The sequence below is a fragment of the Gambusia affinis genome, linkage group LG13, assembly GCF_019740435.1.
Source record: "Gambusia affinis linkage group LG13, SWU_Gaff_1.0, whole genome shotgun sequence".
In the NCBI taxonomy this organism is placed as follows: Eukaryota; Metazoa; Chordata; class Actinopteri; order Cyprinodontiformes; family Poeciliidae; genus Gambusia; species Gambusia affinis.
The window spans coordinates 27,970,894-28,039,441 of record NC_057880.1 but is presented as its reverse complement, the minus strand read 5'-3'; the positions used below and the strand labels follow the sequence as shown (position 1 = coordinate 28,039,441).

Below are 68,548 nucleotides of genomic sequence, written 5' to 3'. Positions count from 1 at the left end.
CGGTTAGGTTCGGATCGAAGATCGATCAGGTGATTCAGGGACACGTGACCTGATTGACCCGCAGTTCCTTCAGCTTAAAAGATCAGAACCGCGGTGGACTAGGTACCGACCAGAACCTGTCCACTAGCGCGAGTCATGGGTTCCGAACCAGTCAGAAGACCTGAGCGGATCCAGATTTAATTAAATTGGTAATAAATTTGAGAAAGGTCTGGACGTGAGTCCAGGTCCAATTCTACCATCCTGCACCCCTCAGTGAAGGGACCGGTACTGGGCCGGTACCGGGTCGCCACGTGCGGCGGGTTCTGGAGGACTGGACCTGGTCAGCCCAGTTCTGGTGGTTCTGATGCACAGAAAGTCAGTGACGTGTCGGACCCGAAACTGGACCTCTTGGTTCTGGACTGCTGGGACCAGAGACAACTGGACCCAAAAAATAGAATAAAAGTTAAATAAACTGGAATATGAATGAAGTTTCAGCGATTTAAAGCTTTTAATTCTGTGAATGTTGATGAGTTTCCTTACAGCTGATGAAAACACATTCTAGATTATAAACCAATAAATGAACATTCTAGATTATAAACCAATAAATAAACATTACTAATACCTTATGATGGTTCATATTTTCAACAGGTGTTTTTAATTTAAGTCTCACCTGAGCCAATATTGAAATGTCTTTCCTGTCGTAGTTCTTCCAGGTGAGTCAGGCGTCACAGGAGGCGGGGCTAACAGAGAACCAATCATTCATCAAATAAATTAAAGACACAAAGAAACATCAGAATGAACTGAAGCCATCTGGACCAGAAGCAGAACCAGGTTCTGATCCGGCTGAACGCCCTCACCTGGTTCTGGTCCTGCCTGAGACTGACTAGACCTTTATGAAACTGTCACAAGTAAAACCATGAAATCTGCTTGAGTGTGAAGTTAGAGCCTCACCTGTGTTGCAGTGTTTGTGCGGTTCAACCGCGGCCCCGGCGTTGCCGTGGAGCTGAGTGCGGCGGCCCGCGTGGCCGAGCTGAAGGAGATCGTGGCCAGCCAGCAGGGAGTTCCTGCGCAAGCGCTCCGGGTTCTGTTCGCCGGCAGGGAGCTGCAGAGCTCCGCCTCCCTGCAGGTGAGCTCCCACTCCGATGTGCAGGTAGCGCTCACCTGGTGTCCTCCTCACCTGGTGTCCTCCTGTCAGGGCTGTGACCTCCCAGAGCAGAGCACGGTCCACGTGGTGCTCCCTCCTCCAGGCTCCCTCCACCTGCCGCCTCCACAAGAACACCTGGCTGCCAGAGGAACAAGTCTGACCCGGCTGGACCTGAGCTCCTCCAGGCTGGCCGCCGCTGTGCAGACCGCCGTTCTGGATGGAGGAAGAGGAAGAGGAGACGAAGGAGGAGATGAAGATCAAAGGACAGAGCAACAGACTGCAGCTCCTAAAGGTCAGTAGCTCCTAAAGGTCAACACACTTGTCCAGGTGTGTGTTATGTCTCCAGGTATGTGTTCTCTGTCTCCAGGTGTGTGTAGTACCTTCTTCGTGTACTGTAAGCGCTGCTCATCTATCCAGTCAGGGAAACTCCGTGTTCGCTGTCGGCGCTGCAGACAGATGACACTGACGCTCTGCAGGGTGAGAACGGAGCTGCAGTACTTCCTGTTTGTGTTGTACTTCCTGTGTCTGCAGTACTTCCTGTTTGTGTTGTACTTCCTGTGTCTGCAGTACTTCCTGTTTGTGCTGTACTTCCTGTGTCTGCAGTACTTCCTGTTTGTGCTGTACTTCCTGTGTCTGCAGTACTTCCTGTTTGTGTTGTACTTCCTGTGTCTGCAGTACTTCCTGTTTGTGCTGTACTTCCTGTGTAGTAGTTCCAGTCCTGCTGCAGTTCCGCCAGCGGCCAGCAGGGGGTGCTGTTACCCTTCTTTGTGTCTGTCTCTCAGGATCCTTCCTGCTGGGATGATGTTCTCCTGCCTGGACGGATTCATGGCGTCTGTCAGTTTGAAGGTTGCCATGGCAATGAGGCGGTAAGAGGCGGGGCCTGAGAGTTTCAGACAGGAAGTGTTTGATCTCTTAATTTTGATTGGTCCTTGATGGCAGGAGTTCTACATGAAATGTGCGTCTCACCCCACATCAGAAGATGACGTCTCCGTGGCGCTGGACCTCGTCCTGTCCAACACCAGAAGGGTCCCCTGCATTGGCTGCACCGACATCAAGTAATGTCTTCACCTGTCTCTCCCTCCCTCCCTCTCTGCCCCCCTCCTCACCTCGTCTCCGTCTCCAGGAACGTGGTTCTGGTCTTCCAGTGTTCGGACCGTCATGTGATCTGCCTGGACTGCTTCCAGCGCTACTGCCAGACGCGGCTCAATGAGCGGCAGTTTGTTCACGATGCTGTGATTGGGTACTGGAGACGATCAGGTGACTCCACCACAGAAAGAGTCAGGGTCACCCCAGGAAGTGCTTCCTGTGTTCTAGGGTCACCCCAGGAAGTGCTTCCTGTGTTCTAGGGTCACCCCAGGAAGTGCTTCCTGTGTTCTAGGGTCACCCCAGGAAGTGCTTCCTGTGTTCTAGGGTCACCCCAGACTTGGTGACTCATTGAGATTCAGCTGAATAAATATGGAGGTTAAATAAAGTAACAGAGGAAGCAGAACTTGGATCAGAGGCGAAGACACTGGAAGCAGTGGGAGGTTGATGAGGGCCAGGTGTGGCCAGTCAGAGGGAGGCGGGGCAGCTGGAGTAGAGGAAGATGAGGAAGATGAGGGAATGAATACTGAGGGATCTTAGTTACCATGGAAAAGGACGAACCCTAACAACAGAACAGGAAGTGATGCAGAGACTTTGTCTGCTGAACCGTCCAGAAATTGAACCAGTTCAAATCAGTGTTTTAAAAATGAGATAATCAAACCTTCAGGTGTCTGTAGTTCACCTGAAACACCTTCAGACAGGTGAGGACAGGAACTGATGACCAGCAGAGATCAAGTCTCTGTTCAGCTGCATCACTTCCTGTCCAGGTGTTTCCAGGTGTACCATCTTCAGCTGGGGGTTCAGTTGTAGCAGGTTGCTGGTGCTAACCCCTGTGGTTCTCACTCAGTATGGCCGTTACCAGCAGTACGGCGCCGAAGAGTGTCTGCTGACCGCCGGCGGCGTGCTGTGCCCCTCGCCTGGCTGTGGGGCGGGGCTTCTCCCACCTGAGGGCAGCAGGAGGCTGGAGTGTGACCGGCGGCTGGGCTGCGGCTTCGTCTTCTGCAGGGACTGCAGGGAGGGCTTCCATGAGGGGCCCTGTGAGGGCCCTGCGGCCCTGCCCCCAGCAGATGCCTGCCAGGTGAGTCACGTGTTGATGATGATGATAATGATGATAGAGGTGATGAAGGCAGTCCCTCTCCTCAGGGCTTCGTGGTGGAGGACGAGGCGTCTCAGAGAGGAAGGTGGGACCAGGCGTCTCTGCAGCTCATCCAGGAGTCGACCCGGCGCTGCCCACGCTGCCTAGTACCCGTGGAGAGGAACGGTAAGCTCCACCCCATTGCCCGCCCATTTGTCCACCAGGTGAGCACTGAAGGCTGCCCGTGTCTCCCCCTGCAGGCGGCTGCATGCACATGCAGTGCACCCAATGCCGAGCAGAGTGGTGCTGGCTCTGCGGCGCCCCCTGGAACAGGGAGTGCATGGGGAACCACTGGTTTGGATAGATGCTACGGCCAGGCTCCGCCCACCGCCGGCGGGGGGGGCGTGGCTCCGTCCATCATCGGTTCAGACTGTGGAATTGTCCCTGAGTGTAAATAACAGAATAAAATGTGAGAACCGACTCCGTGTCTGAGACGAGTCAGGTGGACGTCCAACAGCGTTCCTCTCGGTTCGGGATATTTATGAAAAAATACCCAGAGAGGAAAATACAAGAGAAACAAAGTTGTTTCTCTTGTATTTTTCTTTACATGGAAGAAAATCTGATCATATGTGATCACATGAACAAAATACTTTATCACATGTGGAAAATGGGAACACCATGTGAATTACACTGGATTCTTTTGTAAGGGAAATTAATATTCATAAATTTTTATCTTAATGTCAGTTGACATATTTACCTATCAAGCTGCAGCATAGTGCAGCATTTATGATGTTAAATGTTACATGTTAAAATGAGGTGATCAATATTTAAAATAAAGAGCTGTTATTCAGAAAACCTAAAGATAAAACCCAGACAGGATCAGAGTTTATTCAACAGAGACAGAAAAATAGTGCAGAAAGTGATTTGTATTGTAGTTGGAAATTTATTTACAATATATAAATAATAAACTTCCATCAAATAACTGGTTCAATCTTACATTAAAGGATCCAGCATTAGTTAAACATGTTGCCTAAATATGTTGTAATTTTCCTATTAACTAAAATATTGTTGTTTGTATTACGGCAAAACTCATAATTAATTAAAAAATGTTCATCTTTTGTTATATTTTTCAACTATGGAGGTCGCCATTTTTGAGCCATTTATACCAGCACAACCAGAAGGCTCTAACAGCTGATCGTTACCTTAACTAGCTAAAATTAACGCAGTGCTGTAGCTGCGACAGGCAGAGCTGGACGCTCTTTGAGATGCTAACAGGAGCTATACTGCCTGGCTACAGACATCCCCAATCCGACCAGACCATGAAGGTCCGGTGTCAGTAGTAATAAAGTTCGGTGTGGCTGTTAGCACCATCCGGACACAGCGCTACAGACGCTGGGAAAAACGTGAAAAACAAGCAGCGCCAATGGAGCTAATGGAAATGCTAACGGAGCTATTAGTACTGGAAATGCTAATGGAGCTATTGCTAATGGAAATTGTAACGGAGCTATTACTAATGGAAATGCTAAAGGAGCTATTACTACTGGAAATGCTAACGGAGCTATTACTACTGGAAATGCTAACGGAGCTAGAACACCAGTACTGTGAAACCACTACCAACACCAAACAGAGTGTTGGTTCGGCAACAACCGGACTACATAAGTACTTACTGGATCACGCAGTCGCAGTCCGACCAGAGGTGAGTATCATTCATTGCTTCATTTATGAAGCTGAAGGCGGCAGCAGCTCCGGCCAACTGTGTCCTCTTCCTCTCTTTGCTCCTCATCTTCATCACCTCTTGTTATGTCAATGAGCTCCGGTTCAAATAAAAAAATATGGAATTAAATTTGCTTCACAATTATTCAATCAAAAAAATAAATATAAAATAAAAAATTATGTCAAACAAAAAAGTAGAATTGTTTATAAAACCTTTGGATTTGCACAAAAAAAAATCAAACAAAAAAAAGTATCTGATCCAAAAAAATTAAACTGGTCAAAACATTTTGAATTGTATTGAATTTTAAGAAGCTTTTTGTTTATTAAAATCACTGATTTGTGTTTGAAGAAGTGAAAAAGTTATTTACAGAACATATATTTTTATTTGCGCATGTCAGAGGTTTTTGGTTGAGATTAATTTTGTTATGCTCTTGCTTTGGTTGAATGGGCGACTGTCTTTCAACCGGAAGGTTGTAGGTTCGATTCCAGCTTCCTTCTGCCACATTTCGACGTGCCTCTGGGCAAAGTACTTAACCCCAAATTGCATATCAGTGTATAAATGTGCGAATGGGTTTGAATATGAATGACTCTAGTGTAAAGCGCTTTGAGTGGTCAAAACTATTGGAAAACTGCTATACAAGTTCAGTCCATTTACCATTTGAGCGCAACGAGTTTTGCTTGCCGTTCTTTGGCGTTAAATTTATTATTATTTTATTATTATTGGTTAGCGCTGACTAAGGCAAATAACGAATTATGTAAGACGTGTTCCTAGTGGTTAGCGCTGACTACAGCGGATGACTCCGGCTCCCTGCTATTTCAGAACTCTGTCCCGAACTGCAGGGCTTCGGTGACGGGACACAGAATGTGAATGGTAAGTTATCTTCACAAAATTACACCGTTTAGCAGCTACTAAAGTGTCCACCCTTTTTTCAAATAAGAAATCTTACACAATTTATGACGACAGTCATATTTTGTCTGCCGCAGTCCCCGGTAGCATATCGTGCTAGCTAATGTTAGCGCTAGCTAATGTTAGCACTAGCTAATGTTAGCACTAGGTAAAGTGCATAAAGTAGGCTTGGGTCATACTCCCTGTCTTTATGTTAAATTCGGTAACCAGCGCACCTTTTGTCGAGTTCCGTTAAGCGTTAAAAAGCAGGCAAGTGACCGACAGATTATTTATTTCCCAAGCACATATTCAGTGCTGTGGATGAGGGAGGCAATGTAACTCTTAAATATATATTTTCTTCCAGATGCAAAATGAAAAACCAAGCTCGTAGATCACAGGCCGAAGGAGGATATTCACATAGTTTCTATCTTTTTTTTTTTTTTTTTTTTTTTTACTGTTAATTGGTGTTTATGTGTCTTGCATTTAGTTTTATTTCGACTTATATGTAATATGCCTTTTGCTGTGTTATGTTATGAAATTAAATTCTCTATGGACCTTACCAAGCTCCGCCCACAACCGACACACGTGACCGCAAGTCTCACAAGCAAAGCCTCGTAGCGCATTGTTTCTATGTAAACATGACTCCATTAGTGCATCATTTCTACCGGATTTTAACAATATATCAGCTACTACAATGGACAGAGGAAATAACAAGTTCATGTCATCATCTGGGAGGAGGTTACTGGTTTTTCAGTCACAAGCTGGTTGCAAACCTGAGGCCAGCAGGTGTCAGTCGGTCAGTTATGGTAGATCTGAAATTTGGTTTGATGACCTCAATATGAGAAGCTACAGACTGATAAGAGGAACCAAAGAGCTCTGTTACGGTAAAGAAGCCATTTGTTTGTTAAAATTTTATGAAATCTATTTGTTTTATTTGATGTTTGTTATGAATGACGTATACTCACAAACAAACGAGGTAATTAGTCCAACGTTTAGAAACTACAGCGGCTGTAATGAGCCACAGCAAATGTAAACAAAGTTAAAATAACCCGAACAGGTGATCAACTCAAAACCACTCGTACCTTTTTACTCTCTCTCTCTCTCTTTCTCTTTGTGGTTTAAGCACACTTGTTACCGTATCAACCGCCTGCGCCCCGCAAGACGAGCAAAGATTACGTTAAAAACAAAACATTCAGTCCGTTACGATATCAAGTTTCCAGGCTTGATATTTATTTCTGGATTATTAATCGTTGCTTCCCTGAACACAGCGATGGTTGATTGACCAGCTGTACTTGGTGCTAGAGTGGCTAACACGAGTGACAGTTTAGTCCAAAGCCTTTTCTGCTAGGGTGACCAAACGTCCGTATTTCCCGGGACATGTCCGTATTTCACGTCCTGTCCCGGGCGTCCCGGGATATTTTTAGAAAGTGAGGAAATGTCCTGTTTTTTGCAGGATCCGGTCCAACGTGTCGCGGTTTCTAGTCACAGTACACGTTGCATATTGATCTGTTTAGCTAACGTAAGACTGTGTAGCAGACAGGCTTCAAGGTGTAGACGTTGTATCAGTGCTGCTTTATGCTGTACTTAGCTAACGGGAAGCTCGTGTTTGTGAGACTGCCACCCACGTGACCACGTAGAATGAGCATCAGCCAATGAAAAGCGGCCCCTCTGGTAAGGTCCATTCTGGTATAACCAGCAGAACAGAACGACTCTGGAAGCTGCTACAGGATCAGAACATGAGGATGGAGAGAGCAGCAGGTGTCCAGTCAGAGACGGCCAGGTAGGGAGAGAGGTGTTGCTTTTAAGGTCCAGGTGGATTAGGGTTAGGGTTAAGTATATTTCTGCAACTGCTAGTAGTTTAAATTGATTTCAGCTACATACTTTCAAAAGAATATTGAGATATTGTCAATTTATTTTCAATTAAAACTCTCAAAATGATTTTAGGGCTTATTGAGTTTTGATTATGTTGTGTGGCTAAATATGATCACTTGTTTTTTTCTTTTTATGTTTTTCGGGTTTGCGTCATAAAGCGTTTCTGAGCCACGATTGCGCTTTGATGTTCAACCAGGACAGAGAGGAACTATCTTTATCTCCTTCAAGCCCCTGAGGCCTTCCTGTTGTTAAATGACCTTTTCCTTGGATCCCAGCACCTGGATCTGCTGACCGGTACAGTGTCCATCAGTTCACAGTGAGCTGGATCATCACAGCGTTGACTAACTTTTTATTTACAGTAAATTAGGATCTGGAAACCGGAGGACCAGACATGCAGACTTTAATGGGTGCTCTGACGCTGCAGTCATCCTACGCCACTCTTCTCCTCCACAGTGACCAGTTTTCATCACCAGCAAAGGCAAACAAGTCTGACTGCTAAGAAGTATATTATATATTTACTGTTCATTTTGTTATCCTGTTTGTACTCACAATAAAATTTTATCTCTTGCAATATTCTGCCCAAGAGGAACATGTCTTACATCGTTCGTCATCCACTCGCACATTTATACACTGAAATGCAATTTGGGGTTAAGTGCTTTGCCCAGAGGCACATCGACATGTGGCAGAAGGAAGCTGGAATCGAACCTACAACCTTCCGACTGCAAGACAGTCGCCCAATCAACTGAAACGGGAGCATCAAAACAAACTGTCTCAACCAAAAACTTCTGACATGCACAAATAAAAGTTTATGTTCTGTAAATAACTTTTTCACTTCTTCAAACAAAAATCTGTGATTTTAATAAACAAAAAGCTTCTTATTTTTTTCCTTTAATATTACAATTCAAAAAGTTTTGACCAGTTTCATTTTTTTTCCAAATACAAACGTTTTGATTACAATTCTATTTTTTGGATTCAATAATTGTGAAACAAATTTAACTCTATAAAAAAGGTTTAATAATCTAATAAGTTAAGGAGCCAGGCAGTTGGACCATTACACGTCATTTACCCAGAATGCATTGCAGTGTGAAAAACATGGCGACATTCCTGTGAAAATATAAAAATTTATAAAAACTAAATAACCTACAGCATTATTACTGATAAATATTTCCCAAATAAAGAAGCTGCAGCAGGAGACAGCAGCATGGGTGATCATGACATCACAGTCCGCGCCCCGGCGTCCGTCCTCCACCCTCTGATAAGACCAAACCTTTGAGCCGTTGATAAGCAGCAGCCGACCCGTCGGACCTCGGCCCAGACGAGCGGAGGAACGACCAAGAGGACAGGAGGAAACTTGACTGCTTCACCAGGCGGAATGGACACAACTGGCAGAACTGGGGCCGCCCAGGTCCATCAGCAGGTTAGTCCACCTAGACTGGTTCTGGTCTGGTGCTGGTTCTCATCCCTGAGTGTGTGCAGGTCCGGCCGGGTCCAGAGGCATCCAGGTCCGAGTCTCTGTGGATGTTGTATTCTCGGCGGCGCCGGAAGCAGCAAAGCAGCGTGTTGACAGGTGGGCTCAGGTGAGTTGGGTTTGTCATGTCTGAGGATCAGCTGGTGGACGTGTCTGTCCTCATGTCCAGGTGTTCACCTGGAGGCCAGGTACACGGGTCTGGCAGAGGAAGACGAGACAGACACGACTACCAAACTCCAGAAACACCTGGACAAAAAACTGCTGGACCACTTCAGACATCTGGCAGCCAGCAACCAGGACACCGACCAGGTGAGACCGACCGGGTGAGACTGACCAGGTGAGACCGACCGGGTGAGACCGACCGGGTGAGACTGACCGGGTGAGAGCGACCAGGTGAGACGGACCGGGTGAGACTGACCGGGTGAGAGCGACCGGGTGAGACGGACCGGGTGAGACTGACCGGGTGAGACTGACCGGGTGAGAGCGACCGGGTGAGAGCGACCGGGTGAGAGCGACCGGGTGAGAGCGACCGGGTGAGAGCGACCGGGTGAGACCGACCGGGTGAGACCGACCGGGTGAGACCGACCGGGTGAGACCGACCGGGTGAGAGCGATCGGGTGAGAGCGACCGGGTGAGACCGACCGGGTGAGAGCGACCGGGTGAGACCGACCGGGTGAGACTGACCAGGTGAGACCGACCGGGTGAGAGCGACCGGGTGAGACCGACCGGGTGAGACCGACCGGGTGAGAGCGACCGGGTGAGACCGACCGGGTGAGAGCGACCGGGTGAGAGCGACCGGGTGAGACCGACCGGGTGAGACCGACCGGGTGAGAGCGACCGGGTGAGACCGACCGGGTGAGAGCGACCGGGTGAGACAGACCGGGTGAGAGCGAGCGGGTGAGACCGACCGGGTGAGACCGACCGGGTGAGACCGACCGGGTGATACTGACCGGGTGAGAGCGATCGGGTCAGAGCGACCGGGTGAGACCGACCGGGTGAGACCGACCGGGTGAGACCGACCGGGTGAGAGCGACCGGGTGAGACCGACCGGGTGAGACCGACCGGGTGAGAGCGACCGGGTGAGAGCGACCGGGTGAGACTGACCGGGTGAGACTGACCGGGTGAGAGCGACCGGGTGAGACTGACCGGGTGAGACCGACCGGGTGAGACTGACCGGGTGAGAGCGATCGGGTGAGACCGACCGGGTGAGACTGACCGGGTGAGAGCGATCGGGTGAGAGCGATCGGGTCAGAGCGACCGGGTGAGACCGACCGGGTGAGACCGACCGGGTGAGAGCGATCGGGTCAGAGCGACCGGGTAAGACCGACCGGGTGAGACACACCGGGTGAGACTGACCGGGTGAGACCGACCGGGTGAGACCGACCGGGTGAGAGCGATCGGGTCAGACCGACCGGGTCAGAGCGACCGGGTAAGACCGACCGGGTGAGACCGACCGGGTGAGAGCGATCGGGTGAGACCGACCGGTTGAGACTGACCGGGTGAGAGCGATCGGGTCAGAGCGACCGGGTGAGACTTACCGGGTGAGACTGACCGGGTGAGAGCGACCGGGTGAGAGCGACCGGGTGAGAGCGACCGGGTGAGACCGACCGGGTGAGACCGACCGGGTGAGACTGACCGGGTGAGACCGACCGGGTGAGACTGACCGGGTGAGACCGACCGGGTGAGACTGACCGGGTGAGAGCGACTGGGTGAGACTGACCGGGTCAGAGCGATCGGGTCAGAGCGACCGGGTGAGACCGACCGGGTGAGACTGACCGGGTGAGAGCGACCGGGTGAGACCGACCGGGTGAGACTGACCGGGTGAGACTGACCGGGTGAGACTGACCGGGTGAGACTGACCGGGTCAGAGCGACCGGGTGAGACCGACCGGGTGAGACCGACCGGGTGAGACCGACCGGGTGAGAGCGACCGGGTGAGACCGACCGGGTGAGACCGACCGGGTGAGACCGACCGGGTGAGAGCGACCGGGTGAGAGCGACCGGGTGAGACTGACCGGGTGAGAGCGATCGGGTCAGAGCGACCGGGTAAGACCGACCGGGTGAGACTGACCGGGTGAGACTGACCGGGTGAGACCGACCGGGTGAGACTGACCGGGTGAGACTGACCGGGTGAGACTGACCGGGTGAGAGCGATCGGGTCAGAGCGACCAGGTGAGACCGACCGGGTGAGAGCGACCGGGTGAGAGCGACCGGGTGAGACTGACCGGGTGAGACTGACCGGGTGAGAGCGACCGGGTGAGACCGACCGGGTGAGAGCGACCGGGTGAGAGCGACCGGGTGAGACCGACCGGGTGAGACCGACCGGGTGAGACCGACCGGGTGAGACCGACCGGGTGAGAGCGACCGGGTGAGACCGACCGGGTGAGACCGACCGGGTGAGACCGACCGGGTGAGACCGACCGGGTGAGACCGACCGGGTGAGAGCGATCGGGTCAGAGCGACCGGGTGAGACCGACCGGGTGAGACCGACCGGGTGAGACCGACCGGGTGAGAGCGACCGGGTGAGACCGACCGGGTGAGACCGACCGGGTGAGAGCGACCGGGTGAGAGCGACCGGGTGAGACTGACCGGGTGAGACTGACCGGGTGAGAGCGACCGGGTGAGACCGACCGGGTGAGACCGACCGGGTGAGACCGACCGGGTGAGACGGTGCGGTTGAGAGCGTCCGGGTGAGAGCGACCGGGTGAGACCGACCGGGTGAGACCGACCGGGTGAGAGCGACCGGGTCAGAGCGACCGGGTGAGACCGACCGGGTGAGACCGACCGGGTGAGACCGACCAGGTGAGACACACCGGGTGAGACCGACCGGGTGAGACCGACCGGGTGAGACCGACCGGGTGAGAGCGATCGGGTCAGAGCGACCGGGTCAGAGCGACCGGGTAAGACCGACCGGGTGAGACCGACCGGGTGAGAGCGATCGGGTGAGACCGACCGGGTGAGACTGACCGGGTGAGAGCGATCGGGTCAGAGCGACCGGGTGAGACTGACCGGGTGAGACTGACCGGGTGAGAGCGACCGGGTGAGAGCGACCAGGTGAGAGCGACCGGGTGAGACCGACCGGGTGAGAGCGATCGGGTGTTCAGGTTGTGTCTGTGTTCTCAGGTGGACCTCCAGTTTCTGGACGAGGTGATCTCAGACGGTGCCGACCCAAACTGCTCAGACAGATATGGACAGACCGTCCTTCATGAGGTCACACCTGGTGGATTGGTTTACCTGTCTGCGGTACTGAGTTGTGCAGCTAAACCCAGGTGTGTGTCCTCAGGTGTCCAGAGCGTGGAGCGTAGATGTGATGCGGTTCTTCTTGGACCGCGGATCGGACCCGCAGGGCTCGGATCAGTTCGGAGTCACGGCGCTGCATGTGGCCTCAGCCCTGGACTACGAGGACATGGTCCAGTTCCTGCTGGACCGGGAAGGTCGGTGTGTCCAGATAGAGGGGGGGTTCTGGTGCCGAAGGTCCGGTACCAGCTCTGTCTTTTCTTCTGTCAGCCGACCCGAGCGCCAGGACTCTTCTGGACCAGCAGACCCCTCTTCACTATGCCGCCAAGAACGACGCAGTCCGATCCATCAGGCTGCTGCTGCGGGCCGGCGCCGCCATCGGCTGCACCGACTACAAGCAGCGGACGCCGCTGCAGCTCGCAGCCAGCATGGGTGATCATTACATCACAGTATGACATCATAAATAGCTAACGACATCATGAGTGACATCATCAGTTCCTCTCCTTCCAGAGCGCAGTGAAGCAGCTCAGGTGCTGCTGGAGCTTGGAGCAAGCGCTGGGGTCAAGGACTCTGACGGTCAGCTGTGCATCTCTGCTCTGATTGGTCGGATGAGTCATGTGGTAACTAAGCCCTGCCCCCTGACAGAGCACTGATTGGTCTGGGGTTGCTGAGGTAACTTGTGTTGTGTTCAGGCTCAGGAGGCGCTCCGTCAGTTCCACGTGACGGACAGAGTGACCAGACAGGAGTATTTCTACCTGAACCTGCTGGAACCAGAGGCTGGCACACCTGGGGACCCATCAGGTAGCAGAGCCTCCTCTCCGTTGGGTGGGACTCAGACCACCGGACTAAAGACTGTCTCTGTTGCAGGTGCAGGAATCAGTGAACCAACCACCCCAGTAAGTAGACCGGACTCTGAGATTAGAGATTACAGATAACCTGGGATTCCATCCAAAGGGACAATGGTGGCAACTTTGGTAGGAGTTCGTCCCTTAGTTTGCAGGTTCGATTCCCTCTTTATCATTGTGTCCTTGGGCAAGACACTTCACCCTCCTGGCCAGCTGGTGGTGATAGAGGGCCCAGCAGGGTGCGTGGCGGCCAGCACCATCAGAGGCTGAATGATTGGATGTAGAGAGAAGCTTTGGAGTCTTCTGGACTTGATAAAGCGCTGCACAGGTGCAATCACAAGGAAGCGGAGAAGGCCACTAGGGAGAGGAAGGTTCTGGATGGTTCTGGGTTTAGATCTGGTTCTAGGTCTCTATAACATCTGATGTCGTCATCAGCTGCAAGTTGTGGTTCTGGAGGGGAAACTGGACCTCATCATGAATCCCGTCTTTCTCAAGCTCATTGAGATCAAATGGAAACTGTATGGCAGGTGAGCTCTGTCCAATAGACTGACTGGTTTGCCTGGATCGCTGCGCTCTCATTGGCTGGTGGGTGTGACATCACGACTCTGCTTGTGGCAGGTTGGGGGCGTGGATTCTCCTTGTCCTCAACTTTCTGCTCAATGTCTGTTGGACGACTGTGGCCATTTCTATGTCTGCCTGCCAAGACTCACCTTATCGCTACACCTTTCCGCAGGTGAGCTGTCTGTGCCTCCCACCTGTCTGAGTCTCACCTGTGTGGCGTTAAACGATCTCACCTGTCTGTCCAGGACTGGTGGCGTGTTCTGCTGGTGGTGCTGGCGCTCCTGCTGACCCTGGAGGAGGTGTTCAGGGAGATCCAGGACATTGTGTTGTCGAGGAGGAAGCTCCACCTGCGACGGAGGTGGGTGGAGCAGCGTTTCCAGGACGACCTGCGCTGCTCACATCCCATGTGGCCTCAGGTAGGAGACGAGATGTCACTCTGACTCCGCAGGTTGATCACAGGAAGAAACTGTTCTAAGTGGAGCGGCCCTGGCTCCGTGGCGTCTGTGTTTCAGGAGAGACAGTATCTTCTGAATCAGACCAGCAGGATCTGCAGGATGAAGGGCAACTACAGCCGGGACTGCTGGTACCAACACACACACGCACACACAGACACACACACAGCTGGTTTCTCTCAGTAGGATTGAGTCAGGTGTTCCTACCTGCTCCCAGGAATGTCTTTGATTGGCTGGTCTACTCTCTGCTGACGGCTTCCTTCTGCGCTCACTTGGCCGACGTGTTGCAGCCGTCCGTCTTCCTGTACACGCTCAGTCTGCGCCTCTTCTCCATGTCCATCATCTTCCTCTGGCTGCGACTCATGAAGCATGTCCGAGCCTTCAGGTACAAAGCTCTATCTGGAAGCCCGGCTTCAGATTCATTCTGTCTTTATGTTGAAGTCTTCTAACAAGCCACCAGCTTCTGCAGCTCCTGTTGGAGCTATGGTGGATGGAGGCACAAGCTAGGGCAGTTAGCCACCACCCTCTGAACAAGTTAGCCACTGGTGTCCTGAACATCCAGATGAGTGGACCCTTCCACGGTTTCTGAGGAGCTTGCTGAGGATGTTTTAGAGCCATGTGAATCAGGTAGACCGGTGTCTACCACATGGAGGACACCAAGCTGTCCCAGAACAGCGTCCAAATTGGTTCTGCTTGGTCCAGACTGTCAGATGAAGCATGTTTAAATTGTAGCACAACTGATCTACAGGTTGATGGGGCCCTTCATCGTCATGCTGGGGAACATTGTCGGGGATGTGATGTGCTTCCTGTTCCTGTATGCTGAGATCTTCATCCCCTACGCCTGCAGCTTCTGGATCATATTCGGAGGTCAGAGCATCAGCGGGTCTGTCTTTGTGAAGGTTCTGAGTTCAGCTCTGCTCTGACAGAAACTGTGTTGTGTTCTCAGGAACGTCCTCCGTTCCCAGCATGCAGTCTGTTTCAGGTCTACTCTACAGCCTTTACCGGATCACTCTGGTGGACGAGTACGAGTATGCTGCCATGGTAACTGTGGACAACATCATGGCTCCTCTACTGTGTGGAACATTCCTGGCAGCGTCCTCCATCTTGTGTATCAACCTCCTGATTGCACTACTAACTGACACCTTCCAGAGGTCAGAGGTCATACCTGGACTGGTCTCAATCTACGGCCTGTAACCTAAATGACCTGAAAAGACATTTAAACCAACACCATAAAAGCTATTAATTAATCGATTGATTCATTCATTGCCTGATCGGTGGTTTCAGGGTGCATGATAATTCCCAGGCTAACGCCGTGATGCAGCAGGCCGCTGTCATCCTGCAGGTGGAAGACTCCATGCCCCGCCTCCATCATTTCTATGACAACCAGTACATCTCCAAGCACTGCTCTCCACTGGGCGAGGCCTGCGATAACATCTCAGTGAGCTCCTGTTACCACCATGAGTTTGCACATGTCACAGGACAGGTTATGGTGGGTATCTGTACATTTCCTACTTCATGTCCCTCCTTCCCGGGGCATGATGGGATGGCTTGTCCTGCAGGAGACTCTGGACCAGTTCCTGGTCCTTCAGAGGGACGTGGAGGCAGCCAGCAGTTCAAGGTGAGAACACCAGGACACACAGAACAGGTCCGTGCTAAACTAAGCAGCTAGTCTGACCTCCAGTCTCTGGCAGATTCCCAACAGAACAACACCAGCAAAACCAACAGCTTCATGAGCTTCAAGACCTCCCCATCCAAGAGTCTCAAATGCCTCAGAAACAGAAGCTTCAGGGACCAAAAAAGCATCGCAACCAGGGCCAGGAGAGCCTAGAAAGACAGAACCAGCAGGTTCAAGATCCCAAGAACCTGCAACAGGAGCTCCAGGCCGTTCAGGCAGAGCTGAAGGAGCTTCGATCTTTGGTCCAGCAGCTGGTCCAGATCAGGAATGACTAATTTGATACCAGCTTGAACCTGGTATCTAGTCTATGACCTGATGAGCCACGAAGGTCCATGTGGACTTATTGACTCAAATGTTCTTGATTTCAAATGACCAATATAGACTGAATGAAGACAATGCCACATGATGAATTTTGAAGTTTGACTTATGAGGTAATACTTAAGTTAAAGAATTACCTTATTCAGTCCCCTATTAGCGACTGAATAGGGGAATCATTTATTGACGCGCCAGCTGATCAAAACTTAAATCCAAGCTGCAGTTAAGATGATTTTATTTTCCTCAATATCATCAAAAATCCAAGGCAGAACATCAGTGGATAGCAGACATTCATGTCCAAAAGCAGCATTAAATAAAATACAACTGACTTCCTGTTGGAAGTGGGCGGGGATAAGATGATGTCATCAATTGAACATGACATTGCGATCAGGACTGCTCTGTAGGAAGACACAGGAAGTCTGATGCAGCTGTGATGTAGCATTTGGAATTTATTGATCCTTGATGTTTCGTGGCAAATAGTCAAAGTTTGACACATAGCCACGCCCACATGCTTTGATGTACGAGAATTCCTTTGACAACTTTCAACCTTTGATGTCTCAAGTGTGTGCTGAGTGATTTTGAAGTCTGTATCTGAAACACTGTAGAAGAAGTTCGATCAGATGTGACGTCTATAATAAAGAAAATAACAGGTTTTATCCAAAATGGCCGACTTCCTGTTGGGTTGAGATCATGGCTCCAAGAGACTTTTTTGTACGTCCTGACAAGATACACATGTGTACCAAGTTTCATAATTCTAGGTTAAAGCATGGCTTGGGGCTGATCATTTCAAATATTCTAGGGGGCGCTATAGAGAAATTAGGCCACACCCACCAAATTTCATTATGGATTCCTGCCTGGGAGTAGTTAAAGATCCATTCTAGTAAGTTTGGAGCAGCTCGGCCCAAAACTGTGGAATTCAGAGCCAAACGTATGACAACGGCGTTAGAGGTCACTTTGCCACGCCGCCACGCCCACCTGCTCCATCGAAGCCGGTCGGGGCTGGAATCCACAACAAACCAACATGTCTTCTATCTGTGGACATAGTTTCATGTTGATTAGTTCAAAGGGGTAACATAGCGACCGTTCAGAATAAAACATGACACTTCCTGTTCTCAGGGGGCGTGGCCTTAGTGATGTCATCATTTGACCACAGGGTATTTTAGGTCAACCCATGATGATCAATCACTGAATTTTTGGTTCCTGAGAGTTTTAGTGTAGGAGTTATAACTTTCATGGCGAGTAGGTGAACTTTACCTGCTAACCCCCCTTCCGCATACTGAAAAACTCACCGTTTTGACAACTTTGAATCGGCCATGCCTTATGATCAGACTGACCGAGTTTGAAGCCGATCAATTGAAATCCCTAGGAGGAGTTTGATCAAATACGAAGGCTGTAAACGGCAAAAATGGGGTCAAAATCGGACCTTCAATCCAAAATGGCCGACTTCTTGTGATACTTCTGTAACCTCAATAATTGTAATCGCGTACTTCGATCGGGTCTGCGTTGTGTTAATAATGAGCCAGGAGACAGGATGAGATGGAATGCTGTTTATCCCTCTGTGTGGAACAGAATAGAAACTGATCAGGGATCAGGATAATCACCGCGGGTACAGCACCTCGCGCCCATTTCTCATAAACTGGCCAACGGCCGTATTTAATACATTAATATTAAAAGAAATAAAACAATATGTACCTGTGTGGAACAGAATAGAAACTGATCAGGGATCAGGATAATCACCGCGGGTACAGCACCTTACAAAGAATAGCATTTTGTTAGCATCAAGCTAACATAACATTTCACTAGAGCGTTAAGTCAGTGAACCTACCTCGCGCCCATTTCTCATAAACTGGCAACGAGCTGTCTGTGTCCACTACATTTAACGCTACCAACCACCAGAAGGGGTGCTGTTTATTATTACACATGAACCTAAACTTGGGAGTAATGACAAGTGGAATTCTCTACTACAACATTAACTATGTTACACTCCCTCCTGCCGAATTCCACTTGCCCCATTACAACAAGCAAAACAAAACAACAATTGAAAAAGCAAGATAAAGAAAGAAGAAGAAAAGAAAAAAAGTATAGTAACATCACAGGTACAAATGCACAAAATGGAGTAAGACCACTATTCAAATGCACAGGAAACCAATGCACAGCTACCGTTTCCAAAGTCGCTTGTGAGGTACAATCACATTAAATTCACAGTTACAAATACCCAGTCACTTAGACTATCCCATGAGGATCAGTATGAGAAAAGGTTGGCCAGACCCCACCTACATACATCGGGGGGAAAAAAATATGCCCATTTACATATTTTGTTAACATGTAACTGCAAACTCACCTCTCAAATAGCAAAACAAACATGAAATATCAAAATTGTTACAAAACCTCACGGTCAAAATAGAAACAAATAAAACTGTAGTTTTATAATTAAGAACTGATCAAACCAATGCCGTTCTATGGTGCATCATTTCAATAAGTCTAGTCACTGGTCTTAACAGTCGCCCAGCTCTAGATCTAGGGGCAGTCGCACCATCAACTACTGTCACTGTAGCAGTACTAGTAGCAGGTACATCATTGAAAGTGACAGTAACAGGAGCCGTAAAGGCCTCTGGGCAAGCCATTAGGACTGCTGAGCAACCAGAGTCTGCTGAACTGCTGTCCATCAAAGCAGCTCCATCAGGGGGTTGCAATTGATCAGGGACTGGGTGGGCTAGAGGCAACACCCTGCCCTCTGATAGGGCATTAGTAGGTTCTGTGGCTCCCTCCAGCACGGTGCCGTCCACCTGCTCAGCATCTTCTGCGTCTGTCTCACTGCCTGCTCCCAAAGGTAGGTCAGATACCCACACTCTTGTTCTAAACTCTGCTGAGTCAGAAATAACATCACTGATTGCTGACTTCTCAACACTGAGGTCAAGGGAACTTGATGTTGGAGACAGAACAACCTCCTCCTGGTCATCCTGAGGCAACGGCAGAAAGTTTATCGACATTATCAGATTGCGGTGGACCACTTTTACTTGACCTGTAGTGGGGTTCTGGATCCTGAAGGTGTGATTCTCATCATCCTTTCCAACCACCACATACACTGTGCTGTCCCAGTGGTCAGCAAGCTTCCTTTTTCCACGTTCTCCTTTGTTGGCCAGCAGCACTCTGTCGTTCACTTCCACTGGTACACCACGTACTCTACGGTTGTATAGCTCGGTGTGACGCTGGAGCTGCTTAGTTGCAGTTGACTGGGCTATAGCCATAGCTTCTCTCATGTCCTTTCGCAGGGACTCAACGTAGCGATCATAGTCCACCACCTCCGGATCACTGAGCACTGAACCAAAGATGACATCCACTGGAAGACGTGGCACCCTCCCGAACATGAGCAGAAACGGTGCATATCCTGTCGTCTCATGCACTGTACAATTGTAGGCGAATGTCAGAGATTTCAGGGCCTCAGGCCAACGATGTTTAGCTCTTGGTGGCAGTGCTCGAATCATGTTGCCTAAAGTCCAGTTCATTCTCTCACACGAGCCATTACCCATAGGGTGATAAGGCGTAGTGTGGGACTTTTGCACGCCCGCCACATTCAGCAACTCTGCAATGAGCGAACTCTCAAAACTGGCCCCCTGGTCGGAATGTAGTCGCTTGGGAAACCCATAGATGCAGAAATAGTTGTTCCACAGCTGGTGTGCGACAGCTTTAGCTGACTGATTGGGGCACAAGAAAGCGTGCGCCATCTTTGTGAAGTGGTCAGTAGCCACTAGCACATTCAGTGAATTGTTTGAACAATCCTCAGCAGTCCAGAAATCAATACTGACAAGTTCCAGAGGTTCAGAGGTCCTTATGTTTTTCAAAGGAGCTCTGGCTTCCGGCTCTGGTGACTTGCTGACAACACACCGTCTGCAGTGTTGTACATACTCAGTAACATCATGCACTAGGCCAATCCAATAAAACCTCTGTCTTGTCAGGTACAGGGTCCGTTGCTGACCCTGGTGACCAGCCTCATCGTGAACACCTTGTAAGACCTTCTGGCGCAGTGAGTGGGGGACAATATAAAGGTAGGACTTTTTCTTTGTGACAGGGTTTTTAGCTACCCGGTACAGAACTCCATCTCTCAATGTAAGCTTTTCCCAGCCTTTCAAAAGCTTGAGAACTTCTGATGACTCCTTGACACGTTCCCTCCTGGAAGGTCTCCACTTTCTCTCCACAAAGAAGATCACCCTACTTAGAACTGGGTCATTTCTCTGCCTCTCCTGCAACACTTCAAGTGAGAGCACCTCAGAGTTGACCTTTGGTGTTGTTAGAACAGTCTGTGAGAACTGTGGCAGGAGAAGAGCATGTGGACACACCGCAGGGCCATTTTCACTGCATCCCTGGAGTACAGCAGCAACCTCCAGTGATGATACTGCTCCTGTCTTAACAACAGCCACACCCTGAGATAGTTGTAGGTCACACTCAAATACTTCAGGTGGGTTGGCCGACCAGCGAAACACCTCCTGGATCCCATTAGCACCAACCCCTGCAGCCTCTGCCAGCAGCTTGTCATAAGGCACTCTTGTCAATCGGTGGGACGTACTAGACTGTACGAAGGGCTCTCTGCTAAGGGCGTCAGCCACCACATTCTTTGATCCAGGGATGTACTTGATGTCGAACTGGAATGGCGCCAACCTAGCGATCCACCTCTGCTCACACGCATCAAGCCGAGCCTTGGACAGGATGTAAGTTAGTGGATTATTGTCCGTCCACACGGTGAATTGGTGACCTCTCAACCAGTGATGGAACTTGTCACACACCGCCCATTTTAAGGCGAAGAATTCCAATCGGTGCGCTGGATATTTAGATTGGGCATAGCTTAGCGATTTGCTTGCAAAAGCAATCGGTCTGGCTGTTGCACCACCAGCAGGCACTTGTGACAGGACTGCACCAAGTCCATCGGTGGAAGCATCCACAGACAGGAGAAAAGGCTCACTGAAGTTTGGGTGGGCGAGCACCACACGGTCTAGCAAAGCCTGCTTCAGTTGAAGGAAAGCCTGCTGACAATCTGCCGTCCAATCCTCAGCACGGAGCTGTTTGCGGATTTGGCGGCGTTTTCGTCCACCTCCACGCGGACCTTTAGCGCATGAGATCAGCCGAAACAATGGTTTGGCCATAGCAGAACACCCCTCAATAAACTGCTGGTAGTAGACTACCATGCCAAGGAAGGAGCGGACCTTCCTCTGTGAGGGAATATTTGTGCCAACCTCCATAAGGTCTGACTCAGTAATGTCGGCTATAGCAGTCACTTTATCAGGGTCAGACTGGATCCCATCTATACTGATGATATGACCGAGAAACTTCACTGACCTCCTCAGAAAGTGGCATTTCTTTGGAGCGAGCTTGAGGTTATGGTTCTGGAGTCTCTGGAAGACCATGTGCAGACGCTCAAGCGCTAGGTCTTCTGTTGGAGCAAACACCAGGACATCATCCAGATAGCACAACAAGCTCATGAAGTTCTGGTCACCGAAGATATTTAGCATCATTCTCATGAATGTCGCCGGACTATTACATAGTCCCTGAGGCATCCGATTATACTGCATACAATCCAAACGCGGCGATGTAAAGGCAGTGTATTTTCGGTCAGCCTCATGCACTTCCACATTGTAATAGCCGGAAGTCAAATCCATAGTTGAGAAAAAGGCATTGCCCCCCAAGGCTGCTAGAGCATCAGCTGGATGAGGGAGTGGATGGGCATCCTTGACAGTGCGTGCATTGATCCATCGAAAATCATTACAGATCCGTAAGTCACCCGACTTCTTCCACACGATTACCAGTGGAGATGCAAACTCACTGCTAGACTTTCGTATGATTTCACGCTCCTCCATCTCATCCAGTGCCTCTCTCAATTTTTCATACTGGGTTGGTGGTATGCGCCGACATGGCAATCTGAATGGTTTCTCATCCATGACTCTGATGCGATGTAGAAAACCAGTGGCTTTACCACAATCCAGTTTGTCCCTTGAGAAGATCGACTGGTATTGAACAATGAGCTCAGCCAGTTTAGCTTTATATTCCGGGGCAATGTCACATGACTCAATGTCTACATCCGAAAGTCCCAGTTCTCTTAGCATTGCCTGAGGGGTGTCAACTGTGCACGGTGTCACAAGGTGAGGACTATCTGGCAAGGTGGAGTCCTCTGAGACGAGGCTGTGTCTCGTACTGTCGTCCAGCGGCACTTGTTTGTGTTGATGAACGCCAAGGTGGGAATCAGCAAACATCTCCACTGAACAACAAGTACACACATCAGCCAACTTAGCATTACGTCTCAAGGTAACCGGCTTGTCTGATGGATTAATGACCTTTAATGGGAGCCACCCATCTGCTCTTAGAATTGACACCGACCTCCCCACTAAAACTGTTCTCGGTTTAGATCTCGCTGTTGTTGGCTCCACCACAACAGTACATCCAGCCAACAGATCATTCACCTGAGGCAACTTGCCCCAAATCAGATGCTCTGTCATTGGTTCAAGAGTAACTGCTCGCTTGATTTTGACAGTTCCAACTGCATTATGGACGTCTTCATCAGCAGCTTCCACCCTTGCCAACAAGCCTAGCATTTTCTGCTCTGCTGCACTTCTGCCACAGAGTGCTGTGGGGCCCTGGTCTGGGAGATCTTGCCTCAACTTAAACCTGTTAATGACGTATCTCAACAGGTTACTGCCTACAATCAGTTCTTCATTCTGGTTCTCAACAATCAGTGTCGGGACAATCACTTTGCAGTCATAAAGACTCATCTCCAGATCACACATACCAGAAGGTAAGGTCCTGGACCCCCCGCACCCAATCAACACAGTGGTTGTTGGCTCAAGGGTGGGGCTCCTTAAAACATCCCTATGTAACAGCTGAGGTATTACTTTAGAGCTCAGTGTGCACGCCATCGACCCACTATCTAGCAAGGCTCTGACCGTAACCACTCCTCCCAGTGTCACATCTTCATAAAACAAGTTGTCATGCTGTTTGAGTCTCTGAATGTTTTGGAATATTGGTGTATATCCCATATCTCTCACTTCATATGCACTTTGACATATGGACTCCATGTCATCTTCAACATTTGGAACAGGGGGATCACTTTTAGGCCCAACACTTTCCCCCACCACATGCAGGCCAGTCAGTTTTCCTGAGACTGCACCACCTGCTTATTGCTCCCAGGCTTCCTCACCCCATTCCCTGGACACTCTGTTCGGATATGGTCAGGTGCAAAACAGCTAAAGCACAGATGGTTGGATCTGCAGTGGTACTGAGTAGTGTGTCCACCATCGCTGCACACAGCACAAGGTACGGCAGGCTTTACTTTTGTCGGCTGGTCCCTCTGGCTGTGTACCTTGAACCTACTCTGAAACTTGAGCTGTTGTGGCTGCTCTTCCAGAACACGTTCGAGCAGAGCAATGACCCGGTCCAGGCGGTCCGGCGAGTTCTCAGCTGTCTTCCCAACAGGTGGTGCAACAACTGGAGCTGGAGGTAGTACTTCAGTATTGAGTGTTGCACTTTGCACCGAGGAGGTGACTTCCTGGTGCTGGGAAGACAGGAAACTTGGCATTGTGTGCTTGGTTAATCGCTTGCGATTTCTGCAGTGCTCAACAAGCTTCTCATGAATGTCAGCCACTGTCCAGTCCTTCAGCTGCCTACATTTGAATATGAGCGAGAGTTCAGGATCAGGGCAGTTCTGGATAAACATGGCAGCTAGATCACAGGCCAGAGAGTCAAAAGCCTTATTTTGTCTCTTTAAAGAGTCCTCTGTCACATCCAAAGCTCTGTTGAGTCTCAGCCAATAGTCAAAGGGATGTTCGTTGGGGTGGGGCACAGTAGCATAAAAGTCCGCTAAGGGCAAGCTAGAGGACATAGTGTCGCTGAAGTGCTGCTTCAGTATCTCAAAAATGGGTTCAGGTCCTGTAGTCAGATTTAAAACTGGCTTACTGCGTATGCCAACTTTAACTACTTCATGTGCCCTCCCCACCAGCTTAGACATGACCTCATCAGCCTGTTCAGCCACAGGGATGCTTTTCTTTCTCATATAAGACAACATCATAACCTCCCACTCTTGGACTGAACATGAATCATGATCCCCTTTAAAACTCACAGGTTCTTTCACATCAGGGCGAACAATGACATTTAACATGGCAGACTCGTTAGCTGTAGCTCCAACCACCCCTGGACCCATTGTATTACTCAAACGGGTCTCAATGCAAGATGCAATACTTTCACCGATAGAAACTCCAATTCGAGAAGCTATGTCATTCAAAAGTCTGCCATCAACATCATACTGTGGAGCATCAACAGTGTCGTTAACTCTTTCACCCAAATAAACAAAATTTGATTTTGGTGTGGATGCTCCTGGGGTATTCAAAAACAAACCCCTACCTCTAGCAACTGTAGGCATAGGAGTAAACATGCTAAATCCCCTCCCCCTACCAAAAGAGTTGTTGTTTGCCATAACTCAGCACAAAACTTTTTTTTTTTTTTTTTTTTTTTTTTTTTTTTTTTGAGCACTTACAAATTAAACACAGCGGCAAAAGTGCACCTTCAACAAATAAAACCCGAGTGAAAAGGCTGTAAAAACACTCAAACTAATTTTGTCTCAAAGTGCCCCTCCTTAATAATCACAGCCCAGCTATACATTAGCTCTGCGCAACAAAACAAAACAGTGAAAATAATAACAAAAAAAAACAATAACTCCACACTTTCAAGACTGACTACCGAAGCAGTGAAGAGTCCAAACAGAGCACCGTGTCTGATAACCGATGCGCCGCTCACGATCCGCTGAGGCGCCAGGAAGTAGACGCATCCGCCCGCGCTGGCGTAGTTGAAGACGGGTCACAGGCACCAATGTAACCTCAATAATTGTAATCGCGTACTTCGATCGGGTCTGCGTTGTGTTAATAATGAGCCAGGAGACAGGATGAGATGGAATGCTGTTTATCCCTCTGTGTGGAACAGAATAGAAACTGATCAGGGATCAGGATAATCACCGCGGGTACAGCACCTCGCGCCCATTTCTCATAAACTGGCCAACGGCCGTATTTAATACATTAATATTAAAAGAAATAAAACAATATGTACCTGTGTGGAACAGAATAGAAACTGATCAGGGATCAGGATAATCACCGCGGGTACAGCACCTTACAAAGAATAGCATTTTGTTAGCATCAAGCTAACATAACATTTCACTAGAGCGTTAAGTCAGTGAACCTACCTCGCGCCCATTTCTCATAAACTGGCAACGAGCTGTCTGTGTCCACTACATTTAACGCTACCAACCACCAGAAGGGGGTGCTGTTTCGCCCATTACACATGAACCTAAACTTGGGAGTAATGACAAGTGGAATTCTCTACTACAACATTAACTATGTTACACTTCCACTATGACATTAATTGTAAATTCTGAGCGTCTTGGTGAGCTCTACAACTGTACCAAATTTCAAGTCTCTACAACGAAGTAAGTGAATAGCAAAGGGTCCTTTGAAAATTGCTAGGTGGCGCCGTTGAGCCTTTTCTCTCTTTTTTTGCAATTTTTGCAACGACCTTAAAAGACAAAATTTTTAAACAAGCTTGTCCGCCAAGTTTGGTGAGGTTTTGAATATGATAAAGCCCCCAAAAAGGCACCCAAAGAGGGGGCAGAAAAATAAGAATGAGAAACAGTATGAAAACAATAGGCCTTCGCAGCGCTTTGCTGCTCGGGCCTAAAAAACATTTTCTCTGTTAGCTTCCTTAACCTATCAATCAAATGAGCCACGCCCCATTTGACATACGCCCCGCCTTAATGTGGCCAAATTTAGCCAAAGTTCCTCCCCCACCGTAACAGTTTCCGCTTCCGGATGTTTTCGAGTAGAGAGAAGGAGCCAAGATGGCGGAGCCTTCCAGAGATCCTCCGTCCGCTCTGAGCGCTGACTTCATGAGCTTCTCCCCCGGAGACACCGCCTCGGTGAGTGACTCCGGAGGCTGTGGGTCCGGCCGTCGCGGTCCGTCTTGCGGGGCAGGCCGCCGGAGCCAGGCCGCCACTGAGGCTCCTATTTCGGCTTAATCTCCTCGGAGCTAGCGGCGCGAGCGCCGCTTCTCCTGGAGGAACACTTGTAGCCACAGCTGGCGGCTGTCAGCTCCAGCTGTTCTTCCCGGTAGCAGCGGCGGGGCTTCTTACTCTCATTCAGGATTCTGGGTCGGTTCTGGCGGGCTATGGGTCGTTGGACAGCTGGTGACGTCACGCACAGGTTAACGAACATGATCAGGTGTGCCCCATTTCACCTGTGGACCAGATGACAGTGGCCATGGAAACAGCTGCGGATGACGGCGAGCTACGTGGCTGTGTACGCCTTCCTGTAGGCAACCCACAGGGTGCCGAGGGTCGCTGGTTCAATTCCCAGGCTGAGGTTCTGGGTGTGGAGGAGTACTTGAGGTGGACCTGGGTCAAAGGTCAGGTCAGGTCCAACCCCCTGAGCTCGCGGCCACCGTGAGGTCTAAGTTTGGGGTTGCAGGTTTGAAGCCAACCAGTAACAACCTCAGAGCGGCGGCTGGAACCGGGTCACCGTTGTGTAATCAGATTACTGCTGGAAGACAGAACCGCATCCAGACTCGGACCCCGAGAAGAAGGTTCTGAAAGACCTAGACAGAAGAGACGTAGGAGAATACCAGGAGAGGGAGAACGATTAGGTGATGGCAGCATCATGTCAGCCGCCTCCAGGAAGGAATCAGCCAATCAGAACACAGAGCAGGTGGAGCTGCCATGGAGAGAAGAGAACAGGAAACGAAAAGTTAAAATGACCGCAAACGGTGCAAACTGGAGAGTAGTAGAAGAAGAAAGAGAGGAGTGGCCAGTTTGTCCTGCAGCAGCCGGTAGCATCATGACTACAGGAGGAGCTCAGGATGACCCCGGCCAGCAGGTCAGGAAAGTTTTAATACGGGAAATATTCAGGGTGAACTTGGACTGAAGGATCCGCCTCCCAATCTACTGCTGGACCCAACAGAACCAGTTTGTCCTCCAGATTACAAGTGGGTTTAGGGTTATTGATTATTGATTGTAATCTGGATTAACAGGGAACCGATGAAGAGAATCTGAATGTGTTTTCCATCAGAACCATTTGTGTTCTGGATCAGCTTCAGGTTTAATGCGGTTCTTTCTGGCAGTAACCTGATTGGTTACCGCTGGTGACCTCTGACCTTTCTCCTCCTCAGCGCTGGCTGGCGTGTGCCGACCTGCAGCAGGAGGTGTACCGCCACCTGGCTGAGTACGTGCCCCGCGTCCTGTGCCAGGGGGGCGGCGTGGCGGAGCAGCGGGAGGAGCTGGCCCTCCAGCTGATGCTCCTCGCCCCCCTGGAGTGGTTCCTGTTGGGGGGGGAGCCGGCGGCCGGCCTGCCGCTGCTGCGGCAGGGCGGGGGGGAGGCGCTCTGTGGACACGTCTTCAAGGTGGGGGAGCCCACCTACTCCTGCAGGTAAGTGACCTGACCTGTTCATGGAGAAACAATGTCAATAATTTCCAGTGGCATGATTTATCAGTTCTCTCTTTCTACCAAAACATGGATGATAAAAGTCATTTCATCGCTCACTTTGTTTCATTTATTTATTTTGGATATTTAAAATGTCTTATGTGGTATTCATATTTGAGATGTGTTCCTGCATTACTACCATTATATTCAAAACAGCAATATTATTGTTTATCACAATAACTTTTTTATAAATAACAATTTATCGTTGAACAAATCTGGGCTTCTCTGATAATTCATTCTTCTATTTCTGGGATGTGGGAACAGGAAGAAAAGGTCGTTACACTGTGAAAGTAGCTGCTAACGTTGCTAATGATGCTAACTGAACACACAAACAGGGAAACGCTGCAAACACAGGAAACAAAAGATTAAGAATAAATCATGCAAATAGCAAGATCAGCAAGTATAAAACTGCCACCTAGCTCCACAGGCTGAAGTCCTCCAGTCCACTAGGGGGAGTCTGGAGTCGATAAGATCAAAGATGCTGCTGTACTGTAATGTTGATGTGAAGAAGAGCAGCGTTTCTGCCTTCCTCCAACTTTCTTCTGCACATCCTGTCTGTACTGCTGTCTGCTGGTCGACTCCCTCTAGTGGCCTGGAGGATTTCTTTACTGTGGATCCAGTTTATATTTAAAGCTGCAGTATGTAACTTTTATAAAAAATACATTTTTACATTGTTATGGAAATTTTTCTTTAACAGAGTGAGGGAAAACTGTTTCAAACCCAAAGACCCAGAGAGAGAATATATTCTAATCAGTATTTATTACTGATTAGAGCCTGGAGCCGAAATCAGCTCCAGTTTACAGGGAGAGTTTCATTCATTCACAGTTTGATAATCTACAGAGCAGACAGCAGACACACGGATCGTCTTCACTAGGAGTCATGAGAGACGAAGAAACAATTCAGTGACTTCACAGAAAAAACCAGGGCCAGAGAAACTGACCTGCTTCACACAACAACCGAAACTCTGTTGGTCCAGTTAATGATCACAGGAACCTTAAGATTTTCCTCTACAGCATCTTTGTTGAACCTGTCAACATGTCTTGAGACAAATAATCTGAGAGCAAGGAGGCGGGTCTTAGTTGCTGTCAGTCACACGTGTGTGTGTGTGTGTGTGTGTGTGTGTGCTGCTTATCTACCCTTTGATGACAGCAGCACCTCTCATAAATGCTAGGCTAGTTAGCATAGCCACTGATGACAGCAGATAAACAGTAATTTCTTTGCCGTTATCACATTTGACTGAGCATAGATTGATTGACGGCACTAAGGCCCGCCTCCTGGCTCTGATTGGTTGCTTTTGGTGCATTTCTTCAGACAGCCACAGCAGCTCAGGTTGAAGGTGGAGGAGATCGATCTTTTCAAGCCAACGACATAGTGACGGTTTTAATAAAGATGTAAAAAACCAAATCCTTTCTAAAAGTTACAAACTGCATATTTCAGTTGGTTGTTTAAATTTTTCTTAAGCTTCTGTTTCCTGCGTTTGCAGCGTTTTCTGTGGCGTTAGCTTGGTTTATGCGCCAGCAGCTAGTTTCACCGTTAGCTTTGTGTTTGAACCTGTGGGCCACCGTAGCAATGAGACAGAAACTGATGGAAACCTCACTGACCTGGAACCATTAAAACCATTAAAACACCATAAGATGACTGGGAATGAGAACAACGATAAGGATCAGGGTTAGGGACCGGTATGGTCCGGCAGGTTCTGGTAGGGACCGGTATGGTCCGGCAGGTTCTGGTAGGGACCGGTATGGTCCGGCAGGTTCTGGTAGGGACCGGTATGGTCCGGCAGGTTCTGGTAGGGACCGGTATGGTCCGGCAGGTTCTGGTAGGGACCGGTATGGTCCACATTATTTCCGGTGTTGGGACCCATCAGGAATCTTTCGGACCGGTTCTGTGTTTCCCTGGAGGTCGGGTCAAGGTTCTGTTCTCAGAGGTTCTGGTACGCGAGCTGTGAACCGGTTCTTCAGACCGGTTCTGGAACAGGATGGCAGTGAAGCCAGTGTTCAGGAATCGGAACCGGGCCGAGGTTCTGACCCACTCTGACCCGGTGTGTTCTCAGGGAGTGTGCGGCCGACCCGACCTGTGTTCTGTGCATGCAGTGCTTCCTGGCCAGCGTCCACCGCCACCATCGCTACCGGGTGAGTCCAACCAGAACCAGAACCACTAGAACCCGGCTGACCGGACCTCTCTGTCCCCCAGATGACCACGTCAGGAGGCGGAGGCTTCTGCGACTGTGGGGACGCCGAGGCCTGGAAGACCGGTCCGTCCTGCCAGAACCACACGCCTGCCGACCGGAACCGGGAGACCGAGGAGGTGAGACCGCTTCTGGCCCGGTTCTGACCCGCCTGGGCCCAGAGTCACAGCGTGTTGCTGCTGCCTGTGTTCCAGGACCCGGTCTCTCTGCTGCCCCCTGCTGTGGAGGAAAGGAGCTACAGCATCTTCTCCATCATCCTGCAGTACGCCGTCGACCTGCTGACCTGGGAGCAGGAGGACCAGCTGCCTGCAGGCCTGGAGCCGCAGTAGGTCCCAACCGGGTCAAACCGGGTCACACTGGTCCAGACTGGGCCGAACCTGAGCTGGAACTGTTCAGTCTGGAACAGTTTTTAATGCAACGATCATGCTAAGCTACTAGCTCAGACACAACTGCTAACTGAGCACCAGGTTCAGCTAGCTAACCCTGTGGGGGAGCTATTAGCTGCTTGGCTAACGGCTAGCCTCTAAACCAGGGATGCCCAAACTTTTTGAAACCAACATCTAAGTTTTCTCTCAGCAGTCGGCTGAGATCTGCCTCACGACACAAAGATATAAAAATGATAAATTAAACTCATTTGACTTATTTTATATCCATCAGTTACAGCAGAAATATTGAAGTGATAAAAACCTGATGCAGTTTCTTCCTCAGTGAGATTCTGACACTGGGAGCAGGTTACTGGTTTCTCAGTCAGTTCTGGCAGATCTGAACTTTGACCTCAACATGAGAAACTTCAGCCTGACAGCAGGAACCACGGAGCTGTTGGCTTAAAGCTCATCTTGTGAAGTTTCCAGAGGAATCAGCTCAGATGTTGGACTGGATTTGATTTCAATGTCATTTGTGAATGTTGCTCCTCATTTCCATCAGCGGAGCTAGAAAGGTTATTATTTTGGAGAAAGTCTCATCAACATCAATATTTCCACTAAATAAGAGACAAAAATTAATATGATGTTTGATGGAGGAAAATCCTCTCAGACTCTGAGCTCAACGCCAGACAGCAGCAAGCCAGTTCTTTAATATCCAACAATTAATATTAATTATATTCATTTCATATAATTATCGCGGTAGGAGCCATTTGTTTGTTAAATACTAAATGAAATAAATGCGTCCTATTTGATGTTTGTTGTGACGTAAACTCACAAAGAAACCAGGTCATTAGTCCAAGTTTGTGGTTTATTGAACGCGCCACAGGTAGAGTTGGTTTTTTATTTAGTGGAACCGAAACGCTCAGAATGGCCCAACACCTTGTTGAAACAATAATTATTAGACCTTTATTTTTGTTGGGTCATTAATTTGAACACGCCTTGTTGATTTTTTTTGTTCTTTAGTAACAAACGTCTGAATCTTAGTGAATATTTTGACAAAAGCGTCACAAGAGGACCGGCTGGCCGCTGGGCCTCGGGTCAGGACAGAGAGAAGGTTTGCAGTGCATTGTGGGATTGCTTGCTATACCAGCCTCCTGCTTCATAAGTAAGCTCAGCTTTGGCAGCAGCAGAGTGGCGTGTAGCTGTTCTTTTTTTTTAACTTTATTTTGATTTATTTTTTTAATAACAACATACAAACATGAATACAAACTTCTGACTCATATTGACATTTACCAGTTACATTAAACGTGGCATCGGAAGGTGAGATAATAAGTTTTCTTATCAGGTGTGGGAATGAATACAAAACATCTAAACAAAAACAACACAAAAACCGTAAATAAAAATAATACAAGCTTACAGTTAGATCCTCCTAGAGATAAAGTGGTAACATAGTCTTGGGTGCCACGGCATGTTAGTTTGGTCCAGCAGGAGGGAGACTCACCAATTACATCATTGGATTAGTAGCTGTAATAAACTTCCATCTCGTATTAATAGTAGCTTCTTGGAGCCTTAAAGAATATGTGATTTTTTTCCATCAAATAAATGTCCCAAACTTTCTGAATCCATATGTTGTATGTTGGAGGTGATGCTTTCAGCCATCTGATAGTTATACACTTCAATGCTGCAGTCAGCAAAATCCTTAGGAGATATCTATCAGCCTTTCTGTCTATTCCATCGGGTATTACTCCTAGAATTGCCACCAAGGGGGTTTTTGGAATATTTTTCCTGAAAATTATCTTGAGGGCATCAGAGATATCCTTCCAAAATTCACTTAATTTAGGGCAACACCACAGAATATGAGTCTGGTTGGCGTTCCGTGTCCCGCAGTTTCTCCAGCATAGAATGGGTTGTGTGGGTTACATTTTACTGGTTATCACTGGTGTTCTGGAAAACCGGATTATTATTTTCCACTTGAATTCTCTCCATGTATTAGAGTTTGTTGTCAAATGTGTTTCTGTACAGATTTCGTCCCAAGCGTCCCAAATTATTGAGGCCTGTAATTCAGTCTCCCATTTATGTTTTATGTTTGTATATTCATGCAGAGAAACAGGTCATACATTTTACTAATTACTTTATTGTTCCCCTTTGTATATCCATTAGGAAATTTTCTATAGGTGTGGGTTCAAGAAGTTCAGTCCAATTGTCATGTGTCATCAGAAAGGTTCTAAGTTGTAAATATCTATAGAAATCCGATTTAGGGAGCCCAAATTCATTTTTCAACTGTTCAAAGGTTTTCAAATTTCCTTTATCAATTAGTTGGTGAATATGAGATAGTTCATAGTTAGACCAGTTTTTAAATCCAGAGTCTAAGTTGTTTGGTATAAATGTTTTCATATGTCCTATATTTGATAAAAGTGAAATCTGTTTTGGTAATTTAAAGACTGATTGTATTTTGTTTCATACTTTGAGGGTGTTTCTTGTCCAGATTGACATTTCCTTTGCGGGGACATCTAAGAAGGGTAATGTTTGTATAGGTTTTGAGCTCTTGCTCTTCTCTATTTCCAGCCAACGAGTATCTGCAGTATCCTGTATCCATGACAATAAGGGTCTGAGTTGTAGCCCAATAGTAGAATTTAAAGTTTGGGAGTTTGAGACCGCCTTTAGGTTTGGGTAATTGCAGGGTTTTCAGTCTGATTCTAGGTCACTTTTTTTGCCAAATAAATCCCGTTAACATTTTATCTAAAGTGTCGAAGGTAGATTTGGGGATCTCTACCGGTAGCATCTGGAATAGATATAGAAATCTTGGTAGGACATTCATACGGACACTTTGAACTCGGCCTAACAGTGAGATAGGGAGTGTATCCCAGCGCTCTAAGTCCTTGTTTATGATTCGTAGGAGTTTGCCATAATTCGCCTCATAGAGGTCATTCAAACATGGAGGTATTTGAATACCCAGGTATTTGATCCCGTTCTTAGGCCACTTAAAACCACTCTGTATCTTTATGGAATCATTAATTGTGTCGTTTACATCCATAGCTTCCGTTTTATCAATGTTGGTTTTGTAACCTGAGTAGAACCCGTATTGGGAGATAAACTTTTTCAGGTGGGGAATTGTTGATCGTCAAATACACTAGCACATCATCAGCATATAGTGAAATTTTGTGTATTTCCTTATTGATTTCTATTCCTTTGATATTAATATAATCTCTATTGATTTGGGCTAGCGGCTCTATGCTGATGGCGAATAGGAGGGGTGAGAGTGGTGAGAGGGGGCTCCCCTGTCTACAGCTCCTTCCTAATGAGAATCTAGCCGATCTGAAGCCATTAACTTTGACTGCTGCTTGTGGGGATGAGTAGAGTGTTTGCACCCAGTCAATGAAATGTGGGCCAGCGTGTTGCTGTTCTGAGTGTCTCTTTCCCCTCCAGGCAGCGCAGCGACAGCTACTACTGCATGCTGTTCAATGATGAAGTCCACACCTATGAGCAGGTCATCTACACGCTGCAGAAAGCCGTCAGCTGCAGCCAGAAGGAAGCCGTCAGCTTCGCCACCACCGTGGACAGAGACGTCAGTACAGCACCTGGACCGGTTCTGATCCGGTCCAGAACCGGGTCCAGGTTTAGATCCAGACGGGTCTCGTAGGTCGGCGTGACCTCTGGTTGTGACCCTCTCTCTCTCTGCAGGGCAGGAAGTCGGTCCGGTTCGGGGACCATCAGTTCTGTGAACAGGCGAAGGCCGTCATTGTGGTGAGCTGCAGATAGTGGTGTGGGCGGAGCCAAGGTTTGTCCCTTACCTCTGACCCCTGACCTCTGCCCCTCAGAGGAGCACCAGCCGGCAGTCCAAGCCCCTGCGGGTCCAGGTGATGCACTCGGCACTGGTGGCTCATCAGTGCTTCGCTCTGAAGGCGCTCAGCTGGCTGGGCCAGATCATCCAGTACTCTGGTACGTCTCGGCCGCATTACCCACGATGCCCCGGGGCGGGCAGGGTTACCCACGATGCCCTGGGGCGGGTAGGGTTACCCACGATGCCCTGGGGCGGGTAGGGTTACCCACGATGCCCTGGGGCGGGTAGGGTTACCCACGATGCCCCGGGGCGGGTAGGGTTACCCACGATGCCCCGGGGCGCAGCTTCGCTCACTGTGGCTCTTTCAGACGGCCTGAGGCGGATCCTGTGCCAGGTGGGGCTGCGACCCGGTCCGGAGGGCGAGAACTCCTCACTGGTGGATCGCTTGATGCTCAACGACTCCAAGATGTGGAAAGGTCAGAGTTCATAGACTGGGGTGGGCGCCGGGCCTGGCAGGTTCTGATGGTTCTGACTGTCTGTGCAGGAGCTCGGAACGTTTACCACCAGCTGCTCATGAACAGCCTGCTGATGGACCGCAAGTTCAAGAAGCTGTTCGCCATCCGGTTCGCCAAGGTAACCGGACCGGACCGGACTGGAGGGACCGGACCGGACCGGACCGGACTGGACTGGAGGGACCGGACCGGACCGGACTGGACTGGAGGGACCGGACCGGACTGGACTGGATAGAGTTGACCACACGCAGAACCGCTTGCAGAACTGTGCCTAGCCCAGTTCGTACGTCAGTGTGACCTCTGGTTCTGGTTCTGATCACCACTGAACTGAACCAGTAGAACCGGTTCTGGGTGACCCATGTCGTGCTGCAGGTCAGAGGTCAGCAGAACCGACTGATGGCAGCCAGACTCTGCTGGGCTCTGATTGGTTCCCTGGTAACAGCAGAATGTGTTGGGGGCTGACCTCTGACCTCTGACCCAGAGGTGACCTGTCCCCCTGTAGAACTACAGACGGCTGCAGACAGATTTCATGGAGGACGATCACGACCGCTTGGTGTCGGTGACGGCGCTGTCGGTGCAGCTGTTCACCGTGCCGACCGTGGTGAGTAGTTCTTCTTCTTCTGCTGCCCCAACACCGCTCTCTCTCTGTCCCCCCTGGCCCCTGACCCTCGACCCCAGAACTATGAGCGCTTGCAGAGCGACTTCATCAGAGACGACCACGACCGGCAGTTCTCCGTCACCGACCTGTCGGTGCAGATCTTCACTGTTCCCTCGCTGGTGAGTTCCTGGTTCCCCGGCGGTACTGACCAGGTTCTGCTGAGCTGAGGTGGGTTCTGGTCCAACACCGCCAGGAGGGCGGGGTCAGAGGTCAAGTGTTTATCTAGAAACTCAGAGTGGAAGACTGGAGTAATGCAGTCTGGACTGGAACCAGTTCACAGTGTGAACCGCCCTCTAGTGGATAATCTAAATCTGATTAAATTTATTGAACAAGTTCACTATGCAAACGACAGAACAATGTTTATTACTTTTGATTGAATGAGAAATCAATAGCTTTTGAGGATAATTGATTATCTATTTGCCACCTACCATAGTGATCAGAAAATTAATAATGTAAAGCATGAAGGCTTCGAAGATCTGTAAATGTTAGTGAGTTGCTGTCTTTACTGTAGCCTTTAGCCACAGTTAGCTTAGCTGCCGTTAGTGTTAAGGAAACAGGAACTTCCTGTTCCAGGAAGCTGCTCTGTTAGCTCCAGAGAGCCGGCTTAGGCATAATGAGTCTCAGATGAAGGAGGCGGAGCCTATGCTCACCTGTTCTCACCTGTTGGAGTGCAGCCTGCTGGCGTCAGGAAGTGGGCCGGTTCAGGAGCGGCTGTGTGTACCTGCAGGCCCGGATGCTGATGGTGGAGGAGAACCTGATGATGACCATCATCAGAACCTTCGTGGATCAGCTTCGCCACCGCGACGCTCAGGGTCGCTTCCAGTTTGACCGCTACACCGCCCAGCAGGCCTTCAAGTTCGGCCGGGTCCAGAGCCTCATCGGAGACCTGAAGTAAGGCCCGGTCTGGCCCGGTACCTGGTATTTTCCCCACAGGCCCTTCACCAGGTGCGCTGTGTCTGCAGGTACGTCCTGATCTCCCCGCCCCCACAGTGGAGCCAGCAGCTCAGAACCAAGTTCCTAGACGGCTTCGAAGCCTTCCTGGACCTGCTCAGGTGTATGCAGGTAAGCTGCGGCCAGGAGGAGGAGCTTCAGCTGGGGCCCGCCCCTCACTGCACCTGCGTGTCCCTGCAGGGCATGGACCCGGTGGTGAGACAGGTGGGCCAACACATCGAGATGGAGCCGGAGTGGGAGGCGGCCTTCACTCTGCAAATGAAGCTGACGCACATCATCACCATGATGCAGGAGTGGTGCAGCACTGACGTGAGATGCAGCATATAGCCATAGCATGTAGCAGTAGCATGCAGCATGGTGCAACACTGACTTGAGCCGCGACATGTAGCATGTAGCCGTAGCATAGTGCAGCACTGACATGAGCTGCAGCATGTAGCATGTAGCCGTAGCATGTAGCATGGTGCAGCACTGATGTGAGCCGCAGCGTGTGGCCCTAGCATGTAGCCGTAGCATGTAGCATGGTGCGACACTGACTTGAGGCGCGGTGTGTAGCATGTAGCCGTAGCATGTAGCATAACATTGGCCAACATTACCTAGTTACTCTCAGGGCAGGGCTTTTGTTACTCAGGTGTTGATCATGTGACCTCTGCGCCCTCAGGAGCACGTTCTGATCGAGGCGTATAAGAAGTGTCTCAGCGCGCTCAGTCAGTGCCAGAGCGGGCTGCCAGACGGCGAGCAACCAATCAGCTTGAGCCTGGCGGGTCACACCGTGGACACCTTCAGGTACCAGGTGTCCCAGGAGAAGGTGTCCATCCACTTGCCTGTGTGCAGGCTGCTAGCAGGTGAGCGGGTACGACCAGAGGAGCATCAAGGTATCTGTAGCGCCGATCCTCACCTGATCCTCACCTGGCTGTTTCTCCTCTCAGGACTCCATGTTCTCCTTAGCCGGACCGAGGTGGCGTCACGACTCCCCGAGCAGCTGCCCCTGGTCAGTCACAAGGCGATCTCTGGTTGACCTTGGCCTCTGGTCGGGTGACGTTCGGTTGACCTCCAAGCTCCTGACCAATCACTGCCTCTGTCCACCAGGGGGACCTCAGCCCTCACCTGCTGATAGAGCTGCCGCTGCGCTGCCTGGTGCTCTGTGCACAGGTGCATGCTGGGATGTGGAGGAGAAACGGTTTCTCTCTGATCAACCAGGTGAGTGTCTGTGATTGGCTGAGAGGCCCAGGTGTGCAGCAACAGCAGCTGATGCTTCCTGTGTTCCAGATCTACTACTACCACAACGTCAAGTGCAGAGTGGAGATGTTCGACAAGGACCTGGCCATGCTGCAGGTACGCTGGTTCTGGTTGGTTCTGCTTGGGTCAGCTCTGGTTCTGTTCTGGTTCTGGTTGGGTCCGGTAACAGCTGCTGTTTCTCCAGGTCGGCGCTTCCATGATGGATCCGAACCACTTCTTGATGATCGTTTTGAGCCGCTTCGAACTCTTCCACACCTTCAGTGCCACCGACCTGCGGAGGAGATTCAGGGAGGCCAACAAGGTCAGTACCGAGTCAGGACCCAGAACTGGGTCAGGTTGGGGATGGGCGATATGGACATATAATTCTATGGTGTTCTGACCTGGTTCTGTGCACTCTGTGTGCAGGACCTGGCCCAACAGAACACGCTGATAGAGGAGATGCTGCATCTCATCATCATGGTGGTAGGTGAGTCCGGCAGGTGAGCTGACCTCCGGCTGACCTGCAGCAGGTGAGCTGACCTCCAGCGTGTCCCGGTCCTCCAGGTGAGCGCTATGTTCCGGGCGTCGGCCAGGTGGAGCCGCTGGATGAGGTCAGGAGGGAGATCCTCCACCAGCTGTGCATCAGACCCATGGCTCACAGCGAGCTGGTCAAGGCTCTGCCCGAGAACGTAAGTCACAGCCGTTACCACGGTTATCTGGCTGCTCACCTGGCTGCTCACCTGGGTGCATGGTGTTTTTCAGGGCAACAAGGAGACGGGTCTGGAGAGAGTCATTGACAGCGTTGCATCATTCAGGTCAGTCTGTGTTTGTTGGCCTTCCGCCTTAAACATGTCCACCTTAACAGCGGTCAGCAGCAGGTGTGTTGTGTTGACAGGAAGCCAGGTGTGACGGGGCGGGGCCTGTATGAGTTGCGTCCTGAGTGGTCCAAACACTTTGACCTCTACTTCCATCACTACAGCCGGGCGGATCAGTCCAAGGTAACCGGGTCAGAACCGATCGGGATCCGGCGGTTGCTCAGGTGGTTATGGGTTGTCATGGAAATGGGTTGCGTTTCAGGCCGAGGAGGCTCAGAGGAAGCTGAGGAGACAGAACGGCGAGGACACAGGTGAGCAGCGGTTCCTGTTAAAGGTCAGGGGTCACTGGCCTGAGGCTGGGGGCCGCTTCACGGTCCACACAAACCCGATGGGCGGGACATAAATTATACTGGCTTTATAACAATCAGACATGTACGATTATCTGCTGCCCGATCTTACTAATGTAGTCATCAGTAGTGATTTACCATGGCAGGTATGGATAATCGATTTTATGTGATCAGAAATTCAGAATCCCTGTTGGAGCTTTTCTGATTGTCAGTGACCCAGAATGACGGACAGTTTGGTTCTGTTTGACCCAGAATGACGGACAGTTTGGTTCTGTTTGACCCAGAATGACGGTTTGGTTCTGTTTGACCCAGAATGACGGTTTGGTTCTGTTTGACCCAGAATGACGGTTTGGTTCTGTTTGACCCAGAATGACGGTTTGGTTCTGATTGACCCAGAATGACGGATGGTTTGGTTCTGTTTGACCCAGAATGACGGACGGTTTGGTTCTGTTTGACCCAGAATGACGGACGGTTTGGTTCTGTTTGACCCAGAATGACGGATGGTTTGGTTCTGTTTGACCCAGAATGACGGACGGTTTGGTTCTGTTTGACCCAGAATGACGGACGGTTTGGTTCTGTTTGACCCAGAATGACGGACGGTTTGGTTCTGTTTGACCCAGAATGACGGACGGTTTGGTTCTGTTTGACCCAGAATGACGATTTGGTTCTGTTTGACCCAGAATGACGGTTTGGTTCTGTTTGACCCAGAATGACGGTTTGGTTCTGTTTGACCAAGAATGACGGTTTGGTTCTGTTTGACCCAGAATGACGGTTTGGTTCTGTTTGACCAAGAATGACGGTTTGGTTCTGATTGACCCAGAATGACGGACCCAGAATGACGGTTTGATTCTGATTGACCCAGAATGACGGATGGTTTGGTTCTGTTTGACCCAGAATGACGGACGGTTTGGTTCTGTTTGACCCAGAATGACGATTTGGTTCTGTTTGACCCAGAATGACGGTTTGGTTCTGTTTGACCCAGAATGACGGTTTGGTTCTGTTTGACCCAGAATGACGGTTTGGTTCTGTTTGACCCAGAATGACGGTTTGGTTCTGTTTGACCCAGAATTACGGATGGTTTGGTTCTGTTTGACCCAGAATGACGGACGGTTTGGTTCTGTTTGACCCAGAATGACGATTTGGTTCTGTTTGACCCAGAATGACGGTTTGGTTCTGTTTGACCCAGAATGACGGTTTGGTTCTGTTTGACCCAGAATGACGGACGGTTTGGTTCTGATTGACCCAGAATGACGGACGGTTTGGTTCTGTTTGACCCAGAATGACGGTTTGGTTCTGTTTGACCCAGAATGACGGTTTGGTTCTGTTTGACCCAGAATGACGGTTTGGTTCTGTTTGACCCAGAATGACGGATGGTTTGGTTCTGTTTGACCCAGAATGACGGACGGTTTGGTTCTGTTTGACCCAGAATGACGGTTTGGTTCTGTTTGACCCAGAATGACGGTTTGGTTCTGTTTGACCCAGAATGACGGTTTGGTTCTGTTTGACCCAGAATGACGGATGGTTTGGTTCTGTTTGACCCAGAATGACGGACGGTTTGGTTCTGTTTGACCCAGAATGACGGTTTGGTTCTGTTTGACCCAGAATGACGGTTTGGTTCTGTTTGACCCAGAATGATGGACGGTTTGGTTCTGTTTGACCCAGAATGACGGACGGTTTGGTTCTGTTTGACCCAGAATGACGGACGGTTTGGTTCTGATTGACCCAGAATGACGGACGGTTTGGTTCTGTTTGACCCAGAATGACGGACCCAGAATGACGGTTTGGTTCTGTTTGACCCAGAATGACGATTTGGTTCTGTTTGACCCAGAATGACGATTTGGTTCTGTTTGACCCAGAATGACGGTTTGGTTCTGTTTGACCCAGAATTACGGATGGTTTGGTTCTGTTTGACCCAGAATGACGATTTGGTTCTGTTTGACCCAGAATGACGGTTTGGTTCTGTTTGACCCAGAATGACGGTTTGGTTCTGTTTGACCCAGAATGACGGACGGTTTGGTTCTGATTGACCCAGAATGACGGACGGTTTGGTTCTGATTGACCCAAAATGACGGACGGTTTGGTTCTGTTTGACCCAGAATGACGGACCCAGAATGACGGTTTGGTTCTGTTTGACCCAGAATTACGGATGGTTTGGTTCTGTTTGACCCAGAATTACGGATGGTTTGGTTCTGTTTGACCCAGAATGACGGACGGTTTGGTTCTGTTTGACCCAGAATGACGGACGGTTTGGTTCTGTTTGACCCAGAATGACGGACCCAGAATGACGGTTTGGTTCTGTTTGACCCAGAATTACGGACGGTTTGGTTCTGATTGACCCAGAATGACGGACGGTTTGGTTCTGATTGACCCAGAATGACGGACGGTTTGGTTCTGTTTGACCCAGAATGACGGTTTGGTTCTGTTTGACCCAGAATGACGGTTTGGTTCTGTTTGACCCAGAATGACGGACGGTTTGGTTCTGTTTGACCCAGAATGACGGACGGTTTGGTTCTGTTTGACCCAGAATGACGGACTGTTTGGTTCTGTTTGACCCAGAATGACGGTTTGGTTCTGTTTGACCCAGAATGACGGTTTGGTTCTGTTTGACCCAGAATGACGGACTGTTTGGTTCTGTTTGACCCAGAATGACGGTTTGGTTCTGTTTGACCCAGAATGACGGACGGTTTGGTTCTGTTTGACCCAGAATGACGGACGGTTTGGTTCTGTTTGACCCAGAATGACGGACCCAGAATGACGGTTTGGTTCTGTTTGACCCAGAATTACGGACGGTTTGGTTCTGATTGACCCAGAATGACGGACGGTTTGGTTCTGATTGACCCAGAATGACGGACGGTTTGGTTCTGATTGACCCAGAATGACGGACGGTTTGGTTCTGATTGACCCAGAATGACGGACGGTTTGGTTCTGATTGACCCAGAATGACGGACGGTTTGGTTCTGTTTGACCCAGAATGACGGTTTGGTTCTGTTTGACCCAGAATGACGGTTTGGTTCTGTTTGACCCAGAATGACGGTTTGGTTCTGTTTGACCCAGAATGACGGACGGTTTGGTTCTGTTTGACCCAGAATGACGGACGGTTTGGTTCTGTTTGACCCAGAATGACGGACGGTTTGGTTCTGTTTGACCCAGAATGACGGACGGTTTGGTTCTGTTTGACCCAGAATGACGGACGGTTTGGTTCTGATTGACCCAGAATGACGGTTTGGTTCTGTTTGACCCAGAATGACGGTTTGGTTCTGTTTGACCCAGAATTACGGATGGTTTGGTTCTGTTTGACCCAGAATGACGGTTTGGTTCTGTTTGACCCAGAATGACGGTTTGGTTCTGTTGCAGCAGCTGAGTACTTTGAGATTTTTCTTGAAATAAAAAAAGAATAGAATCGTTATCATCCAACCCTGTTCAATATTAACAAAACTGTAGAAAAAAAATTATCTTTTGTGCCAAAACATCGTTTTCTTAGCGCAGCATCAGTGTGAGTGTGTGGGGGTCAAAGGGCACGGCGAAGCCTAAATCTTATTGGTCAGTTTGCTTTTGTTTATTTGGCGGCTTGAAGAGGAATGGTTGGAGTTTGAACCTCCCGTAGTTCTAAGATTCAGCCTGAGTTTTACCGTGTGCGGTTCTGGGGGGGTCGCTGGTTTATGAGGTTTTTTTGAGCAGCTGACTGGTCACCCAGTGGCCGACATCAGGAGAAGTCGGAAAAAAGGTCCGACGGATCGGAGGGCAGCACAAAACGATCACTGCACCTGAGCTGCCAGAGCACAAGCGGCTGTCCAAGCCACCAGCTCAGACCTGAACCAAAGCAGCGGACATTTTTTCTCTTTCCAATCGATGCTAAGCAGCAAAGACGTGAGAACGAAGCCGACCGTGTGATCATGGAGAGACGAGCTTCAGGCGTCCAGAAGGTGAAGCAACAATGTTTGCTTTATTTCTGTTCTTTTGGGAAATATTTCGACTACATTAAATCGTTGAACTTGCAGTCTGAGTCGCTCAGGAAGAGCGGATGTCAGCCGACCGGCGGCCCGTCAGAACCGCACACAGTGAAAAGGTCCAAATGGTCCAAACTCCACTCAGACAAATGCCAAGCCGCCAAATTAACAAAAGCAAACTGACCAATAAGATTAAGGCTTTGGCGTGCCCTTTGACCCCCACAGACTTGCTACACACAAGATGTTTTGGCACAAAAGATCTTTTTTTCTTTTTTTCTGCAGTTTTAACAGTGAAGTCGGTTGGATAATACAAATTCAGAAATTATTCTGCTCTGAAGGTACCAGAGAGGGTCCAGCCGTCAGCTGCAGGCGCTACGCAGAACTCTGACCTTTAACCTTACAGAAGAGTTTTATCCATAAAGCAACTTATTGTAAACATCTTTATCATTTACTTTAAAAAAAACCAGCAAATGTTATAAAGTTAAAGTAAAAACATTTTTGGAGCTCCCTAACGAGTTGCAGAGATCAGACCCTGGTCACCATGGTAACCTGTGTGTTCGTTGCAGCCCTGCCCCCGCCCCGGCCGCCCCCCCTCTGCCCGCCGTTCGCCAGCCTGGTCAACCTGCTGCAGAGCGACGCGCTGCTGGCACTAGAGGGCGCTGTGCTGCAGTGGGCCGGGGAGCCCAACGGAGGAGGCTGGACCGAGTCCATGCTGCAGAGGGTGGGTTCTGGTTCTAGACCTGGTTCTGGTTCTGGACCTGGTTCTGGTTCTAGACCTGGTTCTGGTTCTAGACCTGGTTCTGGTTCTAGACCTGGTTCTGGTTCTAGACCTGGTTCTGGTTCTAGACCTGGTTCTGGTTCTAGACCTGGTTCTGGTTCTAGACCTGGTTCTAGACCTGGTTCTGGTTCTGGATCTGGTTCTGGTTCTAGACCTGGTTCTGGTTCTGGACCTGGTTCTGGTTCTAGACCTGGTTCTGGACCTGGTTCTGGTTCTGGACCTGGTTCTGGTTCTAGACCTGGTTCTGGTTCTAGACCTGGTTCTGGTTCTGGATCTGGTTCTAGACCTGGTTCTGGTTCTGGATCTGGTTCTGGTTCTAGACCTGGTTCTGGTTCTGGACCTGGTTCTGGTTCTAGACCTGGTTCTGGTTCTGGACCTGGTTCTGGTTCTAGACCTGGTTCTGGTTCTGGACCTGGTTCTGGTTCTAGACCTGGTTCTGGTTCTGGATCTGGTTCTACACCTGGTTCTGGTTCTAGACCTGGTTCTACACCTGGTTCTGGTTCTGGATCTGGTTCTACACCTGGTTCTGGTTCTGGATCTGGTTCTACACCTGGTTCTGGTTCTAGACCTGGTTCTGGTTCTATTGCTTTCTCTCCCTGCAGGTGCTGCACCTGGTTGCCATGGCGCTGCTGGAGGAGCAGCAGCAGCTGGAGAGCAGCGGCGGAGACGAAGTCGTCTCCTTCACCTTCAGCAGCAAGATCACACGTCAGTACCTGAGCTGGGCTCACCTGGTGTCCAGGTGAGGAGCAGCTGGTCTGACCGTGACTCACCTGTGTGCTCAGGTCCAGGTGAGGCTCCCAGCACCTCTGGAAGTGTCCTGGCTCTGCTGGAGAGCCTGCAGAGCGCCCCTCACCTGGAGGTCCACAAGGACATGATCACCTGGATCCTCAAGGTAGTTCCAGCTGCAGGTGTAGCTGCTCCAGTGGCCTGACTGGTTCCCAGTGAGTTAGTCGTGCTGTGTTGGTGTACAGATGGTGGGAAACATCAAAACCACGAGGGAGCGAACGTCTGGCTCCAGCGTCAGCGTCAGCCATGGCCGCCGCCCAGAGGAGGTGAGTCTTTCACTTCCTGTCTGTCTGACCCACCCTGTGCTCTGATTGGACGGCTTCCTGTCTGACCCATCCTGTGCTCTGATTGGACGGCTTCCTGTCTGACCCATCCTGTGCTCTGATTGGACGGCTTCCTGCAGACGGTGAGGGACAAGGACAAGGCGGAGAGGAAGCGGAAGGCGGAGATGGCGCGGCTCCGCAGGGAGAAGGTTATGGCCCAGATGTCTGAAATGCAGAAACATTTCATCAACGAGAACAAGGAGTTGTTCCAGCAGAGCATGGAGGAGCTGGAGGCCGCCGCCGAGCACAGGTACACCTGGAGGAACACCTGGAGGAACACCTCAGTATACACCTAGACACCTACCTGTCCAGTGGTCTGTCAGTGTCTCCACTGTTTTCTTCTTTTCGCCCCCAGTCCTCCCAGTTCGGAGCCCACCTGCGCCACTCAGATCTGCGTGGGCCCCAGGCGGGTGGGCGGGGCCGAGCGCCACCAGCTGGTCACCTGCATCCTGTGTCAGGAGGAGCAGGAGGTCAGAGGTCACGGCAGAGCCATGGTGCTGGCAGCCTTCATCCAGAGATCCACCGTGCTGTCCAAGAACCGCAGGCGCGGCATCCTTGACCCAGGTGGGCGGAGCTTAGCCGCGGCATCCAGCCGCCTGTTCCCCGATTGGTTGGTGCTGACGACTCATCTCTCTGTTGCAGAACGCCTCGACCCGCTCTTCATGCACCCTGACCTCTCAGTGGGTGTCCACACCGCCAGTTGCGGACACATTATGCACGCCACCTGCTGGCGGAGGTGACCCCCTGCAGCCACATCCGTCCCATCGGCAGCCAGCTGGCCTGACCCCACACGACCCCACCTGACCCCCATCTGTGTGTGCTCAGGTACTTTGAGGCGGTGCAGCAGAAGGAGCAGCGGCGGCAGCAGCGGCTCAGAGGTCACACCAGCTACGACGTGGAGAACGGGGAGTTCCTGTGTCCGCTGTGCGAGTGTCTCAGCAACACCGTCATCCCCCTGCTGCCTCACGCCTGCTCACCTGACCGCAGGTAACGCCCACACTCAGGTACTGGTGTGATGTGCCGCGCTGCCGGAGCTTCCTGACGGCTGTTTGTCCTCAGCGTGGAGCATCCGTGTCTGGAGACCTGGCTGAAGAGAACCACTCAGCAGGCGGCAGCGCTGGACTCCACCCACAGGAAGCAGTCACACGGTCAGTCACCTGCCGGGGGGCGGGGCTATCAGCCGGTGTTCAGGTGTTCAGGTGGGCGTCTGTTGCAGGTGCGGCCCAGCAGGCGGAGCCAGCGGTTCCTGACGGGTTTGGGGTCGGCTTTGTTCCACGGTGAGTCCCGACGCCTGGGGGGCGGGGCTGAGCGGTACTGCTGATGATGTCAGCAGCGATGTCACTTCCACCCTCAGGAATCCATTCTCCAGCGGCGTCGGTGAGATGATCAACACCTTCAGCATGTCGGCCTACAAGGTCGGCCTCAAGGTCAACCCCAACGAGCAGGACCCCCGAGTCCCGGTGCTGAGCTGGTCCACCTGCGCCTACACCATGCAGAGCATAGGTACGCGTCACCTGGCAGGTTGGCCGGCAGGTCATCTGCTGACCCCTCACCTGGCAGGTAACCCCAGGTCAGGAGTGATTTTGTTTCCTGTCTCTTGGTTGCAGAGCGCCTGCTGATGGATGAGAAGAAACCGTTGTTTGGTAGCTTACCTTGCCGACAGGTGAGAGTGTCTCCTGGTATTATGCCTTCAGCCCTAGGGTGACCTCTGACCTCTGCCTGTGTTTCAGGATGATTGTCTGAGTTCTCTGACCCGGTTCAGTTCAGCCTGCTGGACTGCTGCTCCGATCAGAACCGTTCAGAACCACTTCATCAGGCTGCTGTCTGGTACACACAAACACACTACACACATTACACACACACACACACACACACACTAACTGGTTTCTGTCTGGTCCAGTTCTGGTTCTGGTTCCGGACTCCCAGCTGGAGGACGCTCCCTGCTTCCTGGATGTGGATATGTTCCACCTGCTGGTGAGTCCCGGTATTGTCCAGGTGACCCCCAGGCGACCTCCAGGTGACCCCTGCCCTTCTGTCTGCAGGTGTACAGCGTCTTGTCCTACAGCTCCCTGCACAGTCTGGACCAATCAGGACGAAGCTCTGTGGATTCAGCTCACCTTCACCTGCTTCACCTGGTCACTGTGGCTCACCTGGTTCAGGTGCTGCTCACCTCCACCGCCGGTAGGGAAGGACATTCAGACAGAGACGGCTCGTCCCTCGCCTGTCTGTCCCTCACCTGTCCTTGTGGTGTCCAGGTGAGCCGAGTATGGATCAGGACGGCGAGGAGTCGGAGGAGGAGCGGCTCACCTGTCAGCTGTACGGCAGACTGAGGGATCACCTGGGCAGGTGTGTGACGGTGGTTCCATCGGGCGTGTGGGTGGAGAATGTGATTGGCTGACGAGACGTGTGTGCTTTGAGCAGGTGTTTACCTGACGTGTCGTCTGGGTGGCGCCTGTGGAGGTGTGTCAGAGCCGGCGTCCTGCCCTTTCTCCGGACCGCAGCCCTCTTCTTCCACTACATGAACTCTGCGTCGCCCCCTGCTGACCTGCTGGGTGAGAACACCTGCACGCTGCATACCTCCACCTGCAGCAGCTTCACCTGAAACTGTCTGTTGCAGGTACTGGACCTGGCCAGTGGGAAGCGCTGTGTAGCTACCTCGGTCTGCCCTCCAACCTGCTGCTGCTGTACCAGAACCACCGCACACTGCTGGAGCCCCTCATCCACAGGTAACCCACCTGACCACCGGTCCAGCTGAGCTGCCAGGTGCGTCAGATCAAAACCTAACCCTGGGGGGTAGAAGGAGGAGGAGCTGTAAAGCTGTGCCATGTCTGTTCCCAGTCCGTTTCTGACCAGACAGGTGATCTGCTGGCCTTCAAACCTGGTCTCTGGTTCCTGTTTCCATGGAAACATATGAAAACTTTAGAGAAACAGAAGCCAGAACAACAGCTGATGCAATCCAGCTGAGTGTGTGTGTGTTGTTGTTGCTCCAGGTGGTGCTGCCATCCAGGTGTGGGCCAGGTGCTCCATGGGGGAGGAGTCTTGGTGCGGTTCCCCAGAGAGTCCAACAGGTTGATCGATCTGCCAGAGGACTACAGCATCCTGATCAACCAGGCCTCCAGCTTCACGTGAGTGCCCCCGACTGACAGGAGGAGAACTGCAGGCTGACTGCACCCCTGGCGCTAGCCCCTAACAATAGCTTCTAAAGCTAGGACCTGGCGCTAGTTTCTGTGTGTCCCTGTGCAGGTGTCCACGGTCCGGCGGGGATAAGTCTCGCGCCCCCACGCTGTGCCTGGTGTGCGGCTGCATGCTGTGCTCTCAGAGCTACTGCTGCCAGACGGAGGTGGAGGGAGACGACGTCGGAGCCTGCACCGCTCACACCTTCACGTGTGGAGCGGGCATCGGCCTCTTCCTCAGGTAACACAGCTGCCTCTGCGTGGATCACACCTGTAGATTCAGTCTGCGGCGCTGTAACCTGTATGCGTGTGTGTGTGTGTGTGTGTGCAGGGTCAGGGAGAGCCAGGTGTTGTTCGTCGCAGGTAAAACTAAGGGCTGCTTCTATCCCCCGCCGTACCTGGACGACTATGGAGAAACCGACCCTGGCCTCAAGTACGTCCCTTTTTCTGCTGTTGCCATGGTGACTCGTGTTATCTGGGCTCCATTGATCAGAGCTTCTGAACTCAGAGTAGAGTTGATTTCTCTTGTCTGGAGCATCACAGAGCTGGGCAGGTTTACTCTGAGGATCTGCCTTGTACTCATACTTAGTTACCTCTGCTGTCTGGGCCCCAGGCGGGGGACCCATCCACCGCTGGGCTGTTTTACACAGCCAGGGCAGCAGATGAGTTAATCCTGGAGCCTTATCTGATCAGTCGGCGCTCACGCTGATCAGAAGCCAGTCAGTTTTATTACTGATTCCCTTTTCATATTTCTCTGTTTGGTCTTTTTTATCAACCTACATTAAAATATCACCAATTAAATTTGTTATTGATTCAAGAACTACCATTTTAAAACACCATTAATTTTAAAATGACCTTTATTTACTGTTACTATTCCATTGTGTTTCTGAAGGCCTTTAATAGACCATTGTATTGTTGAGGGGATTAAAGAAATGGTTCATAAAGTGGTATAAGTATGTAATCAGGTGGAGCCATATTGGTTGTTTATACTTCAGTACTTCTCCAACAGAGGCGTGTTTGATAGACAGACCTCCGGCCACTAGGTGGCAGCAGGGTTCAAACTGATCCACACTTTGTTTTAGAACAATTAAACAGGTGTTTTGGTACTCAGGTACACTGCTGGAGCCACGGATAAGTTATTAGATATGACTGGGTTGGCACCAGTATTTAAAGGGGAACCAGTTAGGAAATAATGGAAAACCACTGGAATAGATTGAAGTTGTAAATTTTAGCAAATGACGGGTAGGATTATAATGTTTGTTTTTATTAAACAAACATTTGGAAATGTTTGACTAAATGCGTAAATACACATTCAGTAGATCTGCTATTGTTTATTTTCTTTAACTCATCAATAACCAATAAGACGTTGGTTTGGTGTGAGGAACGTAGCGTAGCATCAGTGAGTCTGTGATCGACCTCATTGGTCTGCTGAATAAATCCTGGTTTGGTCTGAACAGATGAAACCAGGATGGAGCCGAGTCGGGATTATCCGATTATTGATTGATTGATTGATTTTATTTGTTCCCTGCAGGCGGGGGAACCCGCTCCACCTTTGCTCGGAGCGCTACCAGAAGATCGAGCGTCTGTGGCGGCAGCACGGCATTGCTGAGGTCATAGGTCACGCTCAGGAGGCCAATCAGACGCTGGTCGCCATCGACTGGCAGCACCTGTGACCGTGGACTAGCCCCGCCCACTAACGAACCTCTTTGAACCAATCGGCTCGCTGCAGCTGCAGCCTGAGGTCGGAGCAGCTTTCAGGGATTTTTTAGGATGTTTGGATCCTGACCTTTGACCTCTTACTGTCAACCCTACCCCCTCAGTCCTCCAATCAGACATCACCTGTTCAGGAGTCATCCTAATTGGCTGGAGGTCAGGTGACTTCTGTCAGGTGTACGTTGGGTCTCCATGGCAACCCAGGTGAGAGTAATCAGACATCATGAAAACTTCAGCCAATCGGAAGCCAGAGCCGTGTGAACTACGCTGTTGGTCCGCCGTCTCCATGGCAACCAGGATGATGAACCGAGTCTGATCGGGTTTTATTCACTTCCGCTTTAATGTTTTATTTAACGAGCCAAGCGTGTGACATCACTTCCTGTTTGTGTGTTTGAGTTTGGGGAGGCGGAGCGCTGGAACCGGACCAGAACCGGATTGGGTCCGGCTGACGCTCTGCCTCGGTAACGTCTCTTTAACCTGTAGAACAGAACCAATAAAACAGGCTTTAAAGAACCTCTGAGTCCAGTCACTGACCAAACAACCCGACCAGAACCGGGCAAGATCCACAGCCGGTCATCTGGTTCTGATGTGGTTCTGGAGGACCGGACCTGCTGACTCCTCGGTTCTGCTCAGGTCCGTCTGGTCCAAACATCCAGGAGGAGACACGATGGAAGCCCAGCGACAGGTTCTGGTGGTCGGTTGGTACCGACCCAGTTTACAGAACATTTGGTTCATTTCTCCCAGACTAATTTGATCATGATCCAGTTTTAGTTCAGATTTTTCTCCTGAAAAAAGTTTAAATGGTCATCGTTTCATCGGATCTGTGGCCGTATGTCTTGGACACTCGGGTGAAGAGAGGTTCTGTCCACTGACCACTACCTGGTGGTGAGTTGGCTCCGCTGGTGGGGGAGGATGCCGGTCAGACCTGGCAGCCCAAACGTGTTGTGAGGGTCTGCTGGGAACGTCTGGCGGAATCCCCTGTGAGACGGAGCTTTAACTCCCATCTCCAGCAGAACTTTGAACACGTCCTGGGGGAGTTGGGGGACATGGAGTCTGAGTGGACCGTGTTCCTGCCTCCATTGTCGAGGCGCCTCATCTGAGCTGTGGCCGCAAGGTTGTCGGTGCCTGTTGCGGCGGCAACCCTCGAACCCGTTGGTGGACACCTTCGGTGAGGGAAGCTGTCAGGCTGAAGAAGGAGTCCTATTGGACCTTTTTGGCCTGTGGGACTCCGGATGCAGCTGATGGGTACCGGCGGGCGAAGCGGCATGTGGCTTGGGTGGTTGCTGAGGCAAAAACTCGGGCGTGGGAGGAGTTTGGAGACACCATGGAGAAAGACTTCCGTACGACTTCGAGGTGATTCTGGTCCACCATCCGGCGTCTCAGGAGGGGGAAGCAGTGCAGCACCAACACTGTTTACAGTGGGGATGGTGTGCTGCTGACCTCAACTCGGGATGTTGTGGGCCGGTGGGCAGAATACTTTGAAGACCTCCTCAATCCCACCGACATGCCTTCTATTGTGGAAGCTGAGCCTGGGGACTCTGGATTGGGCTCTCCGATCTCTGGGGTCGAGGTCACCGAGGTGGTCAAAAAGCTCCTCGGTGGCAGGGCCCCGGGGGGGGGGATGAGATCCGCCCGGAGTTCCTCAAGGCTCTGGATGTTGTAGGGTTGTGTTGGCTAACGCAGCTCTTCAATATCGCATGGACATCGGGGGCAGTTCCCCTGGATTGGCAGACCGGGGTGGTGGTCCCCCTGTTCAAAATGGGGACCGGAGGGTGTGCTCCAATTACAGGGGTGTCACACTCTTAAGCCTCCCTGCAAGGTCTATTCGGGGGTTCTGGAGAGGAGGGTCCGTCGGATTGTTGAACCTCGGATTCAGGAAGAGCAGTGTGGTTCTGGTTCTGGTTCTGGAACACTGGACCAGCTCTACACCCTCAGCAGGTCCTGGAGGGTTCTGGGAGTTCGCCCAACCAGTCTACATGTGTTTTGTGGACTTGGAGAAGGCGTTCGACCGTGTCCCTCCGGGAGCCCTGTGGGGGTTCTCCGGGAGTATGGGGTACCGGGCTCCTTGATACGGGCTGTCAGGTCCCTGTATGAGAGTTGGACTCCGCCAGGGCTGCCCTTTGTCACCGATTCTGTTCATTACTTTTATGGACAGAATCTCTGGACCAGCCAAGGTGTTGAGGGGATCCGTTTTGGTGGCCTTAGGATCAAATCTCTGCTTTTTGCGGATGATGTGGTCCTTTTGGCTTCATCAGGTCGTGATCTGCAGCTCTTGCTGGAGCGGTTCGCAGCCGAGTGTGAAGTGGCTGGGATGGTGATCAGTGCCTCCAAATCTGAGGCCATGGTCTTGAGCCGGAAAAGGGTAGAGTGCCTTCTCCGGGTCAGGGGGGGTGTCCTGCCCCAAGTGGAGGAGTTCAAGTATCTCGGGATCTTGTTCACGAATGGGGGAAGAAGGGAGCGGGAGATCGACAGGCGGATTGGTGCAGCGTCTGCCGTCAAGCGGGCGCTGTACCGGTCCGTCGTGGTGAAGAGAGAGCTGAGCCAAAAAGCGAAGCTCTCGATTTACCGGTCGATCTACGTTCCCACCCTCATCTATAGTCATGAGCTTTGGGTCATGACCGAAAGAACCAGATCACGGATACAAGCGGCCGAAATGGGTTTTCTCCGTAGGGTGTCTGGGCTCTCCCTTAGAGAGAGAAGCTCAGTCATCCAGGAGGGACTCAGAGTAGAGCCACTGCTCCTTCACATCGAGAGGGGCCAGTTGAGGAGCATCTGGTCAGGATGCCTCCTGGATGCCTCCCTGGTGAGGAGTTCATGTCCCACCAGGAAGAGGCCCTGGGGAAGACCCAGGACATGCTGGAGGGACTATGTCTCTCGGCTGGCCTGGGAACGCCTTGGGATTCCTGGAGGAGCTGGTGGAAGTGGCTGGGGAGAGGGAAGTCTGGGCCTCCCTTCTGAAGCTGCTACCCCCGCGACCCGACCCCGGATAAGCGGAAGAAGATGGATGGATGGATGTAAAAAAGTTTAAAAAATAAAATAATTGACTTCCGCTTCCGGCATGCCTGAGTAGAGACGCTCGCAGACGACGCTCTGACCGAAATATCTCTTAATTCGCCTGTTATTAGAATTTAATTCCACCTACATATCCAGAAGACGCTACCACAATGACCTCGTCACAAAAGACTACAAGAAAAGATCAGAAGATGGGGAAAAACGATGATGCGAAGACGACACAGAAACAGCTAACACTTGATGCTAGCTTAACTCAGAATGAAACAGGGACCGACCTGTTAATGCTAACAGAGCTCCGCAAATTTCGAGAAGAATCTGGAACGGCGCAACGAGACATTTTGGAATCCCAATCCCGGACGGAGGCTTCGATTGCAGAAATAAAAAAGAGAATCGATACACTAGAAGAGAGACTGAACACAGCGGAAGAGAGAGTGAGTAACGCAGAAGACCGTGGCCTACAGCAGGAACGGGTGCTAGCTTACTTACTTAAAAAAGACGCCAAAATAACCGCAAAACTGGATGATATAGAGAATAGGATGCGCAGGAACAATATAAGAGTGTATGGGATAAAGGAAGATTTAGAAGGAAAAGAGATGATCCCGTTTATTAAAGATTTTTTAAAATCTGCGCTGAAGCTACCTGATGGAACGGATATTTGCATTGAGAGCCCATAGAGCCACAGTTCCGAAGCTGAAACCGGCATCTTCACCGAGATCCATAATAGTTCGCTTTTTGGATTTCAATGTTAAGCAGCTGGTGCTGCAGTGTGCGTGGAAATAGAGTTTCGGGGAAACAAAATTTTCTTTGACCAAGATTACTCCACCAAAGTGCAGAGAAAAAGAAAACAAGTGCGTGAGGTCATTAAAAAGCTGCAGGAACGGAATATAAAGGCACAGTCTCCATACCCGGCTCAACTTGGGCTGTTTTTGGAGAAGGGTGTCAAGACCTTCTCCTCTCTATTGGAGGCCAAATCCACTCTGAAGGAACTCGGGATCCCGGTGGAGGTGGATGAGCGGGACGTCCTGGAGAGAGAGTTGCTACACAACAACCGGCCGACCCAGGGGAGACGTGGAAGAGCCGACCCAGGTCTGGATGACATGGACATCAGGGCCATACTGAACTCGGTGGGTTGAGACGGTAATGTTTTACCTGATTCTATCCTGGTCTAGCTGACATTTTATTCAAAGGTGGATCTTGTTAAAAATATAAATAAGGACATACAGGTATAATATTATATTAATACTTATGGACTAACGGTTGGCGTGTTCGCAGTGAGTGTTTTACTTTTTTCCATTTTTTCTTTCTTCTTTTTTGGGCATTTGGTTCACTATGTGGTCTACTGCTTACACACATGGTGTAATTCTCCCAGGGAGACCATTATCTCTGTCCATTTTACATCAGGAATGTCCTGCCTATGTTTTCCCAAAGGGCAGCATGGAAAACCTGGAAGTTCTGTGAAGATGAAGATCTGACTACTTGTTCATTCTGTTCATTGTTTTTCGGCGAGCTGATTTTGACTATTAAAGATATTTGCATAGAGATCAACATATTACTGGAGGGATGTAACTTTCTTTTTGTTTTCATATAAATATGACAACTTTGAAAATTGTTACTTACAATATTAATGGAGTAAATCACGTTATAAAACGAAAAAAAATTCTAACGCAATTAAAAATGTTGAGGTTTGGGCTTCTACAAGAAACTCATTTAAATGAGATAGAACATGCTAAATTAAAGAGAGACAGATATTTAGTGCATCCTATGGAAACTACAAAAAAAGAGGAGTAGCAATAATGTTTCATAAATCTTTATGCTTTGTAGCAGAAAACATACTCAAAGATAAAGAAGGTCGCTGGATGATGGTGGTTGGTTCACTCTTACAATTATGAATATTTACGCCCCAAATGAAGATAATCCAGGGTTTTTTTTAAAGAGCTAACCCAAATTTTCAAATTTCCAACAGAACAACAATATCAACTATCAAAAACAAAAGCATTGAAGAGTCTATTGGAGGAGTTGGGGCTGATTGACACCCAAAGATCAGAGACTATACTCACTTCTCAAAGGTTCCAGAATAAACTTCTGCGTTCCCAAACAAGCAACCCACAGAGTGGTGGACTGTCATATCGAACCTCAAACTATTTCAGACCACGGTCCTGTGATAATGTCATTAAATATCAACCTGGAGAAATCATTTAAATTATGGAGATTGAACGTATCGCTTTTAAATAATCCAGAGACAATACAATATATAAAAGACGATTTAAATTTCTTTTTAGATATTAATGATAATTCTATGGGACACAGCCAAAGCATATTTGAGGGATAAAATTATTTCATTTTCTTCAAAAGTTAAAAAGGAACGGGAGAAAAAACAAGAAAACTTACAAGAACAGATTAAGAACCTTGAGACTAAACATAAAAGAACGAATGATGACAATGTATTACAGGAACTTAGTAAATGTAGACAAGATTTAAATGAGTTACTAACTTATAAAGCAGAGGGCGCTTTACATTTTGCAAACCAAAAATACTATGAGCAGGGAAATAAAGCAAGTAGACTATTAGCATTTCAGAAAATCGCAGGCGAGTCGAACCGTTCAAAAAATTACGTGCCCAGTATCCAAAAAACTAGTATCGCATCCCAAAGAAATCGCAAATGCATTTTCAAAATACTACAGACAACTATATAATTCAGAGACAAATCCTAACAAATTAAATAAAATTAGGCAATTTTTGCAACAAATTAATCTTAATAAACTTGATGAGAAAGAGGCTAAATCATTAGTGGGGACAATTACCGAAGGAGAAATAAAATCTGTTATAGGAAAACTTAAAAATAATAAATCACCAGGAGCAGACAGATTTCCAGGAGAATTTCAGGCTGAGCTTATCCCACATATGCAGAGTGTTTAATCATGTTTAGGCTTCAAAGACCCACCTAAAACATGGGCAGAAGCAATTATCTCAGTCATATACAAAGAAGGTAAAGACCCCACACAATGCGCCTCTTATAGACCAATAAGTCTGCTGTGTAATGACTTTAAGATTTTAAGTGCCATCTTGGCCAAAAGACTACAAAAGATTATTAACAAACTTATCAATCCTGATCAGACAGGCTTTAAACCCAATAGACTCGGATTAAATGATATCAGACGTACCCTAAATATAATTTCAATTGGTCAACAAAGCCCTCACACATCCATGCTTCTCAGCCTACATGCCAAGAAGGCATTCGATTGGGTGGATTGGTTGTTCCTGAAGCAGGTCCTATTGAAGATGGGCTTTAATGAAAACTTCATCAGTTGGTTTGAGGTGCTGTACTCCAGTCCAACCTCTAGAGTACGCACTAATGGTTATTTGTCAGAAAGTTTCCCCTTAAAAAGAGGAACTCGTCACCGATCCTGTTTGCTATCAGTATAGAACCTTTAGCAGAACTAATAAGAACAGACTCATCAATCCTAGGCATACCAGATAAAATCAGGACTCACAAACTATCACTGTATGCCAGGGGTGTCAAACTCCAGTCCTCAAGGGCCGCTGTCCTGCAACTTTTAGATGTGCCTCTTCTGCACCACCTGAATTGAATAATTACGTCATTAAGGCTCTGGAGAACTGATCTACATAAGAAGGAGGCAATTAAGCCATTTCATTCCAGTGTTTTGTACCTGTGGCACATCTAAAAACTGCAGGACTGCGGCCCTCGAGGCCTGGAGTTTGACACCTGTGCTGTATGCTGATGACGTCATTCTGTGTATAAGAGACCCAATAACTTCTATACCAAATATTTTAAAATGTTTGAAGACTTTGGTGTGGTCTCAGGATATAAAGTTAATGAATCAAAGTCAGAGGCCATGATGCTGAGAGGCTCCTGGCCCCAGAACTATCCAAATCACTGAATTTCAACTGGTCACCTAACAGATTTCGATATTTGGGAATCAATATTACCACGGATGTTTCCAAATTATATAAAGCAAATTTTGGGAAGCTATTGGACCAAATTCAAAAAGACGTAGATAGATGGGATATTTTACCGCTTTCCTTTTTTGGAAGGATTGAATCAATCAGAATGAATATTCTCCCTAGATTGTTATATTTGTTTATGGTCCTTCTTATTTGGGTTCCAACGACAAAATTAAATAAAATGCAAAAAATGATTTCTACATTTATTTGGCAGAAGAGAAAGGCCAGAATAAAACTTACTCAGTTGACCAGTGGTAAACCTTATGGAGGTCTTAATGTACCAAACTTAAAATTATATTACTGGGCAGCACAACTACATGCAAGTGTAGATTGGCTAACAAAGAATAAAGAAACAACATGGCTGACATTGGAACAAAGCGCAAGCCCTAAACTTTCTTTACAGGCCCTGGTATTCTGGAAATCAGTAATGTTAGTCAGTACAAAATTACAAATATATGGATGAAAAGCACTCAAAGGACTTTAAACATGATTATGAAAAAATATGAAAGCTCCTCAATCTATATATAGAGCTTAAAAAATTTGGATATAATAGACTTTAAACCAGGGCAACAAGATCCAGGATTTTGAACCTGGCAAAGCAAGAATTTAATTTTTATTGATGATTTGTTTGAAAGGGAGATTCTGAAATCTTTTAACCAGATTAAGGAGAAGTATGGATTGAGCACAGCTGATTTTTATAGATATTTACAATTGAGAAGTTACCTGATGTCCCACACAGAATGGTCCCTTCTTCAGTCACGACCTACTGATTTAGAATTATTCTTTATAAAGATCACCAAGAAAAAAAATCTAATAATACTGTGTCAAATTTATACAAATGCTTACAATCATGTCTGTTGAAGGATAAAAGAAAGATGGAAACTAGAAATGAATGTTGTGACTGAAGATGAAGAGTGGGACTAAGTGTCCAACAGGGAAATAATTTTATTGGAAAATAATCGTTAGAAATTTCAAAACTCCATATATTATTTCTAGATTTGATCAAACTAAATCAAATTTGTATTGGAGACACTGCGGACTAGTCAGAGATCACACTCATGTCTTTTGGGAGGGAATTAGAGAGGAAATTTCAAATATCTTGCACACTTATATTGATTAAAACCCTCGGATCTTTGTTCTGGAAATTCCCCCAAATAATTTAAGTAAAGAAGAACAATACTTATTTGGTGTCCTTGTTCCCATAGCCAAAAAAATGATAACAGTATGTTGGTATAAACCTTTACCCCCTTCTGTAAATCAATGGAAAGAGAAACTAGTGAACGTTTATATGATGGAGAAAATAACTGCAAAATTAAACTTGTCCACTGGTTTATTTGAGAAAATATGGAACCTTTGAAGACACATTTCCAATTAATATTATAGTAAGTAAGATAAATGTAAACACACAGGTACATATTTTACAGGTAGACTTAACATATATCTCTGTTATGATAAAGACAAAAGTCAATGGAGAAAGATTTTCCTTCATTTCATCCCCCATGTAAAAAATTCTGGATTTTTTTCTCGCCGATTTGTTTGTTTGTTGTTGTTCAACTGTTTGTATTGGAAATTGTTGTTTCTGACTTATTGTATTATTCATTGATTTTGAATATTGATCTGATAAAACAAAGTCTTTGTTAAAAAAAATAAAATAAAATAAAATAATTTACGACCCAGGAGGCTCGGCTGAAGCCATGATGGAGGTTCTGTCAGAACAGGACGGGTCCAGGTGGGAACCTTCCAGGATAAATAGTGCGAATGTTCCAGAATAAAAGCCCATCCTTCCTGATCGGGTCCAGCTCAGGTGACTGTTGGATTCAGTCTGTCCACTGGAGGCAGCAGCTCTGGGTCAAGCGGTCCGGTCCGGTCCGGTCCGGTCGGATTCTGGCTAAAACCAGGAAGGAGCTTCAACCAGACTGCTGCTGGGTAAACCTGCTGACCCGAGGTCTTCTGGTTCTGGTCCCCAGAACCAAACATGTAGACCAGGGGTCACCAACACGGGGCCCGCGGGCCCCCGGTCGGCCGAGAGGACGCTGTCAGTGGCCGCGGAGCAACTTCTAAAAATAGCCACTGTCATTGGGGAGCACTGCCAACGAAATGATTTAATTCAATGTTATTGAATGAATAACATTTGTTTATATTTAGATAAAAATAAGCAAATTCTAAAAAAAATGTTTAAAATAAATTGCTTTATGCATAAAACTCTTTTCTATGGTTAAAGTTCAGAACTGGTCAGAAGCCTGCAGGGTTTTATCGCAGGGCGGCGGCGCCTGCAGGCTGCTTCCTCTCTGCCTACCTTAAGATTTTCCTTGAAGTGAAAAAAGAAAAGAATAATTTCTGAAATTTTTATTATGAACCCTCTTTACTATTAACAAAATTGTGGAGAAAATAAAGATCTTATGTGTCCAAACATCTTGTATGTAGCTCACGTCTGAGTCTGTGGGGGTCAAAGGTCACTCCAGAGCTTAAATCTTATTGGTCAGTTTGCTTTTGTTTATTTGGTGTTTTTTCTGTAATCTAAAACTGAATGATCAGAGTTTGAACCTCCTGTAGTTCTAAGAGCCGTTTGGATCCCGGTGGAGCTTTTTACCGGGTCGGTTCTGTTGGGTCGCCGGTTTATGAGCTTCTTTGATGTTTCCTGACCTGCAGAGCTGATGGGTCACCAGTTAACTGACCTCTGCTGCTCTTCCTGAGCGTGGAGCTAAAACTGAGGGTTAAACCATTTAATCTAGTGGAAACGTTCCCAATGAATCAAACATTGTTGCTTCACCTTCTGCTCCTCTGGACTCTGACACCACCTGGACCTGGAATCTACATCCTCCTCTGGACGTGGATCTACTGGGTTTATAGGCTTCACTTCCATGTCTTTATCATTTAACATCGTTTGTATTAAAATAAAACAAAGTGTGTTCTGCTTCAGTGGTTCAGGTTTACCTTCTGATCTGTCGGACATTTTTATTCAACATCTCCTGGTTTCAACAGGCGACCCGTCAACTGTTCAGTTCACCAAACCACAAAAAACTAATAAACCGACGACCCAACAGAACCGAACACTGTAAAAAACTCAGGATCTTAGAACAACAGGAGATTCAAACTCCATTCATCATTTTTAACTCACAGAAAAAATAAACTAACCAATCAGATTCAGGCTCTGGCTGACCTTTGACCCCCAAAGATCAACACTGATGTGCTACATACAAAATGTTTTGGCACAAAATAATTTTCTCTTCTCTCCACAGTTTAGTTAATAGTAAAGAGGGTTGGATAATAAAATAATAACTTTTCTGTTTGTATCTAAAGGAAAATCTCTCAGTGCCTCCAGATGTTCAGCTGCAGCTGCAACAATCCAGACTCTCAGTCACTTTGGACAATTTAGAATCAGACAGAAAATCTCCAACAGGGAATCAAACTCACAACTCTGAACTAAGAACTTCTGATCTCATGATAGTAATGAACCAATTATTACTGATAACTATTGTCAGTAATCCCTAACATTAATATGATCATATATACATATATTAATATTGTTATAAAGGCTGAGACAACAATATTTATGTCTGAATCAAACCAGCAGCCCTTCGTGTTGCTCTGGACCCAGGAAGCAGCTCCCAGTCTCTAGAAGGTCGGTGACCTCTGACCTAGAGGCAGCTTCTATGCTTTTTACCCAAATCTGGAACAAACTGCCAGAAAACTGCAGAAGAGCCGAAAGCCTGAGATTCTTTGAGACCAATGCGGGCGGGCTAGCTATGAGTGAATCATTCCAGGCCCGACGGCATTGGGGGGCATTGGCCGCCCACAGGGTCAGCCAAGCTTGTCATTTGGTGGCAGTGGACCTGGATCAGGACTTTGAGGATCTTTTCAGGGCAGTTACCATGACTACCAGGGAAGCTCCGCCTATTACGTCGTGTTTGGCATGGCGACGGTTCTGGTCTGTCCTGTTCTCTGATGGACTGAAGACCTGTCTGATCCTGGGGGTGGCGCCATAGCTGACATGTTGACTGTTGGGAAGCTGTTGTCATAGTAACAGCATCCTACCGGGATGCTGGGCCTCACCTGCGCGGGGGCGGGGCAAGGTGAGCCATCTGACAGGAAGCTGCTGCTTAGCTCCAAACCCATTAGCAGTAATTGGAGGATTAGAACCTCAGATGATCCTCTGCTAATCAGATCAGGAGCGGCTTTAGCAGGACGCCAGGCTGCCGCTCACATTCACACCTCCATTCCGCTTTGCACTGGTTCCAGCTGCCGGTTCTCCATCATGACTCAGAACCCTGCAGTCCAGTTCCTGAGCTCCTCCTGGAACGGCTTGCGGCTCTGAGCCTCGTCGTTCTGCAGACCTGTTCGGGACCGTCGCCGTGAGCCGACGCCATGCCTTTCCTGTCGCAGAAGTTCAACCTGCAGAAGCGGGTCAAGCTGGCTCAGGGTCTCTGGATGCTCTACTGGCTCGCCGTCATCGTGGGCATCATCCTCTTCAGCCTCGGCATCTTCTTCAAGATCGAGCTGAGGAAGAGGAGCGAGATCATGGACAACAACGAGAGTCACCTGGTGCCCAACCTGCTGATCCTGGTGGGCATGCTGTCCTGCGGCCTGAATGCCTTCGGGGGGAAGCTGTGCCACGACTCTCTGGACCCCCAGAAGTTCTCCAAGATGAAGCCGATGCTGCGGCCCTACATGCTGCTGTGCTGCGGCTTCAATGCGCTGCTGCTGCTGCTGGTGCTGCTCTCCTTCCTCATGCAGTTCGCCGTGTACCTGACGCTGGCCGAGGGCCTGAAGAACGCTATCCGCTTCTACAAGGACACGGACACACCGGGACGCTGCTTCATGAAGCGGACGCTGGACATGACTCAGATCGAGTTCAGGTGCTGCGGAAACAACAACTTCAGGGACTGGTTCGAGGTGCAGTGGATCAGCAACCGCTACCTGGACATGAGCAACGACGTGGTCAAAGAGTGAGTACAGAACACGGCAGGGCGGGTTCAGACCGAGAATCTGGTGCTGGTTTTAGTTCCTTAGTGAGGTAAAGCTGCAGGTGGATTGTTGGATTCAGGGACTCAGCAGGGGATCAATCTGGGCTTAAGGAGGTCAAAGTTCACAGCAATAATAATAAAAAGCAGAGGGTGGCTGAAGATCCTGAACTGATTAGTGTGTAGGGTGGTCTCTGCTGGGGTTCTGGAGGAGGTTCTGGTGGAGTTCCAGGGTCATGGCGGGTGGAGCAGGAAGTGGTTGGAGGTACTGAAGGACCAATCAGGTCTCTAACACGACCAGTTGGAGGTGTGAAGGCTCAGGGGGCTAGAACCAGAACCAGAACCAGAACTTCACCTCCCTGATGCTGCAACATTTCACTGATTTTTAAAAGTTTAGTATCTTCTGTGCTGATCAGTCAGTCTGAGCATGCTCAGTTGGGAAGGTCATCCTTCCATGAGGAACCCTCCATGATTCTCCATCTCATACCTGAGCAGGGTCTGACCTGTTGTGTTTGTCCCTCAGCCGCGTCCTCAGTAATGTGGAGGGGAAGTACCTGATGGACAGCGTCCCGTTCAGCTGCTGTAACCCCGGCTCGCCCCGCCCCTGCATCCAGCATCACCTGACCAATAACTCCGCCCACTACGACTACGACCACCGCACTGAGGAGCTGAACATCTGGAACCGCGGCTGCCGCCAGGCCGTCTTCTCCTACTACAGCGGCATCATGAACAGCATCGGAGCGCTGCTCATCTTCACCATCATCCTGGAGGTAAGGCTCCGCCCACACTGCTGCAGCCAATCAGCCTCTGGCGCCAGCAACATCCGTTCTTAAAGGAACAGAACTGGAGTAAGTGAAGCGTCGTGGCGTCTGTCTGGTTCTCACTGGTCAGTCAGAACTGCAGCTTCATTATCAGGAATCCATTAGTCACAAACTGTCCCACATCATCATCCCTCCTCCACCGTGCTTTACAGTGCCCTTACAAAAAATCCCATGAAATTCACATGAGATAAACCATTTTGATCACGTGATCCATGGTTTATTCAACATGTGACCACATACTTCTCACATGTACTTTACTTTATGTGCCTCTGGCATAACTTACATATATGTTACGTTACATAAACTTTAACTCAGCTACGTTATGCCAGAGGCACAAACTTCAACTTTAAGACAAGGCGACACTTATATTTATATGTTAATAGAAATATTTGATAATAATGTAAAGAATATAGTTAACTAAAAAAATAAAAAAGGTGTGAAAGTAAAGTTCAAAATGCCTAATAAATAAATAAAATAATACAAAGTATAGGGTTTAAGTCTGATATATATATATTTCGTGTTATTTCGAAAATCTCGCGAGATGTTTACAAGCCCAACCCCCACGCTAGAAGATTCTTCATTTCGTGAGGACGGTTAAAAAGTTGAAAAAAAAAAAGCGGATAGTTGAGTGCTTTCTTTCTCTTTTTTATGGATAAAGTGGACTTGAAGATTTGGCTTTTTTCCCGAACAAAAGGTAAGAAATGTTTTACTTGTTTTGAATTTACACAGAAATATACATTTGGAACGTAATCCTTACTAATAGTGATGTACCGGTGAACTTTTCCTTAGTACTGAAGTCATGCTAAGCTAGCTAAACGTTAGCTGAATGCTGGCCGATTTTACCGTTTGAAGCCTTTATCTTGAGTCCTACAGCTCCCAAAACAGATTAGTGTGGATGCTTCACTACTTAAACTTTACCTCGGCTATTTTTTAATGGAGGACTCAACACATGGCAGCTGTTTTTCAGTCAAAATAAAAGTTGAGGACCGTTATAATAAAACGGCCATTTCTCCATCCTCCCTCCGTGTCTGCAGATGTGTGAGCTAATATTATGATGATGTTCTTCCAGTTGAAAAATATAAATTAACTTGTTACTGTTTTTAACACTGCGTGATTTTTCTTTTAATTACCGAGAGAATCGTAGTTTTATCAACTGAAGTGTTTTTTGAGCCTGACAGGATCGTCACCAAACAACATCACTTTATGCTGCTTTATTTAACAGATCAGATTTTCACCCCATGTCATTCTGGTCAATTACATACTAATGTAAAAGTAGGACTCTGATGTGTGTGTACATGAAATGTAGTCCAGATCATAAGAGCTTTGTTTTATTAATTTTTACATTTCTTTGGAGGCCAGTGGTTCAGTGAAGCTCAGATGAGGAATGAATGGAGCAACACATCAGAACAGCCAGAGACCTCATGACCTTCAGCACTGGAGAAGGAAAACTCCCCACCTGAGCTTCACCACCCACTGCAACTTCACCTGTGGTTACTGCCACATATAAGAAGACCCCGACACAAGCCACCAGTGCCAACGTGTGTGTGTGTGTGTGTGTGTGTGTTCTAACCATTCATGAAGACATTAAAGAGACTCAGAGGGTTCACAGTCAAATGCTACAGTCTCTCCTGAAACAATGTGAAGGACCAGTCACTGAGGTTCTGTTTCCCTCTCTGGACTGGCACTGATGGTGTTAAACCCGTTTCTACACATCTGGTTTCCACATGTTTATTGTCTGGGCCTAATTTGGGGCAAATTTGTATGGTGTCATGATCAGATGTTAAGTTGTTTCTGGTTCTCAACAGTTTCAAACAGAAGTAAATAAATGGTTGTTTTGTGTACAGATATACTTGTCTTAGAAGTCTTGATTCATAGCTACAAGTTTACTTTAGTTATGTCTTGGAAAATTATATCAGATTGACATGTGAGCTCATATTCATCGTGTAAAGTGAATAATATGAAGAAATTGGACATTTTGATCATGAAAAAGGTGGTCCCATTATTTTATAATTGTATATAATGTATGTCACATATTTCCACCAATGTTCCCATTTCCCACATCCTGATCTGTGGTTTTCACAGAGCTCTGCTTTAGGAGTCTTTGTTAGCAAGCTGTTGAATACTATTTGATATATTAGATGCAGCAGTTCCACTTCCTGTTGTTGCCCCTTTTTTCCAAGAAACTTTATTTAGCAATTGACAAAAGAAAAGAAAAACACATGAACACATAACCAGAAAGTTATTCAGATAAATACAGTAGTTCACATATGAGTAGTTTTGGGAGCTTTTCACGTTCTGCTGGATTTCAGCATGATTAGATTCAGCACTTTAGTATTAGCTCCTGCTAAATACCATGGCATTAGTTTAGCATTAGCTAGAATGACCAGACGTCCTCTTTTTCCCGGACATGTCCTACTTTTCAGACCTAAAAAAATGTCCGGGGGGAATTTCAAAATCGTCCGGGATTTTGTGCCCCCCCGCCAACAAAAAAAAAGAAGTGTCCTCCTTTTCAGAAACCGAAATCTGGTCACCCTAGCATTAGCTAAAGTTTATTAGTGCATTAGGGTCACAGCTAACTAACCTTTTAGCTAGCTGTGTTCACCTCTGTATTGTACCATTCATTCAGAAGTCTGTTCAAAGCCGTTTACTGGAGCAAAAACCTTCACAAAATAATCCAGACAGACTAACATTACGGATTAGCATTAGCATGCTACTGCTGTACCAAATGAGGCAAACATCGGAACCTCTCCTCACCCTCCTTCCTGTCTGCTTACTGTCACAAAAATACGAGCCACTAGCGCCGCAAAAACTCTTCGGAGAAAAAAGAAAAATGTTATCATCCATGAAACATTTTAGGGAAAATGAACGACATCTGTTGATTTGTTCTGTAATATTATGGAAGTAAATGCTCATCATGGCCTCTGTCTGGTTCCAGGACCGAAGACTCACCAAACCCGCCTGTTAGCTTATTTGAAGTTTTTCTTTCATGGAAGTTGCATCGTTTCTCGTTCAAACTGTTGGGTCTCCTTTCCTGCTAAAACAGGCTCGGCCGTTAGTGTGTGACGTTGAATTGATACGAGACGAGTTCATCTGGATAGCATCAGATAGCATGGGATAGCATAGCAGTTTAACATGGTTCACAGCATCAGAGGAAACATTACAAAGGAAGAAACTTATATAATTATAACCTTCAGAGTCATTAACATTGTGAAGGTAGCCTTAGCATGTTAAAGTTAGCATTATATTAGTCTTGGCATGTTAAGCTAACAAGGGGAGGTTATTGATTGGATTTCAATCTTCACAGAACGAACTTTAAAACTCGTCCTTTATGCTGACAAAGGAACATACGAACATAAAAAAATGCTTTAAAGTTAGCGCTGGCATGCTAATGATAGCTGTTAGCATGCTAACAGGCAGCCTCTGTTTTCAGCTGGTCCTGCCTCTGAAGGTGGAAATTGTGGATGAAAGCCTCCAGTGATGAAGACTCAAAGCCAGCCTTTATCAGCTAACATGCTAACTGCGGCGTGCCGCTCCAGTTCGTCCTCTGCTGCATCCTGGGAAGTTATCAGGGAGTCGGAGTGAAACGATTCTGCCTCCTGCTGGCGGGTTGATGTAACTGGAACCTGTGAAATTTAACCTGGCTTCTCAGACAGGACACAAGAAAAGAACCAAAACCCAACTGGAACCAGAACAGAACCATCGATGTGAGCCTGACCATCGATCTTGCCATGGTAACCGGTTGCCCGCCTCCTCCAGCTGCAGTCTTTAACCCATGGACGGGTTCATGGAGGATCAGCCGCGTTTCTAATCCTCCGTTTAAAACAAGGTGATCGTCAGAACCAGCACCAGGTGACCCGGCACGCTGCCACGTTAATCAGATTTATGGCCATGTTTGCTTCTGAACCGGACCGGTCACAGAAACCCGCCGCAGTCCGAGTCCAGTCCGTCAGCGACTCGGACCCACTAGAGAGCCGAGTCCAGGCTGAGCTGCTGCAGGTAATCTGCCTGGGGGGTTAATCTACCGCAGCAGGGTGCATTCTGGGAAGTCAGGGACATTGCCCAAGAGGCCCGTTATCTGGGTCAGAACAACAAGTTCAATACCTGAAGCTACTGGCTGAAGGACACACCTGAACACACCTGAAAACACCTGAACACCCCGGGGGGGGGGGGGGGGCAGGGGTGGAAGCTGCGGCATGTTCACAAAGCTGAAAGCTCCAATCAGATCGCTGCAGGAACAGGAAGCTGCTGGTTGGTGCAGAATTGAACCATGTTGATCTGTCCAGACTCACTTGTCCTCTGTGTGTGTGTGTGTGTGTGTGTGTGTGTGTGTGTGTGTGTGTGTGTGTGAGCCAGGCGGGAGACGTGGCAGGCCTGAAGTACCTGAGCACAGCCCTGGAAACGATGGCCGACCCGGAGAACCCGGAGTGTGAGAGCGAGGGCTGGTTGCTGGAGAAAGGCTTCAAGGAGACGCTGGCCGACCTTCTGTCCAAAGTCAAGACCTTCGGCCGCGCCAACCAGGTGGAGGAGGGCGGGGCCTCCCCCGACGCCGACGCCACCTGAAGCCCCGCCCACCAGCAACCTGAGGTCTCCCCTCCCCTTCCCCCAAAGCAGCCATCTGCCCCTCGCCCCCAGAGCCGGGGGGCAGAGAGAGGAGGCGCCGCTTCCCAGACTGACGGACTCTATTGAGCATGTGCAGAACACACTGAACACACACTGAACACACACTGAACACACACTGAACACACACTGAACACACACTGAACACACACCCTGCCAGAGAACTGTGTGTGTTTCCTTCCAGTCTGTAAATTTGTCACCAAAACATTCTAACTGAACAGAACCTGAGGTCCAGATGACCTGAACCCGACCGGTACCAGCCGGTACCACCTGGCAGCCCTGACTCCTGGCTTCCTGCTGCAGTGTCTCAGTTGGTCCTGCAGGGGGCGCAGCTTTAGAGGATTCTTGCCAAACATTTCTTTTTTTACACCCAGATTTTAGTTTGTGCGTCGTTGATGGTACCGGCTCGTTGATGGTACCGAGCCGGTACCGGTCGGTACCGGTTGGGTGGGTTGCTATGGAAACAGACAGCCAAAGAGCAGGTCACCTTCCTACTCACCTGTGCAGGTGAACACTTCCACATCTGGAGTTTATGCAGAGCTGTGCTGCAGGTGTTCTGTTAGAGACGCAGGCAGGAAGTCATGCCTAATTGCCAATAGTGATGTCAGCGTAACAGGAAGTGATGTCAGAGTATTTTGCTAGCAGATAGTAGATGACAAGAGTTTCAACAAGTGATGTCACTGGGCTGGAAGTCAGGTGTGTCCAAATTCAAGGTCTGCATCCTGCAGGTCTACGTAGACCGTGAATAAACCGGTCTATGCTCCAACTGTCCCCGCCCCCACCTCAGCGTAACTCATGTTGCCTAGCAACCGTGACAGCGTGAAGCAGAGTAAAACAACAACAGAGCTGAAGTTTGTTTCTCAGTCATGTTTTACTCATGTCTGTGTTATTCTTCACCTTCTAAAGTAAAATTTGTTCATAGGAAAAAATAAATCTGTTAGTTTGATTCTAAAATGTTCAAACACGTGTTGCACATTTCACAATTATTCATTTTTAAATATCATACTGTCCAAATCTGGGATAAACCATACAGTTCAATTAAACTAGTATGTTTGAAGGCTAAACTTGAACCAATCAATCAATCAATCAAACTTTATTAGTATAACACATTTCAGCATCAAGGCATTTCAAAGAGCTTTACATCAAATCAAACACAAAAACACAATGAAACATAGAATCAACAATAAAAACACAACATTAAATCAAGTTCCATCAATAAATTTATAATTGATTACGTTTCTAATAAAACTCTAAACAAGTGGGTTTTTAGTCCAGATTTAAAGGAAGTCAGTGTTTCAGCTGTTTTACAGTTTTCTGGAAGTTTGTTCCAGATTTTTGGTGCATAGATGCTGAATGCTGCTTCTCCTCGTTTGGTTCTGGTTCTGGGGATGCAGAGCAGAACCAGAACCTGAACCTGAGAGGTTCTGGAAGGTTGATACAACAGCAGCAGATCTTTAATGTATTGTGGTGCTAAACCATTCAGTGATTTATAAACTAACAACAGTATTTTAAAGTCTATTCTTTGAGCGACAGGGAGCCAGTGGAGGGACTTTAAAACTGGTGTTATGTGCTCTATCTTCCTGGTTTTAGTGAGAACTCCAGCAGCAGCATTCTGGATCAGCTGCAGCTGTTTGATTGATTTGTTGGACAGACCTGTGAAGACGCTGTTGCAATAATCAATACGACTGAAGATAAAGGCATGGATGAGTTTCTCTAGATCTGGCTGAGACATTAGTCCTTTAATCCTGGAAATGTTCTTCAGGTGATAGAAGGCCGACTTTGTAACTGTCTTTATGTGGCTCTGGCTCATGAATCAATCAAAC

General features: G+C 48.7%; 4 protein-coding genes across 10 annotated transcripts in view; all 4 read left to right on the top strand.

Annotated features, from left to right (window-relative positions):
* Nucleotides 1-4,880, top strand: part of prkn (parkin RBR E3 ubiquitin protein ligase) — a 5,181-nt gene extending 301 nt beyond the window's left edge. The window contains exons 2-11 of the mRNA XM_044136912.1: nt 684-692; nt 942-1,105; nt 1,175-1,415; nt 1,491-1,600; nt 1,906-1,989; nt 2,063-2,178; nt 2,247-2,380; nt 2,935-3,284; nt 3,350-3,467; nt 3,542-4,880. Coding sequence (XP_043992847.1) covers nt 684-692; nt 942-1,105; nt 1,175-1,415; nt 1,491-1,600; nt 1,906-1,989; nt 2,063-2,178; nt 2,247-2,380; nt 2,935-3,284; nt 3,350-3,467; nt 3,542-3,645 — 1,430 coding nt within the window. The 3' untranslated portion in view covers nt 3,646-4,880. The remainder of the gene's footprint in view (nt 1-683; nt 693-941; nt 1,106-1,174; nt 1,416-1,490; nt 1,601-1,905; nt 1,990-2,062; nt 2,179-2,246; nt 2,381-2,934; nt 3,285-3,349; nt 3,468-3,541) is intronic.
* Nucleotides 4,881-5,768: 888 nt separating this feature from the next.
* si:ch73-193i2.2 (transient receptor potential channel pyrexia) lies at nt 5,769-16,960 on the top strand. Of its 4 annotated transcripts, none has more exons than XM_044137299.1 (23): nt 5,769-5,865; nt 7,577-7,660; nt 7,911-8,046; nt 8,112-8,254; nt 8,931-9,169; nt 9,229-9,319; nt 9,390-9,529; nt 12,343-12,429; nt 12,503-12,653; nt 12,727-12,888; nt 12,967-13,076; nt 13,149-13,257; nt 13,324-13,352; nt 13,737-13,828; nt 13,920-14,034; nt 14,108-14,278; nt 14,375-14,445; nt 14,532-14,699; nt 15,063-15,181; nt 15,261-15,465; nt 15,599-15,803; nt 15,874-15,932; nt 16,006-16,960. In XM_044137299.1, exons 5-23 carry the CDS (start codon nt 9,125-9,127, stop codon nt 16,262-16,264), a joined length of 2,388 nt encoding a protein of 795 aa, XP_043993234.1. In that variant the 5' UTR covers nt 5,769-5,865; nt 7,577-7,660; nt 7,911-8,046; nt 8,112-8,254; nt 8,931-9,124; the 3' UTR covers nt 16,265-16,960. The 4 variants fall into 4 exon arrangements, with proteins under 4 accessions (XP_043993234.1, XP_043993233.1, XP_043993232.1 ...); XM_044137298.1 differs by having other exon boundaries at nt 8,339-9,169; XM_044137297.1 differs by having other exon boundaries at nt 7,580-7,660; nt 8,112-9,169.
* Nucleotides 16,961-26,128: 9,168 nt separating this feature from the next.
* On the top strand, nt 26,129-49,864 carry ubr2 (ubiquitin protein ligase E3 component n-recognin 2). 4 transcript variants are annotated; one of them, XM_044137295.1, is made up of 46 exons: nt 26,129-26,247; nt 27,492-27,748; nt 29,856-29,934; nt 29,996-30,109; nt 30,185-30,315; nt 33,779-33,917; nt 34,034-34,096; nt 34,171-34,291; nt 34,502-34,609; nt 34,678-34,766; nt 35,324-35,422; nt 36,031-36,194; nt 36,266-36,365; nt 36,435-36,563; nt 36,913-37,096; nt 37,181-37,242; nt 37,341-37,451; nt 37,521-37,586; nt 37,675-37,791; nt 37,896-37,956; nt 38,034-38,158; nt 38,232-38,284; nt 38,365-38,467; nt 38,547-38,595; nt 43,145-43,299; nt 43,959-44,061; nt 44,139-44,248; nt 44,328-44,408; nt 44,546-44,715; nt 44,821-45,029; nt 45,108-45,201; nt 45,291-45,452; nt 45,525-45,613; nt 45,682-45,742; nt 45,820-45,968; nt 46,073-46,128; nt 46,196-46,292; nt 46,366-46,439; nt 46,508-46,646; nt 46,721-46,811; nt 46,887-47,017; nt 47,083-47,191; nt 47,456-47,590; nt 47,709-47,879; nt 47,970-48,071; nt 49,170-49,864. In XM_044137295.1, exons 1-46 carry the CDS (start codon nt 26,170-26,172, stop codon nt 49,309-49,311), a joined length of 5,232 nt encoding a protein of 1,743 aa, XP_043993230.1. In that variant the 5' UTR covers nt 26,129-26,169; the 3' UTR covers nt 49,312-49,864. The 4 variants fall into 4 exon arrangements, 3 of the variants coding, with proteins under 3 accessions (XP_043993230.1, XP_043993228.1, XP_043993229.1); XM_044137293.1 differs by having other exon boundaries at nt 45,799-45,968; XM_044137294.1 differs by lacking the exon at nt 35,324-35,422 and adding an exon at nt 35,148-35,246 and having other exon boundaries at nt 45,799-45,968.
* Nucleotides 49,865-60,626: 10,762 nt separating this feature from the next.
* prph2b (peripherin 2b (retinal degeneration, slow)) lies at nt 60,627-67,906 on the top strand. Its single transcript, XM_044136793.1, has 3 exons — nt 60,627-61,272; nt 61,811-62,057; nt 66,462-67,906. The coding sequence occupies exons 1-3, from the start codon at nt 60,692-60,694 to the stop codon at nt 66,666-66,668; spliced, it is 1,035 nt and encodes a 344-aa protein (XP_043992728.1). The 5' UTR covers nt 60,627-60,691; the 3' UTR covers nt 66,669-67,906.
* Nucleotides 67,907-68,548: the final 642 nt, after the last annotated feature.

Bases quoted from the DNA above. Each gene is read 5' to 3' on its own strand.
- prph2b (XM_044136793.1), top strand. From the start codon at position 60,692: ATGCCTTTCCTGTCGCAGAAGTTCAACCTGCAGAAGCGGGTCAAGCTG. The intron at 61,273-61,810 runs GTGAGTACAGAA...TTTGTCCCTCAG, and splicing joins AGCAACGACGTGGTCAAAGA to CCGCGTCCTCAGTAATGTGG. The intron at 62,058-66,461 runs GTAAGGCTCCGC...TGTGTGAGCCAG, and splicing joins TCTTCACCATCATCCTGGAG to GCGGGAGACGTGGCAGGCCT.
- ubr2 (XM_044137293.1), top strand. From the start codon at position 26,170: ATGGCGGAGCCTTCCAGAGATCCTCCGTCCGCTCTGAGCGCTGACTTC. The intron at 34,767-35,323 runs GTAACCGGACCG...CCTCGACCCCAG, and splicing joins TCGCCATCCGGTTCGCCAAG to AACTATGAGCGCTTGCAGAG. The intron at 46,647-46,720 runs GTAGGGAAGGAC...TGTGGTGTCCAG, and splicing joins GCTGCTCACCTCCACCGCCG to GTGAGCCGAGTATGGATCAG.
- si:ch73-193i2.2 (XM_044137297.1), top strand. From the start codon at position 9,125: ATGGACACAACTGGCAGAACTGGGGCCGCCCAGGTCCATCAGCAG. The intron at 9,530-12,342 runs GTGAGACCGACC...CTGTGTTCTCAG, and splicing joins GCAACCAGGACACCGACCAG to GTGGACCTCCAGTTTCTGGA. The intron at 13,258-13,323 runs GTAGCAGAGCCT...TCTCTGTTGCAG, and splicing joins CACACCTGGGGACCCATCAG to GTGCAGGAATCAGTGAACCA.